The 72089-nt window shown below is 41.6% G+C and overlaps 3 protein-coding genes across 3 annotated transcripts in view; 1 reads left to right on the plus strand and 2 right to left on the minus strand.

The window, feature by feature from the left end:
- LOC133460697 (CD209 antigen-like protein A) overlaps positions 1-4785 on the plus strand; it is a 12513-nt gene extending 7728 nt beyond the window's left edge. The window contains exons 4-7 of the mRNA XM_061741427.1: positions 2714-2797; positions 3122-3261; positions 3482-3600; positions 4088-4785. Of these exons, the coding sequence (XP_061597411.1) occupies positions 2714-2797; positions 3122-3261; positions 3482-3600; positions 4088-4244 (500 nt within the window). The 3' untranslated portion in view covers positions 4245-4785. The remainder of the gene's footprint in view (positions 1-2713; positions 2798-3121; positions 3262-3481; positions 3601-4087) is intronic.
- A 5100-nt stretch (positions 4786-9885) lies between these two features.
- Positions 9886-32777, minus strand: LOC133461297 (C-type lectin domain family 4 member D-like). The gene is made up of 5 exons (XM_061742156.1): positions 32687-32777; positions 14703-14792; positions 11134-11273; positions 10793-10911; positions 9886-10275 (listed from the first exon to the last, which is right to left on the minus strand). The coding sequence occupies exons 1-5, from the start codon at positions 32691-32693 to the stop codon at positions 10119-10121; spliced, it is 513 nt and encodes a 170-aa protein (XP_061598140.1). The 5' UTR covers positions 32694-32777; the 3' UTR covers positions 9886-10118.
- A 4815-nt stretch (positions 32778-37592) lies between these two features.
- LOC133461281 (CD209 antigen-like protein E) lies at positions 37593-59225 on the minus strand. Its single transcript, XM_061742141.1, has 7 exons — positions 59062-59225; positions 58665-58775; positions 40982-41071; positions 39916-39999; positions 39520-39659; positions 39182-39300; positions 37593-38285 (listed from the first exon to the last, which is right to left on the minus strand). Exons 1-7 carry the CDS (start codon positions 59204-59206, stop codon positions 38150-38152), a joined length of 825 nt encoding a protein of 274 aa, XP_061598125.1. The 5' UTR covers positions 59207-59225; the 3' UTR covers positions 37593-38149.
- Between the last annotated feature and the right edge of the window lie 12864 nt (positions 59226-72089).

The following is a 72089-nucleotide window of genomic DNA, read 5'->3' on the forward strand; positions in this document are numbered from 1 at the left end:
AATTTCCGCATAATTATGCAAAAACGGTGCATCTGGTTGGGTGGCGGACCTATACGTATAGACCCGCTAAATCACCGCCCCCTCCACTCAGCTCCCTGCCCATCAGCACTGAGCCGCGGGCTGGAGGGAGAGAGACGGCCACCGCCTCTCTCCTCTCCACCCGCGCTCTCCTTTTTTTTTCGCCTACGACCTCAGATCAGACGAGACAACCCGCAGAATTTAAGCATATTATTAAGCGGAGGAAAAGAAACTAACAAGGATTCCCTCAGTAGCGGCGAGCGAAGAGGGAAGAGCTCAGCGCCGAATCCCCGTCCGTTCCCGCGTGGGAAATGTGGCGTACGGAAGACCGCTTGCCCGGTGTCGGTCAGGGGCCTGAGTCCTTCTGATCGAGGCTCAGCCCGTGGACGGTGTGCAAGACAAAATCACATACCATTGATCCACTGTCTGCTGTGTGCAGGGAGTTTGAGGGAGAGGAGGACTGGAGGATTGCCCCGTTCCTCCTCCCTGTTTGGGAGGAGGAGCGGGGCAACGATTGACAGGAAACGGGGAAAAGGACACGTTTTTCACTGCGCAAAAAACACCGTCATAACAAAGCCAGGCATGGAGTACTGGAGTGAAGTTTTTCTTGTTACACCCTTTTAGACACATTTGAGGGATATTGGCCAAGACTTTTAATAGTGTTAAAAGCATGTTAAAAATTATGTCACAATACCTTTAAATCCAGGTCCTCAGGACTCCACTTCCCTTCACATTTTAGATGTTTATCTGCTCCAACACACTGATTCAAATGAAAAGCTCACCATCCTCTTATCATCAAAGTCTACACAATCCTGTTATTGACATGTTCACTTGAACAGGTCATGCAGGTCTGTGGCCCTTGGGGACCTGGATTTGGGAACACTGGGTTAGAGTTTTACTGTGTGGTTTCTGTTATTAACATCTTTCATATTCATATTTTACATTTAGTCTCATTTATGTGTGACCAATGAATGTCTTCTCTGCATTAATCACACTCTGGAACTGTGGTGGTAACAGCTCAAAGGGTGTTTATTCTGCAGCATTGAACAGAAAAGGGGTAGCCTACAGGAGATAGTGCACATTAAGTCATATGTGTGGACCAAAGCACATGTCTGTCTGCCTCATGGAAATCCTCCAGCACACTGAGTACTAGTACTAGTATACTATACAGTGTTCTGATTGCTTTACATACACCTGTATATTGATCGTATAGTGGATTTGATACAGTTACATTAAAGTGAAATAAATCAAATGTCTAATATATGAAATAGAGAAATTGTAAAATACATGTAGTATCTTTTTATGAACTGTTACCGTTTTTTATATAATATTTTAGTTTACTTATCAAATACAATGAATTTGCACAAAACAAGAAATTGTGACACTTAACATACCTGCAGCATTGAACAGAAAAAGGGTACAGGAGACGGTGCACATTAAGTCATATGTGTGGACCAAAGCACATGGTCTGTCTGGGAAAACAACAATACAACCTGTCAGCTACTTGTACTGGAGACTTTTTTTTTTTTTACAAGTAATAAACATGCACATAATGTTTGACTGAACAAAAATGTGAACAACGTTGGTCTAATATAGTTAGTTTTCAGACATGTATCCCAGATTAACTTTTAAGTGCTTTTCAAGACGTTTATAAATCGTTTTGTCCACGGACATACAGACGCATTACCTGCTTCATGGGAATCCTCCAGCACACTAAGGATTTCCCACAATTCCCCGCTAATATGAAGCCTGATGCATGTAGAACAGCAGGTGGCGTAGTTTCCCCATTTAGCAGGATTTTAACTACAACCAATTCAACTATGTTACATTATGTACTTCAGTAATTAATAATATTTCACATTTTTTCAAAAGAATGTCCTTTTGACCAGTTCTTATTATTTTACTTTTTTATGTTTTACCAGCCTTCCGCCATCCAGTCTCTCTACCACCTGCTCTGTAGAAGTTGAAGTATCAACTCAAGTATTTTACTCAAGTAAAAGTATAAAAGTACTGGTTTACAAAACTACTTAAAGTATAAAAGTAAAAGTAATGTAAGGGGGAAAAAAGCCATTAAGGACAAAAGCCATTGAAAATGAATGCATCTTAGTATAATGCAAATATATTAAAGAACCATATATGTGTACTATTGAGCATTAACATGTGTTTCAGAGAGCAGGAGATATGATGACTAGTTGCCTATAAGTATTGTAATGGTGCAAAAAGTCAAACTTCAGAGGCATGTTATCATTTATCCTAACCTTTATTGGAATGTACATCCAAGTTTAGTTGCAGACATCTGAGGGCAACGGATGTAAGAACAAAACTGGACAAGAACATCTGAAACAACCACAACCAAATTCACTCTATCCGGATGGAGCAATTTAACTGGATAGTTTTTTTTTAAAGGCCGAAATGAAATAGAGTAACGAGGCTGTTTTTAAAATGTAAGGAGTAAAAAGTACAGATAATTGTGTGAAAATGTAAGTAGTAAAAGTAAAAAGTCGTCTGAAAAATAATTACTCCAGTGAAGTATAGATAACCAAAGTTTCTACTTAAGTAAGGTAAAGAAGTATTTGTACCTCATTACTTGACACCTCTGCTCTTCAATCACAAATGTTTTCAGATATTTAACCTACACCAATTGATACAAGTTTTGATATTTCAGAGTTTGTTTTCATGTTATACTTCTAACTAGATATCACTTCGGACAAAGACGAGCTGCAGAGGGAATACAACCAACTGAACAACACTTATAATCGGCAAAAAAATGAACTTGACGGTAAGAAAGATTTATTACCAAATAAATAAACTTGAACTTCAGCATTAGCCTCCATAACTTCTTATTTCTATTAATGTAACTTAATTAAAAATAGATAAGACAGAAAGTCAAGCTTTATGGCAAGAAAGATTTATTACCAAATAAATAAACTTAAATAAATAAAAAAATAAATAAGACAATTAAAGCTAGAGCTAAAATGTTTTAACAAATAACCTAAAAGGTAAAAGTAACACCTGAAGGAGATATCTAAATATTGAAAGAACACTCATAAATGTGATGCTAAATCTTTCTAAAACACTTGTCTGTCTGATATCTGATATGAAGGAGAGTGTCATGAAGGATGGAGAAGATTTGGCTCCAGTTTATACAGAAAATTCACTGAGAGTAAAACTTGGTCTGAGAGCAGGAAGGAGTGTGAGGAAAGAGGAGCTGATCTGGTGATCATAAACAGCAAAGAGGAGCAGGTGGGTGTTTGATGTCAGTGTATTTGATGTTACTGCAGTTTTCTGTTACTTGTGTTCTCCACCTGCTGTCAGTCTGTGTGCTGCTTCTGTCTCCATCCTGATGGATCTCAGTTAGAAATGTGTTTTTAAATCATTTAGATTGTTTTCACACAATCATCAGGATACTGAGACAGATATGCAGATTCATGACGGCAGAAACTACTTTTGTCTTGTCATTTAGGATTTTGTGGGGCGACTGTACACAAATGAAACCTCCTGGATTGGTCTGAAAGCTGAATGGTCGACAAGTAAAGAGGAATATGAATGGAAATGGGTGGACGGATCACCACTGACAACAATGTAAGACAGTGTTTCTTTTACAGTTTCATCAAAGTCATTGTTTCAAATTGTCAACAGGTAAAACAGCAGAACATGTTAAAAACTGTATCATCATTATTTCTGAAACACATTTATTTGAATGAACAGCCTGTGTGAATACTTTATTGTTTCTTTCATAAAAACAAGAAGACTGATGAAAGAGACTTCAAACCTTCCTTCTCAACAGTTTTTAAATACCGTAGTGTACTTAGTTTGTGATCAGCAGGAGAGAAGAGATTTGTGGAAGATGTGCAGACTGAGCTGCTTTCACTGGAATAAATGAATGGATACCATGTTGGAGTATTTAATGAAGACCTCATCCAACATCTGGAATCAGACCAAAAGTTCCTTGTGATCTTTAAAAAGTGAACATTGTGTAAAACAATTACAGAAGGTGTCAGTTTTATCTGAAAATGAAAATAATCTTGATTTTCATCTCAGCTGAACATGTTGTTTTAATACTTCACAGGTTCTGGGTTGCAGCACAGTCTCCACATCAGCATAACAAACGGGAACATGCTGCAGTGTGTTGTACTAATGAAGGGAAATGGAAATATTCATACTACACTTCCAATTATAACTGGATCTGCGAGAAGAAAATACAAGAATTTATTGTTGAATCCTGATTAACTTCAGATAACATTTGTTCACTTCCATTCATTGTGTTTCGTGTGTCATTTATAAATGTGGTGATTCTGAACTTCATCATGTGTACAGGGTAGTGAAGCTGTCATCAGAACTACAGGAGAACTTGATAATGCTGGAGTAAAATATAATGATTGTAAATAAGTATAAATGCAGCTTTACTCCTCTTTGTTTACTTGTGTTGTTTTAATTTGATATGTGATGAATGAAGAGTTGTCAGTTAAAATAATTGTCTTTATTCTACGACATTTACATAAACATTTGTCCTCCTGCTTCATTTTCACAAACAAAAGGCAAAGTGTATTTCAGGAACAGAGGAAAAACCATCAATAAACAAGGAAACTTGACAACAGCTGTTGGATTAAATGTTTCGGATTAAATGTTTCGGACACAAAGTCTGAAGTTACAATTTAGTTGTTTTTAACACAAAACTGCTTAAATTAAAATTAAAATTAATTACTAAAAGACAATAAACATGAGGATGAGCAAACTCTCTTTTTAAAAACAGACCTGAATCTTGTATTAACGTGTTTTTTGTCAGTTTGACATCAAGTTTATATAATGTTCACAATTTTCAAAGATTTGTAAATAAAGACCTTGTCTTCAACTTCATTGTGTTATCTATTTTATTTTTTCAGTTACTTTGAAAGTTTGAGTTTGAGAGTTTGAAACTGAAACTGATCAGCCAGAACATCACAGCCACTCGTTCAGTTTCTGGGTTATGCAGCAGCTCCTCGTGGTCCTAAAAGACCTCCAACCAGTCAGAATCTGAACAGAACCATCTGAGGGAGTCCTGCAGTGTCTGGTACCAGGATGTTAGAAACAGATCATTCAGACTTTCCAGGTTGGATCCAAATACCAACATTCCAACTTCTGGGTTGAAGCTAAATGGCAGTTTCTGGAGTTCAGTAAAATGTCAAACTTCAGACAGAGAGAATGAAGAACAGAGAGAGGAGAGACACAGACACCACAGTTGTACAGGGATGACTTTATAAACAGATTTAGACAGCAGATACTAGGGTGGTCAGAGGGGGGACTGCAGGCTGGATGTCTGCAGGTATCCAACAGACATTAATACAGACAGGTGGAATCAAGCAGTGCCACATGTTATTAATCTGCACTGCTTATTCTAACTCAATTGTACAAGTTTATGCATCTTCACGAGTTTTGTGGTCCCTGAAAGAACATTGACTGGCCTTGTCCTCTCTTCACACAAGACCATCACAGTTTAGGCCTTTTTACAGGTTGTCAGTCTGTCTGTAGGGTGGTTGCTAGGTTACCTGACATCCATGAACAAGCAAGAGTGGATGAGAGCATTTGAAGAGGATAATGATAACAATACATTTTATTTACAACGCACTTTTCATTTGAAACAAATTTCAAAATGCTTCAGGATTAAATGTATACCCTGAGCATTTATTGTATTAGTGTGTTATGCCATAATTATTTTGTGTTTTTTCTTTGTCCTCCCACTAATACTTTTTCTGGTTGTTTATTCCAATTCTTTATGGCTTCTGTGCAGGTGAAAATCCCTGGTTAATAACAGGGATTTTCCCCTGCACGTTATCAACTTTCCTGTAGCGTGATACTGAATTCCACCAATAGGTGGCAGGAGTGGTTTAGTCGTGTGTGTAACTGGGTTGTAACCACTGCGTAGAACAGTAACAAAGCAGCGTAAACGAAGAGCAGCAGCGTCAGCAGCTGTCATGGTTGGTCTTCCAGCCTTCAGTGGTTTTCCACTCCCCTCTCTCCTGCTCACTCCATCTGCCAGCCACGCCCACCTCGTTGGCCACGCCCACCTCGTCACTCACTCCCTTCACCTGCTCTCCCAGCTGCAGCTCCTCAGCAATCAGGACAGCATAAAAGCTCCTCTCTCCTGCACTCTCACTGCCAGATCCTCACTATATGTCTGTAGATGCAAGACCTTCCAGCATCCCCTGTCTTGACTTCCCGTTGCCGACCCTGCCTGTTTCTGGATCCTGCCTTGTCTCCTGCTCTCCGTTGCCTGACCTTGTCTTCCGAACTTGACACCTATTCCTGCCTGCTCTTCGTCGCTGTTGAAGGTAATAAAGCAAACCAGACAAACTACCTCCGTGTGTTGCATTTGGGTCCAAAACCTAACCCCGTAACAGCAGCCAACATGGCAGTTTCTGCTCATTCTGGGCTTTTATTTGTTATTTGCAGTTAAACCTCCAATCTATTCAGTTGGAGCCTGAAGGCAAAATCTCCTCATTCAGCGTTTGCAACACATGCATATGACAAATACAGATATATACAAATAAAACATAAAAATTAAGCATGTAGCAGTTCATTAAGGCTTTCTTGAAGAGGTTAGTCTTCAAGGTCTTTCTAGGTTGGATATGTGTCTGTAATCGGCAGGGGCTTCCAGGTCCAGGGTGGGGGAGAGGAGACGGTGACTGAAATTGTTGAAGAGTGTCTGCGTTCACCAGACTCACCATGTGCTGTTGCAGGGAGGCAGCAGTGGTCCTGGTCCTGCGGGGATCATGGGGATCGGGTGCTGGACTTGGACTGTATTGTAACGAGCGGCCAAGAACCCCTGACCTGTCCCTGCAACGTGGAGTTGAGACCTGGAAGATCCCTGGACAAGACTACATTTAGAGAACCGTAGTCTTTACAGCTGAATGAAAACCACTGTTGTAGGTTCTAGTAGAAGAAAAGGAACTGTCTATGTTTATGAAGATTAATGATGAATTTAACTTACTTTAAAACAGAAAGATTTAGTTATTAAAAACTTAAATTAAAGTTAAATGGAATTTAAATGAGTTAAAGTTTTCTGATCCATTAAGAACTTTAGACTCTTCAATGAACACAATTATTTGACTAAATTATTCACAAACATTTAAGCAGGAGGCAAAATTGCCAGTTAAATTATAATTTTGATGACTTCAAATATTAAATTATTCAAATATGTTTTATAGCTCCTGAAATTATGAAGACATGAAACTAAAACCAAAATGTTTGAAGGTAACAATTCAAAGTCCTGAGAGATGTAAAGTGTGAGGATGTTAAAATGATGAGGTTCAGATCAGAAATGTGAGCATTTTCAGGTGTTTACATTGTACATGGAAAGAAGCCTGAAGCTTTTAGGTTTTATTCTAACAGAACAGAACATTTAGAAGAACCTTTTATCCAAAGTGACTCATAGTTTAGAATTGATTTCTTCAACAGTCAACAAAATTCTCTGAAACAATGATTTTAATGTTTGATGTAAACTGAATTGTAGTCTGTTAAATCCCTTAAGGAGCACTGAAAAAAAAAAAAAAATTAATCACAGAAATATAAAACAATTAGGACAAAAAAGAAAAATGAATCAATCAATTCATGATGAGAAAACATTTAGAAAGTCTAGATGATCTGTTTCTAACATCCTGGTACCAGACACTGCAGGACTCCCTCAGATGGTTCTGTTCAGATCCTGACTGGTTGGAGGTCTTTTAGGACCACGAGGAGCTGCTGCATAACCCAGAAACTGAACGAGTGGCTGTGATGTTCTGGTCTGGCTGTGACATCATTGATATGTCTGTAATTAAAAGAGTAATTGAGGGTATTTCAAAACTGCTTGCATACATTTGTAATTTATCATTCACGACTGGTACATTCCCAAATAAAATGAAAACTGCAAAAGTAATACCTCTGTACAAATCTGGGAACAGACACCACTTCACAAATTACAGACCTCTCTCTCTGCTTCCACAATTCTCCAAAATTCTTGAAAAGCTTTTCAATAATCGGCTGGAAAATTTCATAAATAAACACAAACTACTCTCTGATTGTCAATATGGTTTCAGGACAAATAGATCTACACCATTGGCATTAATAGATTCAGTGAAAGAAATAACAAGTTTTATAGATCAGAAACAGAATCACTTGGAATATTTGTAAAAGCATTTGATACAATAAACCATGATATTTTACTTACTAAACTGGAACGGTATGGCATCAGGGGTACAGTTTTACAGTGGGTGAGGAGCTATCTGAGTGACGGGAAGCAATTTGTGAGGCTGGGTGATTACCGGTACTGTTCCAAATGTTTGAGCATTACTTGTGGTGTCCCCCAGGGGTCAGTGCTGGGACCCAAATTGTTTAATCTTTACATCAATGACTTATGCCAAGTATCAAACCTGTTCTATTTGCTGACGACACAAATCTGTTCTGCTCTGGTACTGATTTACAAAAAATAATGCTTGATGTCACGACAGAATTGAGTAAGTTAAAATTATGGTTCACTGATAACAAATTATCATTAAACATGAGTAAGACAAAAAATAATGTATTTGGGTAATTGGTGAAGTGATATGCAAATAAAAGTTGAATTGGATGGCAGCGATATTGAAAGAATAAACAAAATCAGATTTCTTGGGGTAATAATGGATGATCAAATTAGCTGGAAATATCATATTAAGCATGTAAAAACAAAGTTTCAAAGAGCATTGCAGTACTTAACAGAGAAAAACAGGTTTTGGATCACAGGGCCCTCCACATTCTTTACTGTTCACTAGTTCTTCCATATTCCACTTACTGTGCAGAAATTTGGGGCAATAATTATAAAACTAGGTTACACTCATTACTCGTACTTCAAAAGAGAGCAATACGATACATTCATAAGGCTGGATATCGAGATCACACTAACTCACTATTCTTACAATCTAAAGTACTAAAACTCATGGATCTAGTGGCATTTCAATCTGCACAAGTAATGTTTAAAGCAAAGAATCATTCGCTACCAGATAACATTCAGAAATGATTCATTGGGAGGGAATGGGGTTATAATTTAAGGGGAAACTTCAAATCTTTATTTGTGCGTACAACAAAAATACGTTTTTGTGTATCAGTTTGTGGAATTAAACTGTAGAATGGTTTTGATTTGGAGTTAAAAGAATGTCCAAACATAAAACCATTTAAGAAGAAATATAAAGAAATGGTTTATTTGAGGTATAAAAGTGAAGACTGTTTAAAGATCACCAGCGGTGTGTGTTCTGCTATTTTGTCATGTTGTCTTTGTATGTTTATATACTTAAATATATACGTATTATATTTATATCATAGTTATATTATATGTATGATAGAGCTTAAATCTTGTATTAAACAGGTTATTTTGTGAAAATTATATATATTTATACAAATTAGTGTATAGTATAAAAAAATAAATAGAGACATATAATTTATGTTTAGTTGTGGAAAGGGGGTGGGATTAAATAAGCTTATATTTCCTCCCACTCCTTTTCGAACATGTAACGTGAAATATGTGTTTTGATATTGGTTTTTTCTTTATGTGGTGGAATGCCCACCTGTATTTGTTTTTCTTGTCTTTTTTCTTGTTTTTTTTACATGTTCGAAATAAATGAAAACGAACGAACAAACAAAGACAGCATCTTTATTACAAATCCTTTGAACATTACGAGTAAAAAATAATATAAACTTAATGTAAAACTAACAAAAAACAGTTTGCTCATCCTGTTTTTCTTGTATTTAAGTATATTTGATTTAAACTCTTTTATGTTAAAAACAACTAAATTGTAACTTTAGTTTTTGGGAAAATTAAGCGAGAGGAAAAATGTTTAGGTAAATGTAGCAGAATAAAGACAATTATTTGAACTGACAACTCTTCATTACTCACATATCAAATTAAAACAACACAAGTAAACAAAGTGGAGTAAAGCTGCATTTATACTTATTTACAATAATTATATTTTACTCCAGCATTATCAAGTTCTCCTATAGTTCTGATGACAGTTTCACTACCCTGTACACATGATGAAGGTCAGAATAAACACATTTATAAATGACACATGAAACACAATAAATGAAAGTGAACAAATGTTATCTGAAGTTCATCAGGTTTCAACAATAAATGCTTGTATTTTCTTCTCACAGATCCAGTTATTATTGGAAGTGTGGTATGAATATTTCCATTTCCCTTCATTAGTACAACACACTACAGCATGTTCACGTTGGCTATACTGATGTTGAGACCGTCCTGCAGCCCAGAACCTGTGAAGTATTAAAACATGTTCAGCTGAGATGAAAATCAAGATTATTTTCATTTTCTGATAAAAATGGACACCTTCGTTAATTGTTTTACACACTTTTAAAGAATTTCATGAAATGTTCACTTTTTAAAGATCACAAGGAACTTTTGGTCTGATTCCAGATGTTGGATGAGGTCTTCATTAAATACTCCAACATGGTATCCATTCATTTATTCCAGTGAAAGTTGCTCAGTCTACAAATCTTCCACAAATCTCTTCTGTCCTATTGATCACAAACTAAATACACAATTTAAAAACTGTTGAGAACGAAGGTTTGAAGTCTCTTTCATCAGAATTCTTGTTGAGTTTTTATGAAAAAAATGAATCACAAACTGCAGATGAAGAGTTCACGCAGCTGTTCATTCAAATAAATGTGTTACAGAAATAATGATGATACAGTTTTTAACATGTTCTGCTGTTTTTCCTGTTAACAATTTGAAATAATTACTTTGATGAAATTGTAAGAAACACCGTCTTACGTTGTTGTCAGTGGTGATCCGTCCACCCATTTCCATTCATATTCCCGTTTCCTTGTCGACCATTCAGCTTTCAGACCAATCCAGGAGGTTTGTTTCGTGTCCAGTTGTCCCACAAAATCCTAAATGACGAGACAAAAGTAGTTTCTGCCGTCATGAATCTGCATATCTGTGTCAGTATCCTGATGATTGTTTTTGAAAACAATTTAAATGATTTAAAAACACATTTTTAACTGAAATCCATAAGGATGGAGACAGAAGCAGCACACAGACTGACAGCAGGTGGAGAACACAAGTAACAGAAAACTGCAGTAACATCAAATACACTGACATGAAACACCCACCTGCTCCTCTTTGCTGTTTATGATCACCAGATCAGCTCCTCTTTCCTCACAGTCCCTCCTGCTCTCAAACCAAGTTTTACTCTCTGTGAATTTTCTGTAAAAACTGGATCCAAATCTTCTCCATCCTTCAGGACATTCTCCTTCATATCAGATATCAGACAGACAAGTGTTTTTAGAAAGATTTCATGTTACTGAGCCTCACATATATGATTCTCCTACTTAAACATCCACCTTATTTTGATGGAGGGGTTTGTGTTGCCTGAATGATTCTAGGAGCTACTCTACGCCCCGGGTAGAGTTTCCCATGGCAAACAGATCCTAGGTGACAGGCCAGACTAAGAGCGGTTCAAAAGTCAAACATGGTTCAAGACAAATCAGGGACATCGCCCGGATCGGCGTCACCGGGGCCCCTCCCTGGAGCCAGGCCTGGGGTTGGGGCTCGTAGGCGAGCGCCTGGTGGCCGGGTCTTTGCCCGTGGGACCGGCCGGGCTCAGACCAAAACGGCGATTTGGGCCCGCCGTCAAGTAGGCCCACCACACGCAGGACGGACCATGATAGGCTGGTGCAATATGGTCTGGGTAGAATTGTGGACAGGTGCCTTGACGACCCAATTCCTGGACCAAAACCCTCACAGTGGGGACATGGAATGTCACCTCGCTGGGGGGGAAGGAGTCGGAGCTTGTGCGTGAGGTTGAGAGATACCGGCTAGAGATAGTCGGGTTCACCTCCACACATAGCTTGGGCTCTGGAACCAGCTCCTTGAAGGGGGCTGGACCCTCCACTACTCTGGAGTTGTCCAGGGTGAGAGGAGGCGAGCTGTTGTGTGCTTGTTTATAGCAACGTGCACCTTCGGGTCGAGGAAAGGTCTCACACTGTTGTCTGTGCCTACGGCCCGAGAAGCAGTACAGAGTACTTGCTCCAACTGGTGACTCCATTGTGCTTTACATAATAAACATACAACCAAGACAAAAAGTGCTTGCAGAATAAAACAAGAATAAAACATACCATCAAGACTATAGTATAAAAAAGTGTCGCCACACTACTGGGTATTAAAAGCCACCCTGAATAAAGACGTTTTCAGTTTAGATTTAAAAAGGCCCAGGTCAGAGATCACACGTAAGTCACAGGGAAGTTTATTCCAGAGCCTGGGGCCGGCAACTGAAAAGACTCGGTCACCCCAGTGCTTATGCTTTGACCTGGGCACTTCCAACAAACCTTGGTTGGAGGATCTCAGAGCTCTGCCATGCTCACGCACCGTTAAAAGGTACACCTGGAGAGACGTGATGGAGAAGAACGGCTTCCCCTATCTGAACTCGAGCGGTGCTCTGTTATTGGACGTCTGTGCCAGTCACAGATTGTCCATAACGAATACAATGTTCAAGAATAAGGGTGTCCATCAGTGCAGAGGTTTGATTGGCATTGTCAGCAGTAAGTTAGACTTGTTCCCAGTGCATGCTAGACTTCGGCAGGGCTGCTTTTTGTCACCGGTTCTGCTCATAATTTTTATGGACAAGATTTATAGGCGTAGCCGGGGGCCGGAGGAGATTCGGTTTGGGAACCACAGGATTTCGTCTCTGCTTTTTGCAGATGATGTTGTCCTGTTGGCTTCATCGGACCTGGACCTTCAGCATGTGCTGGGGTGTTTTATAGCCGAGTGTGAAGCGGTGGGGATGAAAATCAGCAGCTCCAAAACTGAGGCCATGGTTCTCCACCGGAAAAGGGTGACGAGCCTTCTCCAGGTAGATGAAGAGGTCCTGCCTCAAGTGGAGGAGTTCAAGTATCTCGGGGTCTTGTTCACGAGTGAGGGAAAGATGGAGTGTAAGATTGACAGATGGATCGGTGCAACGTCCGCAGTTATGCGGTCGGTGTACCGGACCTTCATGGTGTAGAAGGAGCTGAGTGTCAATCCTTCCTCCCACCCTCACCTATGGTCAACTTTGACCGAATAGACAAGATCATGGATACAAGTTGCCGAGATGAGTTTCCTCTACATGGTGGCTAGATGTTCCCTTAGAGAGCTCGGAGTCGAGCCGCTGCTCCTTCACATTGAGAGGAGTCAGCTGAGGTGGCTTGGGCATCTGTACCGGATCCTCCTGGACGCCTCCCTAGGGAGGTGTTCCAGGCATGTCCCTCCTCCCTAGGGAGGTGTTCCAGGCATGTCCCTCCTCCCTAGGGAGGTGTTCCAGGCATGTCCCTCCTCCCTAGGGAGGTGTTCCAGGCATGTCCCTCCTCCCTAGGGAGGTGTTCCAGACATGTCCCACCGGGAGGAGACCCCGGGGAAGACCCAGGACACGCTGGAGAGACTATGTCTCCCCCCGGAAGAGCTGGAGGAAGTGTCTGGGCTGAGGGAAGTCTGGGCATCTCTGCTAAGACTGCTGCGCCCACGACCCGGTTCCGGATAAGTGGAAGAAGGTGAATGGATGGATGGACATTTCTAAGTGTTCTTTCAATATCCAGATATCTCCTTCAGGTGTCACTTTTACCTTTCAAGTTATTTGTAAACGCATTTTAGCTCTATCTGTCTATCTTACTTATTTTTAATTACATTTAATTACAGTAATAGAATTAAGAATTATGGGGGCTAACGCTGAAGTTCAAGTTTATTTCTTTGGTTTTAAATCTTTCTTACCATAAAGTTTGACTTTGAGCTGATTATAATTGTTGTTCAGTTGGTCGTGTTCTCTCTGCAGCTGCTCTTTGTCCAAAGTCATATGTGGTTAGAAGTATAACATGAAAAATAAATTAAGTGAAATATCAAAACTGGTTTCATCCTGTGTAGGTTAAATATCTGATGGTAGAGAGACTGGGTGGTGGAAGGCTGGTAAAACCTAAAATAAAATAACATGAACTGGTCAAACAGGCATGCTTTTGAAAAAATTAATAGATGATTTTTTTTTTTAATGGTCAAAAACTATTATTCATTACTGAAATACAGAAATGTAAAAAGTAAATATTAAAAATTACACAGTAAAACTGTAACCCGGTGTTCCGAAATCCAGGTCCCCGCATGACTTGTTCAAGTGAACATGTCATTAACAGGATTGTGTAGACTTGGATGACAAGATGATGGTGAGCTTTTCATTAGAATCAGGTGTGTTGGAGCAGATAAACATCTAAAACGTGAAGGGAAGTGGAGTTCTGAGGACCTTGATTTAAGAAAACTGATCTATGAAGGAGAAACGTTAAATAAAAAGGAAAATGCGTCATGTTGTTGCATATATTGACGGCTAGATGGCAGCGTTGTAACTGAATACACTCAATTTCAGCCTCCAGGACATCTGAACATCTTTCTTTTTTACTGTCAACATTTACATGTTTTAACATTATCCTCTGATTTGCATTGTCTACGTGGATATTCCTGAAGTATTTTCCTTGTGTGGGAAACAAAAAATATCACAGATACATTTAAATGTATCATTCAGTCCATTTTTGTGATTCTTATTTTTTCTGCTGTGTGTCTTCGTTGAGAAATTGCTCATGAGCTTTGTGTTATAAAAGAAAAGATCAGAGGTTGTTAGGTGGTGATTTTGTAGCTTGAGTTTTTTTGTTCATTTTAAAAGTTTTCTTACCAGAAACATTGTTGAGCAGCTGATTGTAGGTGTTGTTCAGTTGGTTGAGTTTGGTCTTCAGCTGGTTGACTTCCAAGGTGACTAAAAGAGCTGTAACACACAATCACTTTACTTTAAATCAACAGAAATCATTTACTTTGAGGCTGTTGTTGGATAATGCTCTACTGTAAAGATGTCAGTAAATCTGACATGCTAAATTAATTATAAGGAGCTGTATATTTGTTCAGTATATTCAAATATTGAATATTTAAATATTTAATACTATACATATATACATACACACAAGTGCGATTAAACAGAACATCGTCTTTTCAACAGGGTCTGCATTCAAGTTTGAATCAGGCGTATTGGAGCAGGGAAACTTCTAAAACATGCAGGGCAGGGACAGATCCTCGAGGATCTGAACTGGGGAACACTCTTCACTGGGGAAAAGAAATAAAACCACACCTGGTACCGTGCATGTAAACCGAGCCCAGCTTTCACATTATCTGTCTCCACTTACACAGTTTAAGACGACTATGAATTAACTATAAAGCTAAGTGCAGTATTACTGTTGACAGGAAGTGGTTCGCTCGTCAAAGTGTGCTGTGAGTTGTGAGATGTGAAAGAAAGAAGTTTCATTTTTATTTACAGGCTCACACATGGTGTGAAAAAAGTTGTGAGATGATGTTGATGTAAATGGAAAAACTTTCAAACTTATGTACTACCTCTTTAACCTTTTATAATTTCTCCAAAATACTTTACGATGCGTATCATCCATCCTTATATAAAAAACACTTAGAGTTTCTTATTATTTAGATGCACTCAGTACACCATATGCAGCATATTATCTCTAATCAAAAAGATGTTCAGTGTCTGCCCAGGGATATACTTTGACATTTGGAGGTCTGGGGATCAAATCCTCCCCAGAGTGGTGGATGACGACTCCGCCTGCGTATCTATAACAGCCCTCATGTCTCCACAATGATTCCACACCATTTGTCCTGTCAGGCTGATGAAGTTAAGATGGTCATGCAGCCTGAAAACTTTAAAAGAAGTTTGTCAGGTTTAAAAAATATTACATGCATCTTGACAAGCTGTTTTTTTTGTCTAGATGATGATGATCTGATCTGCAACAATGTGGTTGAGAAGATGCAACCTCAGTTAAAAAGAAGGTGGATTCTGTGTAAAATTTATTTGAAAAATATAATTGATGATTTCCACATCTCATAGTTGTATTATTTTTTTTGCCAATAGAACATAAACAAAGTATCAGTTGAGACATTTAGCCTTTTCATTCAAAATGTGAGCTCATTTAGAATTTGATGGCAGTTACACATTTAAAAGAAGGTGTTACAGAGTAAACAAAAGGCTGGAAATGTGATCGGTACAAATCAAAATCAACTGGTGGAAAATGTAGCAACTAACAAAGTTAACTGACAACAGGTCAGAGACAAAAACTGGGTATAAAAGGAGAATTTCAGCAGGAGAGCGTCTTAGTTGCAGAGCTGGGCAGACCCCCTCACCAGTCTGTGACAAACTGTGTTAAAATGAAGAGAAAATGTTCCTCAATTTTCACATTTTACATAACGTCCCAACTTGTTTGGGATTGGGGTTGTAGTTCCTCCATTAGGACTTCTGAACTACTTGAACACATTTCAACCTCAGTAGCAAAGCCTTCAGCAGCTAGATGACATTTATGGAAAGTAATCAAATATTACTAATTAAACTAATATTTTAATATTTCATAAAAAACCTCCAACCTCAAAGAGAAAAACAGAGCATGCCAGCAAAATCCCATAAGTGAGGAGGGATCCATTTAAACAAGAATTCATGGTTGACATCTTATCTGTCTCAGAGCGGTACAACGACTCTACTTAGAAACAATTCATCCAGCTCATATGAATCTACTGGTTCTTGTTCTGCAGATGTTTGTTGTTGTTGTTTTACTGTTCAGGAACAATACTTACAAATGGTCCAAGACTCATGACAGATAACATGAACTGCAATGAAAACAATGATCTCTGACCCTAACATGTAATAATAATAATAATTAAAGCTGCAAGCAGCGATGAACGGGCCCTCGCACTCACGTCCACCGCCCCCCATAAGCATATCAGAAATGACACCACCCACGACTCTCTATGTCAACCCATTCAAAAGTTATAGCAGAAAAAAGGAACAACCAATCAGAGGAAGGGGCGGGGCTAGTTCAGGCCAATGAAGGTCAAGGACTCATTACAGAGTCCCATGACACCACCCACAACTTCCTATGTCAAACCATTCAAAAGTTATGGCAGATAAAAGTATTCTAGGGGGCGCTGTTGAGCCGTTAGGCCACGCCCATTAATGCAAACCATGAAATATCAAATGTATTGCCAAGTCTGACTTGCATGCAAAATTTGATTACTTTTGGAGAACTATCAAATATGGACCAATCAGATGAAGGGGACGAGCGCTTTTTCACGTCTAGCGTCGCCACGGTAACACTTTTGAAAGAGAAAAGTAATGTGCGTCGTCGCAGGAAAGAGACGCACATCTTGATGTAAAAAAAACACAAAATTTGCTTATAAAATTTTCAGCATCCTGCCAGGCTCGAACTCCCAACCACCAGCACCAAAGACCGCAATGATCTGGTTGAGCTATATCTCAGCTGATACCTCACTTTGACTTACTGGCTTAGGATAGACCAAGATAGCGATATTATTTCTAGAAAAATTTTTTTCCTAATTTTTTAAATATTTGTAAGGTATAAATATTAGTAAAACACTATTATTTTATTATTACTTTTTCTGTAACCATTCTACCGAGGTTCTAATCGGGCTGAGCACGGGACTGTTTCTAACGTCACCACATTACAACAGCTGATTTGTCGGGGGGCGGGGCCGTCATCACCCTACTCGCCACTGATTGGTCGGGGGGCGGGGCCGTCATCACCCTACTCGCCACTGATTGGTCGGGGGGCGGAGCCGGCAGACGTTTGAATCAGGAAGCGGGAGTCAAACCATTAAAAAGTTATAGCAGAAAAAAGGGACAACCAATCAGAAGAAGGGGCGGGGCTAATTAAGGCCAACGAAGCTTAAGGACTGATTACTGAGTCCCATGACACCACCCACAACTTCCTATGTCAAACCATTCAAAAGTTATGGCAGATAAAAGTATTCTAGGGGGCGCTGTTGAGCCGTTAGGCCACGCCCATTAATGCAAACCATGAAATATCAAATGTATCGCCAAGTCTGACTTGCATGCAAAATTTGATTACTTTTGGAGAACTATCAAATATGGACCAATCAGATGAAGGGGGGGCGCGCCTTTTGGCGTCTAGCGTCGCCACGGTAACACTTTTGAAAGAGAAAAGTAATGCGTGTAGTCCCAGGATGGAGACGCACATTTTGATGTATAACACACCTGGGTGCACATTACGGTTCGGGCCGTATTAATTGCCGAAGGAATGGCATAAATTGCGCCAAAATTACACAATTAATTCAAAATGGCCGACTTCCTGTTCGGTTTCGGCCATGGCTCCAAGAGACTTTTATTGAAGTTGTGCCATGATACAGGTGTGTAGCGATTTTCGTGCATGTACGTCAAACCGTATCGTGGGGCTTGAGGCACAAAGTTTTCCGGGGGGCGCTGTTGAGCCATTTTGCCACGCCCATTAATGTAAACCATAAAATATCAAATTTATAGCCAGGCCTGGCTTGCATGCCAAATTTGGTGCCTTTTGGGGAACTATCAAATATGGACCAATCAGATGAAGGGGGGGTGCGCTTGTGGGCGTCTAGCGTCGCCACGGTAACACTTTTCAAAGAGAAAAGTAATGCGTGTAGTCGCAGGATGGAGACGCACATTTTGATGTATAACACATCTGGGTGCACGATACGGTTCGGGCCGTATTAATTCTCGAAGGAATGGCATATATTGCTCCAAAATTACGCGATTAATTCAGAATGTTCAAAATGGCCGACTTCCTGTTCGGTTTCGGCCATGGCGCCAAGAGACTTTTCTTTAAGTTGCGACATGATACAGGTGTGTACCGATTTTCGTTCATGTACGTCAAAGCGTATTATGGGGCTTGAGGCGCAAAGTTTTTTCGGTCTGAACCAATCAGATGAAGGGTGGGCGCGCTTTTTGTCGTCTAGCGTCGCCACGGTAACGCTTTTGAAAGAGAAAAGTAATGCGTGGTGTCGGAGGATGGAGACGCACATTTTGATGTATAACACACTTGGGGGCACGTTACGGTTCGGGCCGTATTAACTGCCGAAGGAAGGGCATAAATTGCGCCAAAATTACACAATTAATTCAAAATGGCCGACTTCCTGTTCGGTTTCGGGCATGGCTCCAAGAGACTTTTTTTGAAGTTGTGCCATGATACAGGTGTGTAGCGATTTTCGTGCATGTACGTCAAACCGTATCGTGGGGCTTGAGGCACAAAGTTTTCAAAGGGGCGCTGTTGAGCCATTTTGCCACGCCCATTAATGCAAACCATTAAATATCAAATTTTTCGCCAGGCCTGCCTTGCATGCAAAATTTGGTGACTTTTTGGGCACGTTTAGGGGGGCATAAAGGCCCTCCTTTCGTCAGAAAAATAATAATAATAACTAGAAAATTTCTGGAAATTTTGATATGGGCATGCCCTACCGCCCATTCGAGCCCTCTCGCTGCTTTGGTTTGGGGCTGCAGTGTTTGTGTTCGGGGCGGTTTTATGTCAGTTTGAGGTGTTTACGGTTGTATTTCATTCATTCCTGTGCTCCCAATAGCTATTAATGGGGCGCGCTTTTTGCCGTCTAGCGTCCCCACGGTAACGCTTTTGACTGAGAAAAGCAATGGCCATCGAGGCACGATGGAGACGCATCCAACGATGTATGCCATGCATGGGTGCACGTTCCGGTTCAGGCTACGTTAACGGATAGTTTTTTTTTCCACCATGGTTTTAAAAAACCCATCCGAATGAATGGGGCCATTTGGCATGGATTTTACATTAAACTTTCCTTAAATCACAGCTTCATGAAATTTTAATACGTTGAAGGTCACAGCGTGCCGAGTCAGGGAACATTTGTATGATGTCTCTACGATAATCTGTTGCCTAGCAACAAGCGTCCAAAGTCAAACGGAAATTAAAAAAAAAATGAAAGGTCAATATCACAAAAACTTAAAAAAATGGCATAATGAGGTTCTAGGCTCCGTTAGTGCCAATCGGGCCGAGTGTTTGAAAGTTTGAACTATGTCTCTACGATAAAGTCCGGCCGAGCAATAAGCGTCTGAATTTTCGCCTTTTTTTTGGCTTTTTGGCATCTAGCGTTGCCACGGTAGCACTTTTGACTGAAAAAAGTAATGCCCATCGAGGCACGATGGAGACGCATCCAACGATATATGCCATGCATGGGTGCACATTGCGGTCCGAGCAGTATTAACAGATTGTTTATTCACATGCTCTCCCATACAAATGCATAGGTTTTTGTTGCCATGGTAACAAGCCCCATAGGATAGAATGGGACAATTTGGCTTTAATATCTCAAAAGCTGTAAACGACAGCGTAATGAGACCTCAGTATGTTGTAGTCCACATCAACCTGAGTCTTTTAACGTTGGAACAAAGTCTCTGCGATACCGCGTTGCCGCGCAACAAGCATCCGAAGTTCCGTTAGCATCAAAATGAACAATGTGGAATATCTCAAAAACCGTAATAGCAAGCATGACGAGACTAAAATATGTTGCAGTACAAAGCGTCCCGGGTTTGTCAATGTTGTAATGATGTCTGTACGATAAACCGTTGCCTAGCAACAAGCGTCCAAAATAAAATAGATTTTTTTTTTAAATTGAAAGTTAAATATCGCAAAAACCGTAATAAGTAGCATGATGAAGTTTTATGGTCCTTTAGTGACTATCGGGCCGAGTGTTTGAAAGTTTGAACGATGTCTCTACGATAAAGTTCGGCCGAGCAATAAGCGTGGGAATTTTCGCCTTTTTTTTTGCTTTTTGGCAACTAGCGTTGCCACGGTAACCCCTATTACGGAGAAAAGTAATGCCCATCGAATCACGATGGAGACGCATCCAACGATGTATGCCATGCATCGGTGCACGTTGCGGTTCGGGCCGTATTAACGGACGAAAAAAAGTGCGGAATAAGAATAATAATAACTAGAAAATTTCTGGAAATTTTGATATGGGCATGCCCTACCGCCCATTCGTCCCCTCTCGCCGCTTTGGTTTGGGGCTGTAGTGGTTGTGTTCGGGGTGGTTCTATGTCAGTTTGAGGTGTTTACGGTTGTGTTGCATTCATTCCTGTGCTCCCTATAGTTATTGATGGGGTGCGCTTTTTGGCATCCAGCGTCCCCACGGCGACGCTTTTGACTGAGAAAAGTAATGCCCATCGAGGCACGATGGAGAAGCATCTAACGATGTATGCCATGCATGGGTGCATGTTCTGGTTCAGACTATGTTAACGGATAGTGGTTTTTTTTCACCATGGTAAAAAATCCCATCCGAATGAATGGGGCCACTTGGCATGGATTTTGACAAAAAATTTCCTTAAATCACAGCTTCATGAAATTTAAATATGTTGAAGTCCACAGCGTGCCGAGTTAGGGAACATTTGTACGATGTCTCTACGATAACCTGTTGCCTAGCAACAAGCGTCCAAAGTCAAACGGAAATAAAAAAAAACCTGAAAGGTAAATATCGCAAAAACTGTAATACTTGGCATAATGAGCTTTTACGTACGGTTAGGGACAATCGGGCCGGGTGTTTGAAAGTTTGAACGATGTCTCTACGACAAAGTTCGGCCGAGCAATAAGCGTCCGAATTTTTGCCTTTTTTTTTGCTTTTTGGCAACTAGCGTTGCCACGGTAACCCCTATTACTGAGAAAAGTAATGCCCTTCGAGGCACGATGGAGACGCATCCAACGATGTATGACATGCATGGGTGCATGTTCCGGTTCAGCCTACATTAACGGATAGGTCTTTTTTTCACGATGGTAAAAAAACCCATCCGAATGAATGGGGCCATTTGGCATGGATTTTGACAAAAAATTTCCTTAAATCACAGCTTCATGAAATCTGAATATGTTGAAGTCCACAGCGTGCCGAGTCGGGGAACATTTGTATGATGTCTCTACGATAACCTGTTGCCTAGCAACAAGCGTCCAAAGTTAAACAGAAATAAAAAAAAACCTGAAAGGTAAATGTCGCAAAAACTGTAATACTTGGCATAATGAGGTTGTACGTACTGTTAGGGACAATCGGGCCGAGTGTTTCAAAGTTTGAACGATGTCTCTACGATAAAGTTCGGCCGAGCAATAAGCGCGGGAATTTTCGCCTTTTTTTTTGCTTTTTACCAACTAACGTTGCCATGGTAACCCCTATTACTGAGAAAAGTAATACCCATCGAATCACGATGGAGACGCATCCAACGATGTATGCCATGCATGGGTGCACGTTGCGGTTCGGGCCGTATTAACGGACGAAAAAAAGTGCGGAATAATAAGAATAATAATAAGAAAAGGGAAACCTTTTCTAGATACTAATATATCGCCTTCATTTTCATGTTTTTCCTCATTTTTTCGGCCGTGTTTTACTTTTTGGGGATTTTTTTTTTCCACATCAGTGCGGGGTCATGCTGTACACCCGCTGGTGCGCAGTGGGACTTTTGCGACTTTAGCATGCTAGCAGCATTGCCCTTTGGGCCATTCTGGACGATTGCAATATGGTCATGCCACTACTTGGCATGCCCATAATTAAAGCTGCAAGCAGCAATGAACGGGCCCTCGCACTCACGTCAACCGCCCCCCATAAGCATATCAGAAATGACACCACCCACGACTTCCTATGTCAAACCCTTCAAAAGTTATAGCAGAAAAAAGGGACGACCAGTCAGAAGAAGGGGCGGGGCTAATTCAGGGCAAAGAAGATCAAGGACTCATTACAGAGTCCCATGACACCACCCACGACTCTCTATGTCAAAACATTCAAAAGTTATAGCAGAAAATAGGGACAACCAATCAGAAAAAGGGACTGGGCTAATTGTCACCAATTATGGTCAAGGACTCAATGCCGAGTCCCATGACACCACCCACGACTCTCTATGTCAAACCTTTCAAAAGTTATGGCAGAGAAAAGTATTCTAGGGGGCGCTGTTGAGCCGTGAGGACACGCCCATTAATGCAAACCATGAAAAAAAAAATCAGATCACTCAAATGAACGACGATCATACAGTACAGCTGTATCTCATGGTCCAGAATGTATGATATTATATTAATCTATTATACCATATTATATTACATGTTGTTATTTCATATTAGCGTACCCAGTAATATAGCATATTGTATTATTGCATTGTATGTTGCTTCATTTCATATATTTTTGACTGTATTATATTGTAAAATTATATATCATAGCGATTGCATTATTATATAATTTCAATTTATAACACTAATATACAATTCCTCACACACACACTCCTTCCAAATGTTTCTTTTTTTTCTCCATTATGACAATTGTATGCTGTCATCCGTTATGTTTTTTGTTTTTAAGCTTGTTATGTCTGTTATTCAAATATATTAATACATTCATTAATATGCTATACTGTATTTTGTATTGTGTATATTGTGTGTGTGTGTGTGTGTGTGTGTATATATATATATATATATGTATATATATATATATATATATATATATATATATATATATATATATATATATATATATATATATATGTGTGTGTGTGTATACCTGAAGTGTGACTACCTGCAGAACGTATTTTAGCATGAAAGCTTGCATATTTAACGTACATCAAGCATCCTGTATCATAGCTACATGTCTGCCGTTTGTAACAAAGCAAACCGCGTGAAAATCGGTTGAAAATCAAGTGAGTTATAGTTATTTTACTTATGCAGACACCTCCTTCCACAATAGAAGTGAACGCTCTAGAGTTAAAGCGATACCGATCCAAGATGGCGGCCACGCCCGACGTTCTCAGGCAGTCAATGCGGCGCCTCGACCAAGATGGCGGCCGCGCTGAACATCAGCCCCTCCCCCCGCGGGAGCTGCGCGCGCAAACTCCACTCAAATTCAAAAGTTATGGCAGAAAATCGGGACAACCAATCAGAAGAAGGGGAAAGAGAAAAGTAATGTGCGTCGTCACAGGACAGAGACGAACATTTTGATGTAAAAAAAACACAAAAATTGCTGAAAAAAATTTTGGCATATCAAGCCAGGCTTGAACTCTCGACCTCTGGCAGCAAAGACCGCAATAATCTGGCTGAGCTAAGTCTCAGCTATTACTTTTATTTGACCTACTGGGTTAGGACAGACCAACATAGCGATAAAATGTCTGGAACTTTTTTTTCCTAATTTTTTATATATTTGTAAGTTATAAATATTAGTAAAACCCTACTATTTAAATTATTACTTTTTCTGTAACCATTCTGCCAAGGTTGTAACCGGGCTGAGCCGGGAATATTTCTGAAGACACCACATTACAGGGAGCTGATTGGTCGGGGGGCGGGGCCGTCATCACCCTACTCGCCACTGATTGGTCGGGGGGCGGGGCCGTCATCACCCTACTCGCCACTGATTGGTCGGGGGGCGGGGCCGCCATCACCCTACTCGCCACTGATTGGTCAGGGGGCGGGGCCGGCAGACGTTTGAATCAGGAAGCGGGAGTCAGCGCGAGAGCGACTGGCGGCTCGCGGCAATTTTATTATAAAAAAAGGACAACCAATCAGAAGAAGGGGCGGGGCTAATTCAGGCCAATGAAGTTCAAGGACTCCATAAAGAATCTGATGACACCACCCACGACTCTCTATGTCAAACCATTCAAAAGTTATAGCAGAAAAAAGGGACAACCAATCAGAAGAAGGGGCGGGGCTAATTAAGGCCAACGAAGCTTAAGGACTCATTACAGCGTCCCATGACACCACCCACAACTCTCTATGTCAAACCATTCAAAAGTTATGGCAGAGAAAAGTATTCTAGGGGGCGCTGTTGAGCCGTTAGGCCACGCCCATTAATGCAAACCATGAAATATCAAATGTATCGCCAAGTCTGGCTTGCATGCAAAATTTGGTGACTTTTGTAGAACTATCAAATATGGACCAATCACATGAAGGGGGGGCGCGCCTTTTGGCGTCTAGCATCGCCACGGTAACACTTTTGAAAGAGAAAAGTAATGCGTGGTGTCGCAGGATGTAGACGCACATTTTGATGTATAACACACCTGGGGGCACGTTACGGTTCGGGCTGAATTAACTGCCGAAGGAATGGCATAAATTTCGCCAAAATGACACAATGTATTCAAAATGGCCGACATCCTGTTCGGTTTCGGCCATGGCTCCAAGAGACTTTTCTTTAAGTTGTGCCATGATACAGGTGTGTAGCGATTTTCGTGCATGTACGTCAAACCGTATTGTGGGGCTTGAGGCACAAAGTTTTCTAGGGGGCACTGTTGAGCCATTTTGCCACGCCCATTAATGCAAACCATGAAATATCAAATTTATCGCCAGGCCTGGCTTGCATGCCAAATTTGGTGCCTTTTGGGGAACTATCAAATATGGACCAATCAGATGAAGGGGGGGTGCGCTTGTTGGCGTCTAGCGTCGCCACGGTAACACTTTTGAAAGAGAAAAGTAATGCGTGTAGTCGCAGGATGGAGACGCACATTTTGATGTATAACACATCTGGGTTCACGATACGGTTCGGGCTGAATTAACTCTCGAAGGAATGGCATATATTGCTCCAAAATTACGCAATTAATTCAGAATGTTCAAAATGGCCGACTTCCTGTTCGGTTTCGGCCATGGCGCCAAGAGACTTTTCTTTTAGTTGCAACATGATACAGGTGTGTACCGATTTTCGTTCATGTACGTCAAACCGTATTATGGGGCTTGAGGCACAAAGTTTTTTCTGTCGAACCAATCAGATGAAGGGTGGGCGCGCTTTTTGGCGTCTAGCGTCGCCACGGTAACGCATTTGAAAGAGAAAAGTAATGCGTGTTGTCGCAGGATGGAGACGCACATTTTGATGTATAACACACTTGGGGGCACGTTACGGTTCGGGCTGAATTAACTTTCGAAGGAATGGCATAAATTTCGCCAAAATGACACGACTAATTCAAAATGGCCGACATCCTGTTCGGTTTCGGGCATGACCCCAAGAGACTTTTCTTTAAGTTGTCCCATGATACAGGTGTGTACCGATTTTCGTGCATGTACGTCAAACCGTATCGTGGGGCTTGAGGCACAAAGTTTTCAAGGGGGCGCTGTTGAGCCATTTTGCCACGCCCATTAATGCAAACCTTTAAATATCAAATTTTTCGCCAGGCCTGACTAGGGTGCAAAATTTGGTGACTTTTTGGGCATGTTAAGGGGGGCAAAAAGGCCTTCACTTTGTCAGGAAAATAATAATAATAATAATTAAAGCTGCAAGCAGCGATGAACGGGCCCTCGCACTCACGGCTACCGCCCTCCATAAGCATATCAGAAATGACATCACCCACGACTTCCTATGTTAAACCATTCAAAAGTTATAGCAGAAAAAAGGGACAACCAATCAGAAGAAGGGGCGGAGCTAATTCAGACCAATGAAGGTCAAGGACTCCATACAGAATCTGATGACACCACCCAGGACTCTCTATGTCAAACCATTCCAAAGTTATAGCAGAAAATCGGGACAACCAATCAGAAGAAGGGGCGGGGCTAATTAAGGCCAATGAAGCTTGAGGACTCATTACAGAGTCCCATGACACCACCCACAACTTCCTATGTCAAACCATTCAAAAGTTATGGCAGAGAAAAGTATTCTAGGGGGCGCTGTTGAGCCGTTAGGCCACGCCCATTAATGCAAACCATGAAATATCAAATTTATCGCCAAGTCTGTCTTGCATGCAAAATTTGGTGCCTTTTGGGGAACTATCAAATATGGACCAATCAGATTTCAAAATGGCCGACTTCCTGTTCGGTTTCGGCCATGGCTCCAAGAGACTTTTCTTTAAGTTGTGCCATGATACAGGTGTGTAGCGATTTTCGTGCATGTACGTCAAACCGTATTGTGGGGCTTGAGGCACAAAGTTTTCCGGGGGGCGCTGTTGAGCCATTTTGCCACGCCCATTAATGCAAACCATTAAATATCAAATTTATCGCCAGGCCTGGCTTGCATGCCAAATTTGGTGCCTTTTGGGGAACTATCAAATATGGACCAATCAGATGAAGGGGGGGTGCGCTTTTTGGCGTCTAGCGTCGCCACGTTAACACTTTTGAAAGAGAAAAGTAATGCGTGTAGTCGCAGGATGGAGACGCACATTTTGATGTATAACACACCTGGGTGCACGTTACGGTTTGGGCCGTATTAATTCTCGAAGGAATGGCATTTATTGCTCCAAAATTACGTGATTAATTCAGAATGTTCAAAATGGCCGACTTCCTGTTCGGTTTCAGCCATGGCGCCAAGAGACTTTTCTTTAAGTTGTGACATGATACAGGTGTGTACCGATTTTCGTTCATGTACGTCAAACCGTATTATAGGGCTTGAGGCGCAAAGTTTTTTCGGTCTGAACCAACCAGATGAAGGGTGGGCGCGCTTTTTGGCGTCTAGCGTCGCCACGGTAACGCTTTTGAAAGAGAAAAGTAATGCGCGTTGTCGCAGGATGGAGACGCACATTTTGATGTATAACACACCTGGGTGCACGTTACGGTTCGGGCCGTATTAACTGCCGAAGGAATGGCATAAATTGCGCCAAAGTGACACGATTAATTCAAAATGGCTGACTTCCTGTTCGGTTTTTTCGACATGACGCCCAGAGACTTTTCTTTAAGTTGCCCCATGATACAGGTGTGTACCGATTTTCGTGCATGTACGACAAACCGCATTGTGGGGCTTGAGGCACAAAGTTTTCAAGGGGGCGCTGTTGAGCCATTTTGCCACGCCCATTAATGCAAACCCTTAAATATCAAATTTTTCGCCAGGGCTGACTTGCATGCAAAATTTGGTGACTTTTTGGGCACGTTTAGGGGGGCAAAAAGGCCTTCCTTTTGTCAGAACAATAAGAAGAAGAAGAAGAATAATTCCTGCAATTACAATAGGGCCTTCGCACTGCAAGTGCTCGGGCCCTAATAAGAAGAAGAAGAAGAATAATTCCTGCAATTACAATAGGGCCTTCGCACTGCAAGTGCTCGGGCCCTAATAACGCGAAGAATTCCTACAGATACAATAGGGCCTTCGCACTGAAGGTGCTCGGGCCCTAATAATACATTTTATTTATATAGCGCTTTTCAGGGCACTCAAAGACGCTTTACAATTAAAACAAAACACATAATACAAATTACAATACACAGGACAGTACATAAGGACACAACATGACACAGGACATTAATCAGACATTTATTGAGGACCTTGGAAGTTGAACCGTAGAGGATGCTGTTGCAGTAGTCGAGTCTTGAGGTGATGAAGGCGTGGATCAAGGTTTCAGCGGTAGAGAAGGAGAGTGATGGACGGAGACGGGCAATATTTTTGAGGTGGAAGAAAGCAGTTCTTGTGATGTGGTTGACATGGTGTTGGAAGGAGAGGTTACTGTCCAGGATAACTCGATGTGAGTGGAGGGAGACAGAATGGAGTTGTCAATGGTGAGGGTGAAGTTGTGAGCGGTTTTGGTGAGGGATTTTGGGCCGATGATGAGCATGTCCGATTTGTTGTAGTTGAGTTGGAGGAAGTTCGAGTGCATCCATGATTTTATTTCAGTGAGGCAGTTGGTCAAGGTAGAGTGGGTTGCAGAGGTGAGGGATTTGGTGGAGATGTACAGTTGAACGTCGTCAGCGTAGCAGTGGAAGTGGAGGCGGTGGCGGCGGATGATGTTGCCAAGGGGGAGCATGTAGAGGATGAAGAGAAGTGGACCGAGCACCGACACAGACTATTTACAGACCTTTAAGTAGAAAAACCCCAGTAGTTCTTGGGTTGACTTACTGTCAAACAACCTTCTCTGTTTGATTTTTGGTAAAACTCAGCAATGTTTTATGAAAGTACTTCATCAGTACTTCAGAGATAAACAGCAATTTCTCTACTTTGTGATCAAAATGCATCATGTAGTTTTTGAGGTGCAGCATTTTATCTTATCGTATATGAACAAGATGACGACCAAGACTAAAACCACCGTGCACAACACTCCTCGACACAGTGTTACACCTCTGACAGGTATTTTCTGGAGAGCACGATGCTTCTGAGTCTGTCGTTCTGCAGAACCAAAGAATACCTGAACATAATTATCTCTAAAGTTGAACTTTATTAACCGCATATCCTTTCCTTACTTTCTTCCTGTGACTGAAAAACAGCAAATTTATTCGCAACATCATCAGCAGTCTCATAGAAATCCACCTCCATCTCCTCCCATCCTGCTCCTTCTTCTTGCTCATTTATGTTGTAGGCTATCTCACCTTTTTTGATAAATCTGGTTTAGAATTCATATCTGAGGACATCCTGAGAGGACAGAGACAGCTGGACAGGTGCTGTATTTGACTAACTGTGGATCCGTTGAAGTGCTGATCTTGTCTTGTACAATATTTGATGTTACATCCGTGCTGGTTCAGCTGCTGGTGTTTCTTGTTCAGCCCTCTATGTGGTTTCATGAAATCTTTGAGGAAGTACTGCTATTTAAAAATTCAAACGTGCTAAAATGTGTCCATTTCCTAGTAACAAACCCTTGACTTTGAGGTCTGCTTTAATTTAGATGTTCTTTTCAAAACCATTCTCAGCAACATGTTCAACTTCAAAGGATGACACTAACACCTACACTGCAGAATGACCATCCTGTACACGAGATGAGGTGTTATCTTGCTGGTTTTGTTCTCTTGTAACTGTGTAGAGAGACTGAAAGTGTTTTAACCATTAGCTTAATCTAAAATTTAAATTAGAGGATCATTGACAAATGAAACATGGAACAAGTTATTTGGAAACCTTGTCCAGCCTCAGTAAACATTATTCTTACTTTATTACACGGCTGTTGCTATGGAAATTATTCCCTGGAGTTACTATGATACTGCCACAATCAGAGAAAATCCTGTGGTGCTGCAAAAACCCTTATTAATGTATATCAAATTTACAACAAACACAAAACACCATGTTTGGGTCATTCTTGACATTTCACAGTGACCCAGATGGACAAACGGTTTATTTTTAGCTTCTTTTGCTCCGGTGGGGGCCTTGGGGGCCTGTGGGGGGGGTTACCTCATGGCGGTGGGGGGGTGGCTGGGGAGGGCTCGGGCTGTGGCTAAGGCCTCTCCGGTTTTCCTGGGGGGGGCTGGGCCGTGGGCGTGGGGGTCCCGCTCGAAGGGCCCGGCCCTGCCTGGGCGGGGGCCGCGTGTGCCCTGCATCTGTGGGGACTCCGTGACCTTTGGGGTGGCCCCAGGGGTGGCCCCAGGGGGGGGGTGGGGCCGGGTCCGGGGATCGGGCCTCCCCTGGCCGGGGGATGTGCGGACGGGTGCGGCGGCTGAGTGGCACCAATCCCAGGTGTCTATGTCTTATGTTGTCAGTATGAATGGGGGGATGTTGGACCGTTTCCCCCTCCGTCTGGGGGCTCCGGCGGCGCCGGGGGCGCCCGTGGAGGTACAGTGGGGCCCTGGCCCGGCTCGGAGGGCCGGCCCCCGTCAACTGGATGGCCGGTGGGGGAGCGTGGGCATCCTTCCAGGGCCGGCACATAGGCTAAGGGGTGGGGGGTCCGGGTCGTGGGGTGCATTGTCCCGCTTGGCCCGGCACTCCCCGCCTCACGGTTTTAACAGCACTGTAGACACTGCACATTCAAGACTTAATAAATACATTTGACAAGGACACTTAGTTCTGGAGGGGGGGGTCTGTGCCAAATTGACACCTTGTCCTCCCCCTCCCTGTTTTTATGGCATTAATCACATGCACTCAACACCAGGGTCGGGAGGGGGGCCCACATCACCCGCGTTCCCTCGCCGGCCGGGGATAGGTGGGTCGCGATGCCCGGGCCTGGTGGGGCTCGCCGCGCAGCCTGGGATGCCTTCTGGCGGTGCCGGACCCCCCGGGGAGGGGGAAATGGTGCGTGATTGTGCATCTGTGTCGGTGAGAATGCAGTGTGGAAGGGTCCTGCCATGGAGGATTTGGGCCTCCATTGGCAGGGCAACAAAATTTACTAATTTATTAATATTATGTTATACAAAGATGGTTATTATTATTATTATTATTTTTTTTTTTTTTTTTTTTTTTTTTTTTTTAATCATTATTGTGTATAGTATATTATATTATCATTAGTATAGATATCGGATAGATGAATGAATGAATGAATGAATGAATGAATGAATGAATGGGTCTGGGGCCCTCCGTTGTCGGGCCCGCGCGGGTGTCGCCCTGTTGGGGGGTTCCCTCTCTCCGAGGAGGGCCTCCTGGCTACGTGTCCGGCCCGGACCGGGTGGCCGGGGATTGCCTGGGTCACGGTCCGCCGCCGCGGGATCCCTGGCTGCTTCTTCCCGTGTCGTGGGGGCCCCGCCTACTTCTCCCCTCTGTGGAGTTGCTGGTGGCCTGGGCTCCGGGTTCTTCCTGGTCGGCCCCTGGTCTTGCGGGTGGCGGGGTTGCCTCCCCCCCCTCCCCCACTATAGATACACTTCAGGTGGAGCTTTGTTAGGACTTTTACACACACACACACACACACACACACACACACACACACACACACACACACACACACACACCCACACACACACACACACACACACACACACACCTACACACACACACACACACACACACACACACTCCCATACCCACACACATACACATAGCTACATAGACATATACACACACTATCTCAAGCACACATACACATATATATGTATGTATTCATACATGCACACATACGCACACATAGCTATACATACACACACACACACACACCTAGCCACACATACATATATACGTGTACACGCACACATACAGCCACTTAAGTAATATTCATATACACACACACATACACACAGATAGCCACACATACACAGCCACACAAACATATACGCACACACACACACACAAATACATACACACATACTCACACAAATAGCCACACAGACATGTACATACACACGCACGTATACATATACATACACTCACACACACACACACATAGTCATATACATACACGCATACACACACATAGATATATACACTGGCTTGTTCACCTGCATGCTTGCTCTGTAGTTTTTGAAGTTAGTTAGCGGTAGCTTAGCTCAGACGGTATTCGGATCTCGAGATTTGGGTTGATCGCTGCTCGTGTTTTGGTCGGCTCCGTGTCGGTTTTGTGTTTTGTTTGTGTTTTTTTTTTGCAGATTTCCAGTGCTTGGCGTGTGCCTCCGTGTGTTCCTGCTTCCTGGATTGGCAGTGGAAGTAAATAACATAATCTGGAGAAAACTACTTACCCTGAAGCAATATTACATCTTTCCTTTTTAACTGTCTCTAAATGTTACAAACTGCTTCACTCTGGTCCTCATTCATCCTTCTACAGTCACATGGAGTTTCTTATAAAATGTTAATTCAGTGCTTGTTAAAATGTGTTGTTTGTCTAGAAAGATTAAAGTCTGATGTTAAACATGTGATCTGCAGCAATGTGGTTAAATGTTTAGCTCCTACATGATGATCTAAGAACTACCTCAGTACGTATCAGTCACTTATTTCCATCATTACTTTGATTCAGTCAAAGAAACTCTGAAAGCTACAGAGCTGAACAGAGAACAGAGACCACTGATCGGTCCTTTTACCACTTTTGTTCCAGTTTTTTTCACCTGATGGTTTGAGTGTCTCCCAATGACCTGGCAAGTGTTACTTGTATTTTCTTTTTATCTTATCCCTAAAGGCTCCATAGGAAACTTCATCATCTAATTCCTTCAGATTTAAACTGATATTTCTAATGGATAAGGAACCAAACAAAACTGTGGAAAAGCATGAAATAATTTCAAAGTGCATCTAATGTTGCATATAACACATCAGACATATTAAGATGCAAATACTCACAGCGCATGATGAATCCAACCAGAACCAGAAGATAAAATGCTCCCAGGAAAACTTTGAAAACTCTGCAACTGTTTCTTTTCACAGCTGGAAGGTTCTTCTGGTTGTTTTTCTCTACAAAAGCAAAAAACAGAGAATCCACCAATAAGCTCTTATGAAGCTTTGTCTTATTAATAAACAAATGTAGGAAATTTGTATTTTTAAATCACATTTGAAAATAATATGACATTTTTAAAATAAGTCTTTAAATAAACTGAAATGGATGATGATGTAATCTGTTACTGGTAATGACTGATAATGGTTTATGTTTTAAACCAAATCACCAGAAACTACATTTTAGCATCAAGTGTTACTGAGACAAGTTCATGAGTTACTGCTTACCAGTTTGTTGTAAGTCTGGAACAGAGTATGGGTTTTCTTCGTCCAACGTCTCTATTTCACATTGATCTTGGTCTCTTCCATATTTATAAACCCTTCTGTTAAATTTTACCATCAAATCTGGTGCAGTTTGAATTTCTGTTGACATCTTGAGAGGCAATCTGTAACTGACCTGACTACACTTTGTTTCTTTGTTGGTTAGTAAACTTTCAATAGAAAACCGTCAGGAAGTAACATCATAAAAAACCACAACTACCTCTAAAATGTTTCATGCATCACCTTCTGTGAGCAGGGGGAGGGAACCTGCAAACTTTTGACTGGAACAAAGTTTTATGAAGTTTATATTTTTGTGGCTTTTACAATGTTTGTACTCTAGTTGAATTCTGAGAAGTAAGTATTTGGTAATTGACAAATATATTAGTCAGGGTCCAGTTCAAGATTGTATTGTTCATTTCTAAGAGCAAGTTCTCAGGAACAAGTAAAAGTCTGTGAGAAAGCAGATTCAGCTACAGCACCTGCTTTAACAGAGAGATGCACAAACGTCAGCTCAACGTGTTTCTATGTAACAACACAAATGAAAAACATGAAGGTCCAAGCTTCAGTCTACTGTTTTAGATAGTTTACAAACTTTACACAAAACGTGCTCCAAGTTTAGGACTCTTTCACGCACAGTCATTTATTGTCATGGTTGACATTCCCCCCACCTTTCAGTTTCTGTCTTGCCCCGCCTGTGTCCCATCTGCCCTGATTGTGTCTGCACCTGTGTCTCGTCATGTCTCGTTATCCCCTCAGTATATCTGGTCTTGTCATTCCCTTGTTCCCTGTCGGACCGTACTGTTTGCTCCCCATGTTTTCCTGCCACGTTTTGCTCCTCTTATCTTGATCCTGCTCTGCAGCGCTTTAGTTTGGGTTTTTTTGTTAATAAATCCTATTTTTGCTAACTCCTGCCTCCTACTCTCCTGCGTTTGGGTCCACACCTTACCCCCAGACGTGACAGAACGGTCCGACCATATATGGACCCAGCGAGAGAGTGGGTGTCCCTTTGGACTTCCCTCGAGGACAACAGGAGGTTGCTGGAGGACAATGGCAAGGCTATCCAGGCTCTGGAGCGACGACAACGGCGTCAGCCCCAGCTAACCGCTGTTCCGGCGGTGGTCTCGGGCGCTTCGTCGGTGGTGGTCCCGGACGCATCAGCCCCTGCTCCGGTGATGGTCCTGGATCCCCCGCAGCCGGCGCCACAGACCCGGGTCCCCACTCAGGCAGCTCAGAGGATCCTCTGCCCCCCGACACCGGCTCCCCGCATCCTGTCAGTCCCCGTCGAGCCCAGTCAAGTCCCCGTCGAGCCCAGTCAAGTCCCCGTCGAGCCAAGTTCCCCCCCGTCACGCCTGCCAAGCCCCACGCCAAGACCCAGGCCTAGGCCTCGGGGACGTACCCCCGGAGCTGCCTCGCCGGTCTGCCCAGTCTCCAGGACGGCCCCCGGAACGTTGGCCATGTGTTGGCCTGGGCCCTCCTCCAGGCCCCCTCCGCCCACCCTGGGTGAAATGTCCATGTGGGACATCTGGGATCTGTCCCTTGAGGGGGGGTTCTGTCAAAGTTGACATTCCCCCCAGCTCTTAGTTTCTGTCTTGCCCCGCCTGTGTCCCATCTGCCCTGATTTTGTCTGCACCTGTGTCTCGTCATGTCTCGTTATCCCCTCAGTATATCTGGTCTTGTCATTCGGACCGTACTGTTTGCTCCCCATGTTTTCCTGCCACGTTTTGCTCCTCTTATCTTGATCCTGCTCTGCAGCGCTTTAGTTTGGGTTTTTTTTTGTTAATAAATCCTATTTTTGCTAACTCCTGCCTCCTACTCTTCTGCGTTTGGGTCCACACCTTACCCCCAGATGTGACATTTATGTGGCATATAATCATCTATATCCATTAAATTTATATCCATGTTCATGTTTCATTTGTCACAACTAGAAGATATTGTAGTCATTTTAAACTGGGGCTCGAGTACAATTTACTTTACAATTATCACGATAAAATCACAATTATATATCTTAACTTTTGTTCACCCAACAATATAATCGCAGTTACTCTGCTGAGAATAGTCAGTCATGATGACATTGTTCAAGTGAAATGCTGCATAAACAGTGGACATTTATTTCTCAACCTGAAAATTATTTCATATGTGCAAATTCATTATCAGTATTAATATGAATTCTCTTTAATATGGTGAAATCCATCCATATAGATTTTAAACCGGCAAACTTGCACTCTTCCAACTGATCCATCACAATCACACTCCGCCCCCTACTGGACATAAACTGAAATTACAGTAGAAAAAACAACCTTGCAGTTTATTTACGGTACTATAATAAAACGAGATAAGAAAAAAAATCACGTACCTGCAAAACAGAAACTAAAAGTATTATACGGTCTGTCCATACAATTACCACCATTACAAGACATATTGTCTGTAAAACACGAGTTAATGGATGTTAATCCACACCTTTCAACTGGGTGTCCACCTTTTATTTGATTTTATTTAATCTTTTTGTAGTTATCATATCTTCATCATTTAAGGTATTATCTTATCTAAATGTTTGCACTTTGTAAAGCACATCGGGATTTTATCTGAAACAAGTGTCATTCCAATAAAGTTTACTTCCTGTTTCAAGGTCACTGATGCTACTAAACGGTAAAGGTTTATTCCAGGTTTATGTTTGTTTGACATGGAACATTCCCATGATGCATTCCTTTTTATCAAATTTCTAAATCTATGAACTTTTGGAATATAAACACGTTTCAAAACAACACTAACATTGTTCTTATATAAAGCACAACAATATGGAGCCTAGTGTGATCGACCGTGGTGAAGTTAGCTTTACGTTGGATATTCGTTGGATATTCGACAGACATTCGCTCTGGGGGCGGCATTTCAAATGCGCACGTATTACAGACTTTACAGTAAACACAGGGACAGAAAAACAGGGACACAGAAAAGGGCTGAAGCTGTCCTGACTTCATGTTTTCAAAATGAAATGTGAGATATAAGCATAGATAATGTGTTTACAGTGGATTAGGAGCTGACAAGCTATATTTATTAAATATCAAAATGTATACAAAAATTGTGAACATATTTGAAATAAAAAATAAAGAGGCGTATCTTGTGCAACCAGAGTGGTACTATGATCCAATATTGATTTTGGGTCAATTAACTAAATGACTGGAAGCTATTGAGCTAAAATGCTAATATTTACATATAAAAATTAATAAAAATTATGAACAGATTTTAAATATAAAACCAGGACGTGTATCTCATGCAGCCAGAGTGGTAGTATGATCCAACACTGATTTTGAGTCAATTGATCACATGACCTGATTTATAAAAATTATGAAAAGATTTGAAATGTAAAATCAAAAGGCGTATCTCATGTATCCAGAGTAGTACTATGATCCAACACTGATTTTGAGTCAATTAACCAAATGACCGGTAAACTGAACAATAAGTTAATAGAGCATTCAGGGGTGAGTTAAGACATTACAGCGTTTACATAGTTTACGAAGGATTCCTGCAACAGTCAACAAAACTCCCTGAAATAATAATCATTACAAACAAGCTTTAATATTTGATGTAAACTGTAGTCATCAGCTTCTAAACAGTTCTTGATGGCAGTGGTGGGATTTGACCCCACACCCCTTCTGAGACTGGAGCCTTAATCCAATATAATATCCAAAAATCCAGTACTTTTACAGGAACATAAAAAACTGGATTACAGTAGAAAAATTGCTTATTTATCTCTTTTCTGATGTTCTTTGTCATAAAAGCTGCAACTCACTGGATTCATTTCTAGATGTTGGAATCACATTTTCAGATCAATTCTAAGTCTGAGGAAAGTCCATAAAATCTCCTCATTAAAAGTTAAAAGACAGATAAGTGTGTGATTCCCTTCCAGGTGCGGTGGCGCGCCTGTAATCCAGGTTACCAGGAGGTTGAGGTTGGTGGATCGTTTGAGCTCAGGAGTCTGAGCTGCAGTAGACAAACCACCAATATGACACTTTACTTTTGCATTTTTTGTTTCACAAAGAAAAAGTCTGCATTTCAGAGAGAATCTCTGTGCCACATGATTATTATCAGGGACATAGAAAATAATTGATGACTGAACTTTTAAAGACACCAAGGTGATTTTACATGTTTTATTTAGTGGAGGCTGGATTACTGGAACAGACTTTTTACTTGTCTTAACCAAAACTCCCTGGACAGACTACAGACAGTTCAGACCTCTGCTGCCACGATTATAACCACAACAAGGATATTTGATCATGTTACACCCATTTTAGCATCATTACGCTGGCTGTCGGTATATTTTTAGGATTGATTTTCAGATTTCATTGATTACTTTTAAACACTAAATGGTCTTTATAACCGAGAAACTGAAAAAGTGGCTGTGATGTTGTAGCTGATCAGTTTAAGTTTTAAACTCAGCAACTTCTTAGAAATGGAAAAAATAAAACAGGTAACACACTTAAGTTGAAGATGGCTTCTTTATTACAAATCCTTGAACATTACGAGTTAAAATAATATAAACTTTATGTCAAACTGACAAAAGAGAGTTTGCTCATCCACATGTTCTTGTATTTCAGTATCTTTAATAAACACTTTCATGTTAAAAACATCTAAATTGTAACTTCAGACTTTGTGTCCTGCAGAAACATTTAATACAATAGCTGTTGTCAAGTTTCCTTGTTTATTGATTTTTTTCCCTCTGTTCCTGAAATACACTTTGCATTTTGTTTATATAATTTCTGATGGTTTTTGGGGGGAAAATGAAGCAAGACGACACATTTTTATGTAAATGTAGCAGAATACAGATAATTATTTTAACTGATAACTTTTCATTCTTCACACATCAAATTAAAACAACACAAGTAAACAAAGTGAAGAAAAGCTGCATTTATACTTATTTACAATGATTATATTTTACTTCAGAATTATCAAGTTCTCCTGTAGTTCTGATGACAGCTTCACTACCCTGTACACATGATGGAGTTCAGAATAATCACATTTATAAATGACACACGAAACAAATTAAAGAATTGAATCTTATTTTTTCTTCTCACAGATCCAGTTTTTATTGTTATTGTAATATGAATATTTCCATTTCCCTTCATTAGTACAACACACTGCAGGATATTGACGTAGGTCATGCGGATTTGGAGTCCATTCTACAGCCCAGAACCTGTGAAGTATTAAAACAACATGTTACGTTGAGATGAAAATCAAGATTATTTTCATTTTCTTTCTTTCTCAAACGGACACTTTCTTTAATTGTTTTACATAAATGTTCACTTTTTAAAGATCACAAGGAACTTCTGGTCTGATTCCAGATGTTGGATGAGGTCTTCATTAAATACTCCAACATGGTATCATTCATTTATTCCAGTGAAAGCAGCTCAGTCTGCACATCTTCCACAAATCTCTTCTCTCCTGCTGATCTGCTTCCTGGTTTTTCATCTCCCTGCACATGCTCATTAGTGTCTCTGTTCCCAACCACACTCAGCTCTTCTGAAGACGTCCTACTGTGAATCCTCTCAGACTCTAGAAACACTGTCAAGGTTTTCAGTCTCTAAATCTTCATGTTTCATTGGTGATAAAGGAGTCATAGTTGAGCTGTGGTTTTACCAGTTTGTGCAGCAGTTTTACAACAAAACCTTGAAACGGTTGTCCGTTGATGTTGGTTGAACCAGTTAGTCTGCAGGAAAACATCCCAGGTTCTAATGTTCACGTTCATGTGTTTCATGTTTAATGTTCTTAAAGTCACCAAAGAGGAAAAGACCTGAATTCTGTCATTCTGCTGTTGTTCTGATGGGTCAAAAATACAGAAACACAAACTAAATACACTATTTTAAAACTGTTGAGAACGAAGGTTTGAAGTCTCTTTCATCAGAATTCTTGTTGAGTTTTTATGAAATAAATTCATCACAGACTACAGATGAAGAGTTCACACAGCTGTTCATTTGAATAAATGTGTTACAGAAATCCTGATGATACAGTTTTTAACATGTTCTGCTGTTTTACCTGTTAACAATTTGAAACAAAGACTTTGATGAAATTGTAAAAGAAACACTGTCTTACGATGTTTTCAGTGGTGATCCGTCCACCCATTTCCATTCATATTCCCGTTTACTTCTCGACCGTTCAGCTTTCAGACCAATCCAGGAGGTTTCATTTGTGTTCAGTCGTCCCACAAAATCCTAAATGACAAGACAAAAGTAGTTTCTGCAGTAATTAATCTGAGATCTGTCTCAGTATCCTGATGATTGTGTGAAAACAATCTAAATGATTAAAAAACACATTTTTAACTGAAATCCATCAGGATGGAGACAGAAGCAGCACACAGACTGACAGCAGGTGGAGAACACAAGTAACAGAAAACTGCAGTAACATCAAATACACTGACATCAAACACCCACCTGCTCCTCTTTGCTGTTTATGATCACCAGATCAGCTCCTCTTTTCTCACACTCCCTCCTGCTCTCAGACCAAGTTTTACTCTCAGTGAATTTTTTGTAAAAACTGGATCCAAATCTTCTCCATCCATCATGACAATCTCCTTCATATCAGATATCAGACAGACACGTGTTTTAGAAAGATTTCATGTTACTGAGCATCACATTTATGAGTCTTCTTTCAATATTCAGATATTTTTTTCAGGTGTCACTTTTACCTTTCAGATTATTTGTTCAAACATTTTAGCTCTAGATTTCTGTCTTATTTATTTTTAATTAAGTTACACTAATAGAAATAAGAAGTTATGAAGGCTAACACTGAAGTTCAAATTCATTTATTTGGTAATAAATCTTTCTTACCATCAAGTTCATTTTTGAGCTGATTATAAGTGTTGATCAGTTGGTCGTGTTCCCTCTGCAGCTGGTCGTGGTCCAAAGTCATATCTGGTTAGAAGTATAACATGAAAACAACTCAGTAAAATATCAAAACTTGTTTCAACCTGTGTAGGTTAAATATCTGATAACATTTGTGGTGGTTGAGGAGCAGGTGGAATGGTGGAAGGCTGGTAAAACATAAAATAAATTAACAAGAACTGGTCAAACAGACATTATGTTGAAAAAATTAATAGATGATAAAAAAAAATTGACAAATACTATTATACATTACTGAAGAACAGAAATCAGACTAAATGTAAAAAATGAATATGAAAGATGTAAATAACAGAAATTACACAGTTAAACTGTAACCCAGTGTTCCCAAATCCAGGTCCCCGAGGGCCACAGACCTGCATGACCTGTTCAAGTGAACATGTCATTAACAGGATTGTGTAACTTTGATGACAAGATGATGGTGAGCTTTTAATTTGAATCAGTGTGTTGGAGAATATAAACATTTAAACGTAAAGGGAAGTGGAGTCCTGAGGACCTGGATTTAAGAAAACGGATCTATGAAGGAGAAACATGAAATAAAAAGGAAAAAGTGTCATGTTGTTGCATATATCGACCGCTAGATGGCAGCGTTGTAACTGAATACACTCAGTTTCAGCCTCCTGGACATGTGCTCGCCCCACATGTGCACGTGTGACCGCGCACACATTCAGAGAGTAAGAGAGGAAACAACTGAACATCTATCTCTGTTACTATCACTTACTTTCAGATCTTTTTTAACATTATCCTCTGATGTTTGTCTATATTTCTAAAATGTTTTCATCGTGTGGGATGAAAAAATATCACATTTAAATGTATCATTCAGTCCGTTTTCTGACTCTTTTCTCTGCTGTTTGTCTCTTTCGTTGGACAAAATGATCATCATAATTACCATGCCATGAAATTTTGGTAAACAAATTAATGAAAGTTAAATATTTTAGGTGGTGATTGTGTAGCTTGAGTTTTTTTTGCTAATTTAGCCATTTTCAATGTTTCTTACCATAAAGATTGTTGAGCAGCTGATTGTAGGTGTTGTTCAGTTGGTTGAGTTTGGTCTTCAGCTGGTTGACTTCCAAGGTGACTAAAAGAGCTGTAACACACATTAAATTTGCTTTTAATAAACAGAAATAATTTACGTTAAGGTTTTTATTGGATAATGCTCTACTGTTACAAATTGTAGTTATATGTTTTAATTCAACAAGCAGTGCAGCGTAATGTCAGTGAATCTGATATGCTGAGGAAATTATTATGAACTGAAATTTTATAACTGATTATTTTCATCACTGGGATGTAACGGTGTGTGTTTGTGTGTGTGTATATACAGTATATGAAAGTCAAGCATTTTCTCAGATGTTACCTTCTACAGCAGTGGTTCTCAAATTGGGATATGCGTACCCCTGAGGGTACGTGAAGGCCCTCCAGGGGGTACGTGAAATTTTAAAATATACATATATTTAAAAAGTAGCATCCATGCAAAAATCCTTTAAAAATAAATATTTCATAAATAATTGAGGAAAATATAAGTCTAATATAAGTAATAAAATTCATAAAATGAATTTTATCTTCAGGAGTAGGCTATTCAACCTATTATCCTAAAACCGCAGAGTACCAGGATGGTTCCACCTAACCTGTCAATCACCTGGCTTCACCTGTCAATCACTTGGACCAACGATGGAGTCGTGCTTGAAGCGTAGCAGCAATATTTTTATGTTTAATAAATCAGTTACTGATGGCACAGTGCTCTGTTTAAGGTCTTTTTTTTTAACAACCAAAAGTGCTTTGCGCTGGATAGGGGGTACTTGGCTGAAAAGATATTTCACAGGGGGTACATCACTGAAAAAAGGTTGAGGACCACTGTTCTACAGGACTGTCTCAGAAAATGTCTCCTGATGACACAGGGCCACTTGATGCCCTTTTTTTTTTTTTTTTTTTTATTGATCTTTTTAGAAAAGAAAACAACATACAATGACAACATGGACACAAATAATCAAAAATACGAATTATGCATTATACATTGTCCCTTTTTTTTTATAAACACACAGAACTAAGAACAGAGTCTCTGTAGAGTTAAATAAAAAAATAAACAGATGAGCAACAAATGAACAATGGAGGAGAGTATGGATGAGCAAATGCGGCATACAAAAACAAATGCAGTGATAAATGCAAATGCCCATCACTAATATCCCATTAACTGGAAATAATTAAAAAAAAGCAAGCAGCATAAAATGCAGCATAAATAACAATAATCAAAACAAATAAATAAATGAAAGAAATGAAAAGAAAATTAAGGTAAGGGGGAGGGATCAGTCGGTGGGTAGAGTCTTCAATGAGTTAAAAAAATCTACGAAAGATTGCCATTTACGAACAAATTTAGATGAGTTGCCTTTTACTGAATATCTCACCTTTTCAGATTTTAGAAAAAACATAACATCACTAAGCCAAAGAGCAATAGACGGAGACTTGGGGGATTTCCATGAGAGTAGGATACGACGTCTAGCTAAAAGAGATGTGCAAGCCAATACTTCTGACTGTACGGGGCTGATATGTGAGGAGTCAACCGAGAGTCCGAATATTGCTATGAGGGGGGCCATAACAACATTTTTCACCAGAACTTTAGACATGATCGCAGAATAGTCACTCCAAAATTTCTGTAATCTAGGACAGGAGAAAAACATGTGACTTAAATTGCAGGGAGAGCCCTGGCATCTGTCGCACAAGTCTGCAACATTGGGATATATTTCGGATAATCAGGATTTTGATAGGTGGGCTCTATGCAGTACCTTGAATTGAATAAGTTCAAGTCTAGCGCAAGGCGTGCTAGATCGTATGCTACGGATAGCTTTATCCCACAGCTCCCCTGTGAAGTCCAGGCCCAACTCCCGTCCCCAACCCTCCCGAGCTTTATCTACAGAATGACCATCAAATGTCATACACAGTGCATATATCCTAGATATGAGAGACTTTTGACTAAGTTTCATTGTTAGAAGTAGGGCTGGGCGATATATCGAGGATAGCCGATGTATCTCGGCTTCTACTCTGTGCGATGTACAAAATTACTCTATCGTGCATATTCGAATATAAATTTTCATGCATTTTGCTTTCAGCCGCGGGCATTAAATGACAGACTTTTCTCACTCTCTCGTCTGTCTCTCCTTCTCTGAGACATAAAACAAGCGCACCCTGTCACACATGTCAGTCACGTGCTGTCGTGTGTCCATTATCATTGGCCCCCGACCAGCTGCAGGTGTCAGCGCTGCGGTCCGGGACCGCCGCTCACTTCCCCGCTTTAACTTTACTTTAACTTTCCTAAACTCGGCCTGTTTGTGCCGTGAGCTCATCTGCGCGGTTGCTACGCGCGGCGGACTCTTTTCAAAGCTAACCGGTTTAGTAAAGACGGGAGGGGACGTTTTCTCCTCGCACGACGCGCACGGCTCTCTCCGAGCCGAGGACCCGCTTAGCGCGACACGCGCGCCGAGCCTTTAGGCTGATTTATGGTCCCGCGTTACACCAACGCAGAGCCTACGGCGTGGGTGCGCGTCGCCGCATACCTTACGCCGAACTCTACGCCGTAGGTTCTGCGTCGATTTAACGCGGAACCATAATTCAGGCTTTTCTCTTCCAGAACTGAGAAACGTGATTCTTAAATGTGGCCACATGAAATCAATCCCTATCACCGAAACAAAGTCAAACAAGACTATATGACGTCATATTTCTAACAATAAGTGAAAGTGATGCAAAGTAAAGGAGGAGAGGGTGAAACATTGCAGTCCCTGCACCTACAATTTAATATAAAGGTGCTCTAAGGGGCCCCTGCTGCTCAGAGCAGCTCATCCTGGTAAAACCAGGTAAAACCAGGTGAAACCTGGTCATCCTGGTAAAACCAGGACCAGAAGATGTTCTTAGCAGATGTTCTTCAGACGGGGAGTCAGAGATGCAACGTGCACATTCTGTTTTGAAATGACACTTTTTATGTTTGTGCCACTCACTGCTTAGTAACTGTTTAATAAATACAGTTTTGGTAAATTTGACTTATTCCCCGTTTTTGCATGAAAGTTTAATATGAGCATATATTAATGCAGTATGAACAAGAATGTTTTAATGTAGACATATAGAATCATCATACTGGTGTGATTGTAGGCATCAAAGTGTTAATTCAAGGCTAAGGCAAAATATCGAGATATATATCGTGTATCGTGACATGGCCTAAAAATATCGAGATATTAATAAAAGGCCATATCGCCCAGCCCTAGTTAGAAGATCATCCCACGGTTGGTTAGCAGGAAGGGAAGGGAAGCATGGAAACAGAGCAGAGGCACAGTGTCGAAGCTGGAAGTAGCGAAACAGATGGGAGGCAGGCAAATTGAACTTTGACCTCAGATCTGAAAATGTGGAAAAGATCCCATCCTTATACAGATCCCTGAAGTGCTTAATGCCCCGGCTGTGCCAAATCATAAAAGTGGTGTCTATTAGTGATGGAGGGAACAGATGATTCTTAGTAACAGGTGTATAGGCGGATGGAGAAGCAAATTTAAAATGGCGCCTAAACTGTGACCAAATCTTAAGGGAGGAAAGCACAGGGCTATTTGTAAACTTAGAGGGATTCAATGGTAAAGAGGAGGAGAGTAGGGGCGTTAAAGAGGATGAAGAGAGTGACTGAGCCTCCAATCTGCACCATAATAACTCAGGAGACTGAAGCCAGTAAATTAGTTTGTGAATATGCGCTGACCAATAGTAAAGCAAAAGGTTTGGTAGTGCTAGACCCCCATTAAATTTAAATTTTTGGAGAAGCGAATACCTCACTCTGGGTGTCTTACCAGCCCATAAAAAGTTGGAAACAATTTGGTCAAGTGATTTAAAAAAAGATTTTGGTAGAAATAAAGGAGTGCATTGGAACAAAAAAAGAAATTTAGGCAGTACAGTCATTTTCACTGTGTTAATTCTTCCTATCAGCGACAATGGTAGGGAGTTCCACCTCTGTAAGTCCGCCTTCACTCGAGTTACCAGTGAGGAAAAATTAGTGGTGAAAAGAGAGGGCAGAGTGCGGGTCACATTAATCCCTAAGTATCTAAAGACCGACGGGCTGAGTTTAAAGGGGATATCAGATTGTTTGAGTAGTTAAGCAGAAGTGTTTATGGGGAAGCATTCACACTTGTGAAGATTGACCTTATAGCCGGAGAAGGATCCATAATTCTTCAACAAAGATAATATTGGTGCAATGCTGGTTAAAAGGTCAGATACATATAAAAGGAGGTCGTCTGCATAAAGTGACAATTTGAGTTCCACATTGGACCTAGAGATTCCGCGAAATAGAGGAAGAGTTCTTAAAGCAATTGAAAGTGGTTCGACGGATAGAGCGAAAAGCAAAGGGGAGAGAGGGCAGCCCTGTCTCGTGCCACGTGATAATGTAAAATAAGTGGAGTAGTTGTCATTGGTGTGAATGCTGGCCTGAGGGGAAGTGTAAAGAAGTCTAATCCAAGATATAAACCTGTGTCCAAATCCGAATTTATGAAGTGTTGCAAAAAGATAGTTAAATTCGACACGATCAAACGCTTTTTCAGCATCAATCGCGATAACAACTTCAGGAAGTGGAGAGGAATCTTTAGAGAAAATCACATTTAGAAGTGTACGAACATTATAAAAGAGCTGGCGTCCCTTGATGAAACCATTCTGCTCCTCAGATATGATGCTAGGAAGGATCTTATCAAGACGAATTGCTAGTGCTTTGGATAAAATTTTGACATCCACATTCAGTAAAGACAAGGGCCTGTAAGAAGTGCATGATTCAGGGTCTTTGTCCTTCTTCAAAAGGAGGGCAATGGATGCCTGCATTAAGGAAGGAGGCAATGAGCCATGATCAAGGGACTCATTGTACATTGAGAGTAGAAGGGGGGCTAATTTGTCTTTGAATTTTTTGAAAAACTCAGCGCCGAACCCATCGGGACCAGGGGCCTTGTTGCTTTGCGTAGCTTCAATGGCGGCAGCAATTTCTTGCAAGCTAAAAGGAGCATCGAGGCCATTAGCCACATCCAAATTGATAGTAGGAACAGTGATACTTTCAAGAAAGGAGGTCATTTCTGCTGTGTCAAGTGGAGATTCTGATTCATATAGAGAGGAGTAGTATGACTTAAAAATTGTGTTGATGGCGACTGGATCGGTGGTAAGTGTGCCAGTAGAATCTCTAATGCTGGGAATCAGTCTCGACGTTGCTTGCCTTTTTAATTGATGAGCCAATAACCTGCTTGGTTTATCGCCGTGTTCATAATAGTTGTCATGAGCGCGTAATAGGAGCCGTTCAGAATCGGCTGTCGCTATAAGATCGAATTTTGACTGCAAATCAAGCCGTTGTTTCAGTAAATTCGGACTTGGGTTAACTGAATTTAGTCTGTCTATGTCCTGAATTTTAGATGTGAGCTCCTGTAATTTAGCCCTGCGGATTTTACTGGCATATGCTGAATAAGAGATAATCTGTCCTCGCAAATATGCTTTGAGTGATTCCCATACTAGCGAAAAACTGGTAGAATCTGTTTTGTTTAATGCAATGAAATCCTCTATTGAAGCAGATATAGAAACATTAAATGCATCGTCGGATAAAAGCAATGGATTAAACCTCCAGGGAGAAGAAAAACGGGGGCGCTCAGACAATGTTATATTCAAAGTTAGAGGGGCGTGATCTGAAATAACAATTGGGTGGTATACGACAGAAGTAACTTTGGAAAGAAGAGAGCCATCAACAAAAAAATAGTCAATACGTGAATATGACTGATGTACTTGTGGAAAAAAAAGAAAATTCCTTATCTCCAGGATGTGAGAACCTCCACGGATCAACAAGCCCGTTCTTGGCTGTAAAATCGGTAATAGATTTTGACATAGAGGATTGAGTCAAAGTACGAGGATTCGAACGGTCCAAAGAAGGATTAATAACACAATTCAGATCACCGCCCAGAATTGTAATATGCGTATTTAAGAAAGGGAGGTTGCCAAACAGCCTATCTGTAAAATTGGGGTCATCAAAATTAGGGGCATATATATCAACCCAGTCTCATATAAAAACCAACCCAGTCTCACATAAAAACGTACCCTGCCTACGTTGGTCCAAAGTGCAAAAACGTAGAGGGGCTACAATATTAGCCCTTGAAACGTATAACTGTTACATTTTGAAACGTATAACTGTTACATTTTTCTGCCTATTCATTTTGCGTCCAAGTCACGTGACTTTTAAGATTCTGGCCGTGACAGCAACAAACATGGTGGATATTTTTCATTTTTGAGTGAAATAAATCAATATTTTGAGTTAGTTTCTGCATAGAAATATATTCATAATATTCACTCAGTGAATTTACATAACCACTTGCTTGCTCGTGGTTGCAACGTTTTTTCAGATCTCGTCAGAATAATGTAAAGCGGTAACGTTTTAAAAATGTGAAAAAGTAACATTTTGGTTGTTGGTGCTGTGAAAAAAATCAATATTTTGATGCTTCCTCGTTGTTGGGAATTATTTTCAGATCTCGCCAGAATAATAATTTGAAATTGCAACATTTTGGTGCTGGGATACGTGGCCGTGATATATACACGGCCACGTACAGTATGCCGGCCGGGATTCCCCCCCCAAACCAGATTTTGATAGCGGAGCGAGTCAGCCCACAGAAAGCAGTTTTATTTTGAAAACCAACCGGTTTTCTTGCATTCCAAAAGTCTGACTTCCGGCCCGCCAAAATAAAAGATACAGCCAGACATATGAATGAAAAAATGAAAATAATCCCTCTGGGATCCCCCTATACGTCATAGTGGACACGTGACATATGCCCCCGATCGTGTGCCGGTTAATATTTAAGATAGTTAAGTTAAGAGTAACTAAACTAAGTAGGGATGCTGTTATAATAATAATAATAATAATAATAATAATAATAATAATAATAATAATAATAATAATAATAATAATAATAATACGTAATTTGAATTAATTATTAATTATATATCAGACTTAACCTCCAGAAATGAATTAATAGGGATGGCACTTCACTTCTGGTGTCTAAACCGTGCAGTATAAAGTAAACAAATTTTGGCATAAATAAAACAAAAAAAAGTCACAAGCTCAAAAAGTTGTATTTTTCTACAATACTGCAATAGTTCGGCTTTTTGTCCAGCGCTTTAAAAGCTGAGGGAAGTTAGTGAACCAGGTTGCCAGATCTGTGATCCCGTTTTCCACGCATATTAGCATATAGCAGTGCGTCGTTGACTAAGTACAGGCGGAGTTGTCAAGTAATACGTGAAAAACGCTGACAATAGCAAACCTGGCAACCACTAATATTGAGTTTTTTTAGCCACTTACCCAAAAACACGGTCCGATTAATTTTCCATGGATGATTGCAATTACTGTAGAAACAGTATATACTTTATCTAGACTTTAGGTCTTGAATGTGTTAACAAACACTATACTTTTGAATCTAAACTATTCATCAGTCCGACCATCTCTTCTTCTTAGATTTTCAGATTTAGATTTATTTATTTGCACAGTTAAACATTACACAAATAAAAGTACCAACTTTACAAATTAAAGTGCAGGAAGAGGCGAAAACTCAAAGAGCTTATCAGGTGCCTCCACCTATAGTTAACATAAAATTTAATATCATACTTATAAAAACAAAATATACAAATTATCAGTTAGAAATCTATAGATGATAGAAATTAAAGGAAAATTACAAAGAATTTACACAAAAGAAAAATGATCGGATATATGAAAAACGAGTACAATTTAATAATTAAGAAACAAACAAAAAAATAAACGACTAAATAACAAACCAGATGAACAAAAAAATAATAATTTCAAGGAGATTACACAAGACAGTAACATTTTTCAGCACATCCATTACTTATGCCAGAGCAGTTCCATTCACAAAACAAAAAGTAAGTGGTGTTTCAGACATCCTTTAAAACCTTGTACAGAGAAGCATTTTTTTGCTAAATGGGAATATGTATTCCATAGTTTGACCCCCCTGTACCGTATTGCATATTTACCCCTGGTTGTAACATGTTTATTAAGTAGACTTACTAAAAAACGTTTCTTACCGGTTTCTTACCGGTTTCTTACCCAAAACCGCTTCGACAAGCTCATCACATACCTGAAGTCACAAGAAGCCATCTATGAGCAGCTAGATCAGCTAAAAGATTTTGTCGAACCCACTAGAGAGAGGATGAAGTTTCAAAAGTACGCCAGAACAAAGACGACCAAGTCCAGCAGTGAAACAGAAGGCTGCATACTTTGTGGTGACCCAAAGCACAGAAAGAGACTGTACTTCTGCAGGAAGTTCAGGACCAACCTGAAGCCATCGGAGAGAAGGTATGCAGCATAACAACTTGGTGCCTGCAAAAGATGCCGCGAACTCCACCCCGGTGAAGACTGCAAGAAAACAATCTATCTGTGTGGAAATCCGGTTTGCAGAGGCCAACACCACTGCCTTCTCTGTCCAGTTGCCAGGCCTCAGCCCTAAAGAATGTCCAAGTACGTTCCAGTGAGAGCTGAGGGTAAAAGATACACCGAAAATCAAGAAAAGTTTCTCTCCAAACTTACACCTGAGCTGGCGCAGCAGTGTCGAGACGCCTTCTGCAACGTAGCGTCCAGAGCTTACAACTCCACAGCAGCTGAGAGAGGCCTTCTGGAGGAAAACTCCTTGACTGAGTACTAGAGATGCACCGATCGATCGGCCCCCGATCGGGATCGGGCCGATAATGGCCCTATCGGCTTTGATCGGAGATCGAAAAATAATAGTTCAAAACCTAACCAGGGGTAAATACAGTGTGTTACAACCAGGGGTAAATATGCAATACGGTACAGGGGGGTCAAACTATGGAATACATGTTCCCATTTAGCAAAAAAATGCTTCTCTGTACAAGGTTTTAAAGGATGGTTTAATCATGGATGGATTAATCATTGTCTGATAATGTCTCTGAATGTTTGCTATAAACACTGGTTTGTGCTACAGGTGTATTTATTATTATACTAAATATTAATATTATGATTAATATAAATTATTAATTAATTTCTGGAGGTTAAGTCTGATATAATTAATAATTAATTCAAATTATTTATTATTATTATTATTATTATTATTATTATTATTATTATTATTATTATTATTATTATTATTATTATTATTATTATTATAACAGCATCCCTACTTAGTTTAGTTACTCTTAACTTAACTATCTTAAATATTAACCGGCACACGATCGGGGGCATCTGTCACGTGTCCACTATGACGTATAGGGGGATCCCAGAGGGATTATTTTCATTTTTTCATTCATATGTCTGGCTGTATCTTTTATTTTGGCGGGCCGGAAGTCAGACTTTTGGAATGCAAGAAAACCGGTTGGTTTTCAAAATAAAACTGCTTTCTGTGGGCTGACTCGCTCCGCTATCAAAATCTGGTTTGGGGGGGGAATCCCCGCCGGCATACTGTACGTGGCCGTGTATATATCACGGCCACGTATCCCAGCACCAAAATGTTGCAATTTCAAATTATTATTCTGGCGAGATCTGAAAATAATTCCCTATAAAGGGGAAGCATCAAAATATTGATTTTTTTCACAGCACCAACAACCAAAATGTTACTTTTTCACATTTTTAAAACGTTACCGCTTTACATTATTCTGACGAGATCTGAAAAAACGTTGCAACCACGAGCAAGCAAGTGGTTATGTAAATTCACTGAGTGAATATTATGAATATATTTCTATGCAGAAACTAACTCAAAATATTGATTTATTTCACTCAAAAATGAAAAATATCCACCATGTTTGTTGCTGTCACGGCCAGAATCTTAAAAGTCACGTGACTTGGACGCAAAATGAATAGGCAGAAAAATGTAACTGTAATAATGTGAAGTACATTTGGGAAGTTACTCTGCCCGGCCTCAAGGTGGCAGCAGTGTTCCTTGCAGGTGAAGCTGCCGACAAGGCAGAGTGAGAGTCAGTTCAGTACTTGGAGTTTGAAACATGCGGTTATGCTGTTGTTGTTCTGAAGTTGGAATAAAGGTTATGCTGTGAAATAACCACGTAGTCCCTGAAGTTACTACATAAATGGCGACGAGGATAAAGCTGGCTAACGGATGGGAGACTACAACGACGATTAAATAGACGTTTTAATCGCAGAAGACGTGACGGTAATATGGCGGATCTTGTGGGACACACCGCTCCATTCAACAGTCAGACCCAGTCCTGGGAGGAATACTGCGAAGTGCTGGGTTATTTTTTTGAAGCAAATGACATTGATGATGCTGATAAGATGAAGGCGATCTTGCTGAGTTCGGTGGGAAGTCAAACTTACAGCCTTATGAGAAATCTTGTGAGTCCCGAGAAGCCGGGGGACAAGACGTTTGACCAACTTGTTGCTCTCTTGAAGGAACATTATAATCCTAAACCGAGCGAGATTGTGCAACGGTTCATGTTTTATTCCAGGACCAGGAAACCTGAGGAGACTGTGTTGGATTTTGTGGCTGGCCTGAGGAAGTTAGCACAAGATTGTAATTTTGGTGACAAACTGAAGGAGCAGTTGCGGGATAGACTGGTCTGCGGGGTTGCTGATGATCGCATTCAACGCAGACTGTTATCGGAGATGGATTTGACCTTTGACAAAGCATTGAAAATTGCACAGGCCATCGAGACGGCAAATAGGGATGCAAAAGTTTTGCAATCCCAACTTGGGGAGCTTCCCCAGGCAGTGCATAAAATGGCGGTGCAGCAGAGCCAACATGCAGTGAGTGCCCAACGGCGAGCATGCTACAGATGTGGCAGTGAGCAGCATAGAGCAAACGAGTGCCGTTTCGCGCAGGAGACATGCCATGGCTGCGGAAAAAGAGGGCATATTCAAAAAGTGTGCCGTTCGAGAAGTGCAACTGCAGTGGCTGAAAAGTTTAAAGGGGGAGGAGCGCGAAAGACGGAGAGGCAAGGGAGAACACAAGCAGCGCATCATGTTACTCTAGAAGAGGAAAAAGAAGAGGAAAATGATGAGGAAGTGTTTTTCACAATGTATAACATGGAGGAGACTGAGCTCACCAAGGAAGAGCCTTTTCGCGAAACATTGACTGTGAATGGAGGAGCAAAGACATTTGAACTTGACACAGGCTGTGGAGTGACGGTGATGAACAGCGAGGAGTTTGCAGATCTGTGGGAAGAAGGTAAAATCCCCCCACTGAAACCATGGCCTTTTAAGCTAAAAACATACACAGGTCAACCAGTAGAGACACTGGGTACTGTAAATGTCACTGCACAGTACAGAAATACTGTTAAGACACTACCACTAGTTGTAGTCCCAGGAAATGGACCCAGCCTTTTAGGAAGGCACTGGATTAGGAAACTGGACATAGTCTGGAGGTCAGTAAATCACATACAGGAGGGCAAATGTTCATTACAGGGGGTGCTCAGTCAGTACGACAGGGTCTTCAAGGAGGAATTGGGGAGACTGAATGAGGCCCCAGCCAAAATATATGTGGACAAAGAGGCAGCCCCCAGGTTCTTCAAACCCAGAACAGTCCCGTATGCAATGAGAGCCAAAGTGGAGGCCGAGATTGAGCGTTTGGTGCAACAGAAAATAATGCAGCCTGTTAAATATGCGGAGTGGGCCGCTCCGATTGTACCAGTGTTAAAACCTGACAACAGTGTGAGAATCTGTGGGGATTATAAACTGACAGTAAACAGAGTGTCCAAATTGGAGAAATATCCTATACCAAAAGTCGAAGATTTATTCGCTAGTCTATCAGGGGGGCAGAAGTTCACCAAGCTAGACATGAGCCACGCATACCACCAGATCCCTTTGGTGGAGGAGTCAAAAAAATATGTGACCATAAACACCCACAAGGGGTTGTTCACGTATAATGTGTTGCCTTTCGGGGTCTCATCGAGCCCGGCTATATTTCAACGCACTATGGAGGGGGTACTGCAGGGCATACCAAAGGTGGCAGTTTTTTTGGATGACATCCTCCTGACGGGACGAAATGACCAAGAGCACCTTCAGACCCTGGAGGAAGTGCTAAAAAGATTGGACCAGGCTGGATTGCGCTTGAGGAGGAACAAGTGCATGTTCATGAGCAGGGAAGTTATTTTCCTAGGTCACAAGGTGGACTCCACAGGGTTGCACCCGGTACATGATAAGGTGGCAGCAATCCAGGACGCTCCTGCCCCGACTTCCGTGACGGAATTAAAAGCCTATTTAGGTTTATTGAACTACTATAACAGGTTTTTGCCAAACCTATCTACAATTCTGGCCCCAGTCCACAAGCTGCTCAGGAAGGACACCAAGTGGCAGTGGGGAAAGGAACAGGTAGATTCTTTCCAACATTCAAAGCAATTAATGCAGTCAGCAGAGGTGTTGGTCCACTATGACCCAGAGAAAGACCTTGTCCTATCTTGTGATGCTTCCCCACACGGGGTGGGTGCCGTGCTTTCTCACCGAATGCCAAACGGGACTGAGAGGCCTATAGGGTTTGTGTCTCGCACGCTAAACTCAGCTGAGAGGAACTACTCGCAACTTGACAAAGAAGGTTTGGCTGTCATTTTCGGGGTAAACAGGTTCCATAAGTACATTTTTGGCCGGCCGTTCACTATTGTGACAGATCACAAACCCCTGTTGTCACTTTTTGATGAGTTAAAAGCCGTCCCACAGATCGTGTCCCCCCGTATTCAACGTTGGGCTGTAACATTAATGGCTTATGAATATCACATCATCTACAAGGCTGGAAAATATCATGGAAATGCAGATGCATTGAGCCGTCTGCCTCTGCCGGGGAACCTGGGCCCCAGTGTACCAAAGGAGAGAGTGCTCATGTTGGAGACGTCAGACATCACACTTGTGACCGCAGAGCAGGTGCGTACGTGGACCACAAAGGACCCTGTGCTCTCAAGAGTGAGAGAGATGGTACAGAGAGGTTGGCTGCCGGAACAAGAGGGGGCTGATTTTGCACCTTTCACCGCTCGAAAGAATGAACTGAGTGTGGAAAATGGATGTGTAATGTGGGGTGCCAGAGTGGTTGTTCCAAAGAAGGGACAGGCAGATCTACTGAGACAGCTGCATCAAAGCCATCCAGGTATTTCTAGAATGAAGTCATTAGCACGGAGCTACGTGTGGTGGCCTAAGATGGATCAAGATGTGGAGAACACTGTTAAAGCCTGCAGTGTTTGTCAGGAATACAGAAATGTTCCAGCGGTGGCCCCATTGCACCCCTGGGAATGGCCAGACAGACCCTGGCAGAGAGTACATGTGGATTACGCGGGGCCCTTCATGGGAAGAATGTTTTTCATTCTGATCGATGCCCATTCTAAATGGATGGAAGTATATCCAGTGAACTCTTCTACATCCACGGTGACGATTGAGTGCCTTCGAAAATGTTTCAGTACTCATGGTTTGCCAGAGATTTTGGTTTCGGACAATGCAACAAGCTTTGTTAGCACCGAGTTTAAAGAGTTCATGATGAAAAATGGCATTTCACATGTGACCTCAGCACCTTATCATGCTTCCACTAATGGTCTGGCAGAGCGCGCAGTACAGATTTTCAAGCGCCTAATGAACATGAGTGCAGAGGGAAGCCTGGAGACTAGGGTGTCTAGAGCTTTATTTAGTTACAGAGTGACACCGCAGACCACAACTGGCTTGTCGCCTGCTGAAATGTTGTTGGGAAGGAAGCTGCGATGCACTCTTGATTTGGTCCATCCAGATATGGCACGCAGGGTGATGAATAAGCAAGAGAAGCAGAAAAACGTACATGACAGAAGAGCTAAAGAAAGAGGCTTTAAAGTGGGTGATTCAGTGCAGGTCAGAAATTACAGTCATGGACCAAAATGGGTCCCCGGATTCATAGAGACAGTGACTGGCCCAGTGTCATATACAGTGATGCTGGGGGATGGTAGAGTGGTCCGGAGACATGTGGACCAGATCTGTTCCAGACAGGAGGCATCTGCTAAGTGCACGGGGGACGTCTTACCAGCACCTCTCTGTGCAGGTGAGCCTGCTGTGCTGGGAAGCAGGGCCCCGGACGACCAGGTCATGGAGAGTATCGGTCCCGATGGTGTGGAGGAAGGAACTGCTGCTGCTGCGGGGCAACCAGGGACTGCCGCTGAACCCGCAGAGACTGAAGCACTTGGGGTCTCGCAATCTGGCCCGGAAAACACAGGGGTAGGCCTGAGAAGGTCACAGAGACGGATTAACTTGCCCGGTCGGCTAAAGGACTTTGTGGTTTCCTAGGGGACTTTGGGGTTTTTGGGTTTAAAAAAAAAAAAAAATGCGAAATTGCATTGTGCTTTTGTGTGTTTTTTGTTTTGTTTTTTGGGTTTATTTTCAAGCAGGTTGATACAGCCAGTGAGTTTGAGGATGGTTCCACTTGTGTATTTTGATTTTGATTTCTCCTGTGGTTACATTTGGGAGGGGAGATGTTTAACTACTTAAGGGGGAAAGGGTGTAATAATGTGAAGTACATTTGGGAAGTTACTCTGCCCGGCCTCAAGGTGGCAGCAGTGTTCCTTGCAGGTGAAGCTGCCGACAAGGCAGAGTGAGAGTCAGTTCAGTACTTGGAGTTTGAAACATGCGGTTATGCTGTTGTTGTTCTGAAGTTGGAATAAAGGTTATGCTGTGAAATAACCACGTAGTCCCTGAAGTTACTACAGTAACAGTTATACGTTTCAAAATGTAACAGTTATACGTTTCAAGGGCTAATATTGTAGCCGCTCTACGTTTTTGGGTACGTTTTTATGTGAGACTGGGTTGCGTATTTCTGTATGTTTTATTCTGTAAAGCACTTTGGCTCACCTAGAGGTGGCTGTAAAGGGCTATATAAATAAAGTACATATACATTTACATTTACATCAGCAGCTCAATGAGAAGTGGTACTTCGGCTGCCGCTTGGATCCAGACAGAAAGTCTGGTTTAGTTATTAGTGTGTCACACTCTGAATTGTTGTGGTGAGTTCACTCACCACCGTGTCACACCACCTCAACAGCTTCATGTCATACCAGCATTTAAGCTGCACTGAAGCCTCATGTGCAGCCAGGTTGTCTTTGCAGCATGCACTACTTTCCACCACTAATGGTGCTTTTCCACTAGTACCTTCTCAGCCCGACTCGGCTCCACTCGGTTTGGTTCTTTACCACTAGGGGTCTACCCGTACCGAGTAGATACTTTTTCTGTAACCACTCTGCCGAGGTTCTATTGGCACTTTTCCAGTAGCACCTACTCAGCTCGACTCAACTTGGCCTGGTTTCTTTTCCATAACAATTCAGCACCTGGAGCAGAAGTAGGAGGTTGGAGTGAAGCTGCTGTGATGTATTTGATTGTGTGATCTAAACGAAGAAGACAGCACTAAAGATGTAGAACCTGGAGGAGATGATATATGTGCTGCTGGGTCTGTGGCTTGTGTTCGATATCAAGTTAAAAATGAGAGTGAGAGAAGCTTCAAGCAGCAACGCTTTTTAATTAGGGCCCGAGCTCTTACAGTGCGAAGGCTCTATTGTATCTGTAGGAATTCTTTCTTTCTTCTTTCTTCTTTATTTTTCCGACGAAATGAGGGCCTTTTTGCCCCCTAAATGTAATGTAATGTGAAAAATTTGATATTTAATGGTTTGCATTAATGGGCGTGGCCTAATGGCTCAACAGCGCCCCCTTGAAAACTTTGTGCCTCAAGCCCCACAATATGGTTTGACGTACTTGCACGAAAATCGGTACACACCTGTATCATGTCACAACTTAAAGAAAAGTCGTTTGGCGCCATGGCCGAAACCGAACAGGAAGTCGACCATTTTGAATTAATCGTGTAATTTTGACACGATTTATGCCATTTCTTCGGCCGCTTCTTCGCCCGAACCGTAGTTTTTGAGGTCAAGCATTTTATCTTACCGTATCTGAACAAGATGACGACCACGACTAAAACCACCGTGCACAACACTCCTCGACACAGAGTTGCACCTCTGACAGGTATTTTCTGGAGAGCACGATGCTCCTGAGTCTGTCGTTCTGCAGAACCAGAGATCATAAACTTTGCCGCTACACATGAATGTATAATACCTGAACATAATTATCTCTAAAGTTGAACTTTATTAACTCCATGTCCTTTCCTTACCTTCTTCCTGTGACTGGAAAACAGTAAGATTATTCCCAACATCATCAGCAGTCTCATAGATATCCACCTCCCTCTCCTCACATCCTGCTCCGTCTTCTTGCTCATTTCTGTTGTATCTCACCTTTTTTGATAAATCTGGTTTAGAATAAATATCTGAGGACATCCTGAGAGGACAGAGACAGCTGGACAGGTGCTGTACTTGACTAACTGTGGATCTACCGTTGAAGTGCTGATCTTCTCTTGTACAATATTCAATGTGACATCCGTGCTTGTTCAGCTGCTGGTGTTTCTTGTTCAGCCTTCTATATGGTTTGATGACACTTTGGAGGAAGGACTGCCATTTAAAAATACAAACCTGCTAAGATTTGTCCATTTCCTAGTAAGTAACTCTTGACTTTGAGGTCTGCTCTACTTTAGAGGTTTTTTTCAAAAATATTCTCAGCAACATGTTTGACTTCAAAGGATGACACTAACACCTACACTGCAGAATGACCATCCTGTACACGAGATGAGGTGTTATCTTGCTGGTTTTGTTTCTCTTGTAGAGAGACTGAAAGTGTTTTAACCGTTATTTTAACGAGGACAGACAGACCACACCACCAGGGTCGGTACCACAGCCAGCCCCACCAACAACTGTGTTGTTGAACTTAGAGGGAAACATCTTCTTCTCTGTTCTGGCGAGGAGGTTGACCAACTTCCCTTGGAAAAATGATATACTGACACCAGCTGCCAGAAGCTGGAATCCCAGGCTTCCCTGGATGCACCGAGAACTCTTCCTTGATGTGGGACCAGATCCAGAATGCCAAAAGATGTAGAGCGCGACTTAGTAGTGTGGTGAGGCCTTGCCAAAACATATGGCTCAGTACCACACAGGTTGATAGAATTACTCTCAATTTGAAATCTATGTCCCAGGTTGGATGCAGAACATCATCCCCAGATACTTCATGAGACTGGGAATTAACAAGGTGTAGTGAAGTGTTCTGTAATGTTAGTAAAAAGTTGTGCCTCACACCAAAGTAAGGAGCAAACAGAGCAGAAGCTTCAGTGGTTTTTTTCAGAGCTCAAAACACCACCCTTTTAATCTTTTAATCTCTAAATGTTACAAACTGCTTCATTCTGGTCCTCATTCATCCTTCTACAGTCACATGGAGTTTCTTATAAAATGTTCATTTGATGCATCTTGTTAAATTGTGTTGTTTGTCCAGAAAGATTAATGTCTGCTGTTAAACATGTGATCTGCAGCAATGTGGTTAAATGTTTAGTTCCTACATGATGATCTATGAACCACCTTGGTACGTCTCAGTCACTTATTTCCATCATTACTTTGATTCAGTCAAATAAACTCAGAGCTGCTACAGAGCTGAACAGAGAACAGAGACCACTGATCGATCCTTTTACCACTTTTGTTCCAGTTTTTTCCACCTGATGGTTTGAGTGTCTCCTAATGGCCTGGCAAGTGCTACTTGTACAGTCTTTCTGTATTTTCTTTTTAATCTTATCCCTAAAGGGTCCATGGGAAAATTATGTGATCCGAACATAATGTGGCATATAACACATCAGACATATTAAGATACAAATACTCACAGCGCATGATGAATCCAACCAGAACCAGAAGATAAAACACTCCCAGGAAAACTTTGAAAACTCTGAAACTGTTTCTTTTCACAGTTGGAAGGTTCTTCTGGTTGTTATTTTCTACAAAAGCAAAAAACAGAATCCACCAATGAGCTCTTATAAAGCTTTGTCTTGTTAAACTAATGTAGAAATTTGTATTTTTAAATCAAATTTGAAAATAATATGAGCTTTTTAAAATAAGTCTTTAAATAATCTTGTTTACGTTGTAGTTACAGAAACTGAAATGGATGATGATGTCATCTGTTACTGGTAATGACTGATAATGATTTATGTTTTAAACCAAATCACTAGAAACTACATTTTAGCATCAAGTGTTACTGAGACAAGTTCATGAGTAACTGCTTACCAGTTTGTTGTAAGTCCGGATCAGAGTGTTGGTTTCCTTCGTCCAACGTCTCTATTTTACATTGATCTTGGTCTCTTCCATATTTATGAACCCTTCTGCTAAATTTTACTCTCAAATCTGGTGCAGTTTGAATTTCTGTTGACATCTTGAGAGGCAATCTGTAACTGACCTGACTACACTATGTTTCTTTGTTGGTTAGTAAACTTTCAATAGAAAAAACCATCAGGAAGTAACATCATAAAAAACCACAACTACCTCTAAAATGTTTCATGCATCACCTTCTGTGAGCAGTGGGAGGGAACCTGCAAACCTTTGACTGGAAAAAAGTTCTATGAAGTTTATATTTTTGTGGCTTTTACAATGTTTGTACTTAAATTCTGAGAGGTAAGTATTTGGTAATTGACAAATATATTAGTCAGGGTCCAGTTCAAGATTGTATTGTTCATTTCTAAGAGCAAGTTCTCAGGAACAAGTAAAAGTCTGTGAGAAAGCAGATTCAGCTACAACACCTGCTTTAACAGAGAGATGCACAAACGTCAGGTCAACGTGTTTCTATGTAACAACACAAATGTAAGACATGAAGGTCCGAGCTTCAGTCTATGTTTTTAGATATTTTACACAAACAAGACCTGCTCCAAGTTTAGGACTCTTTTACACACGTCAAGACATACAAGACATTGTAGTCATTTTAAACTTGGGCTCAAGTCAATTTACTTTGCAATTGTCACGATAAAATAACAATTACATATCTTTTAACTTTTGTTCACCCAACAATATAATCACAGTTACTCTGCTGAGAATAGTCAGTCATGATGACATTGTTCAAGTATTAGTTGGTCTATCCATACAATTACCACCATAAAAAGACATATTGTCTGTAAAACACGAGTTAATGGATGTTAATCCACACCTTTCAACTGGGTGTCCACCTTTTATTTGATTTTATTTAATCTTTTTGTAGTTATCATATGTTCATCATTTAAGTGATTATCTAAACTGAATTTTTGCACTTTGTAAAGCACATCAGGATTTTATCTGAAACAAGTGTTATTCCGATAAAGTTTAATTACTGTTTCAAGGTCACTGATGCTACTAAACGGTAAAGGTTATTCCGGGTTTGTGTTTGTTTGACATGGAACGTTCCCAGGATGCATTTCTTTTTATACATTTTTAAAATCTATGAACGTTTGGACTATAAACACATTTCAAAACAACACTAACACCGTTCTTATACGGTACAACGCACAACAATGTGTGTGTATATAAATGGAGCCTAGTGTGATCAAAGAGAGCAACATCTTATGCCAGTGTCCAACTGGGGGAAAAACACGCCACCATGAGAAGTTTCTCCCTGCCATAAACACACCATAAATAAACAATAATAAATAAACAAACAATAAATACCACTGGGAGTTATTAGTTATGTTGTGGGTGGAAGGTTGTGAACGTGGTCAGTTGTCTAGTTTAATCTCAGTTCAGTGACCAGCCAAGGATCGCGTAAAAATGATGCCATAGCAAGACACATAGCAGCTAAAAAGAAGAAAATAGAGATGCACGTTGTTGCACCAACATAGGAAACATAATGAACACAACTGTACCGCAATCAGACCTTTGACCTATGTTTGCACCGTAACTGTCTATATTTTAGTTGTGTGTAAAGAGAACAGAGAAGAAGAAAACACATAAAGTACACATGGACAAATTGGCGTTAACTCAGTCTCTGAATTCACCAGTTGTGTCTTCGGTTGTTTCGCTCACTGAACCCAGATTTGTATGTATTAAATCCACTCTACTCTCAATTAAACCACATGTAGACTATTGTTCATGCCTGAACTTGAGGAATTCTTGTGGGGATTAATAAAGTATTTGTCAAATTTAACTTATTACTTTACATTAATTGCGCTGCACATGTGGAAGGAACTCAGTTACACTATACGCAGTGTAGATATTTTCCTGTTTTTTCTGTTTGAAAGCGTTACTTTTTTTTCATTTTAACATTTTCTATAGCACTTGTGGACTTTGTTGGGAAAGCAGGTGGACATGAAATGGGGAGAGACAAGGTGAAGACACGCAGCAATGTGGGACAGGACGGGACTCGAACCCGCGCTGCCTACACGAGGGCGATAAACTCTGGAAACGGCACTTCAGGATTAAATGTATAAACACACAGACATGTGTGACAGCCTGGGCATTTATTGTATTAGTGTGTTATGCCATAATTACTTTGTGTTTTATCTTTGTCCTCCAACTAATACTTTTTTTGGTTGTTTTTATTATTATTATTATAATTATTATTATAATTATTATTATTATAATTATTATTATAATTATTATTATTATAATTATTATTATAATTATTATTATTATTATTATTATTATTATTATTATTAGGGCCCGAGCACCTTCAGAGCGAAGGCCCTATTGTATTTGCAGGAATTTTTATTATTATTATTAGGGCCCGAGCACCTTCAGTGCGAAGGCCCTATTGTATCTGTAGGAATTTTTATTATTATTATTAGGGCCCGAGCACCTTCAGTGCGAAGGCCCTATTGTATCTGTAGGAATTCTTCGCGTTATTATTATTATTATTATTATTATTATTTTTCTGACGAAAGGAGGGCCTTTTTGCCCCCCTAAACGTGCCCAAAAAGTCACCAAATTTTGCACCCTAGTCAGGCCTGGCGAAAAATTTGATATTTAATGGTTTGCATTAATGGGTGTGGCAAAATGGCTCAACAGCGCCCCCTTGAAAACTTTGTGCCTCAAGCCCCACGATACGGTTTGACGTACATGCACGAAAATCGGTACACACCTGTATCATGGCGCAACTGAAAGAAAAGTCTCTTGGCGTCATGCCCGAAACCGAACAGGAAGTCGGCCATTTTGAATTAGTCGTGTCATTTTGGCGAAATTTATGCCATTCCTTCGAAAGTTAATTCAGCCCGAACCGTAACGTGCCCCCAAGTGTGTTATACATCAAAATGTGCGTCTCCATCCTGCGACAACACGCATTACTTTTCTCTTTCAAAAGCGTTACCGTGGCGGCGCTAGACGCCAAAAAGCGCGCCCACCCTTCATCTGATTGGTTCGACAGAAAAAACTTTGTGCCTCAAGCCCCATAATACGGTTTGACGTACATGAATGAAAATCGGTACACTCCTGTATTATGTCGCAACTAAAAGAAAAGTCTCTTGGCGCCATGGCCGAAACCGAACAGGAAGTCGGCCATTTTGAACATTCTGAATTAATTGCGTAATTTTGGAGCAATATATGCCATTCCTTCGAGAGTTAATTCAGCCCGAACCGTATCGTGAACCCAGATGTGTTATACATCAAAATGTGCGTCTCCATCCTGCGACTACACGCATTACTTTTCTCTTTGAAAAGTGTTACCGTGGCGACGCTAGACACCAACAAGCGCACCCCCCCTTCATCTGATTGGTCCATATTTGATAGTTCCCCAAAAGGCACCAAATTTGGCACGCAAGCCAGGCCTGGAGATAAATGTGATATTTAATGGTTTGCATTAATGGGCGTGGCAAAATGGCTCAACAGCGCCCCCCGGAAAACTTTGTGCCTCAAGCCCCACAATACGGTTTGACGTACATGCACGAGAATCGCTACACACCTGTATCATGGCACAACTTAAAGAAAAGTCTCTTGGAGCCATGGCCGAAACCGAACAGGATGTCGGCCATTTTGAATAAATTGTGTAATTTTGGCGAAATTTATGCCATTCCTTCGGCAGTTAATTCAGCCCGAACCGTAACGTGCACCCAGGTGTGTTATACATCAAAATGTGCATCTACATCCTGCGACACCACGCATTACTTTTCTCTTTCAAAAGTGTTACCGTGGCGACGCTAGACGCCAAAAGGCGCGCCCCCCCCTTCATGTGATTGGTCCATATTTGATAGTTCTCCAAAAGTCACCAAATTTTGCATGCAAGACAGACTTGGCGATAAATTTGATATTTCTTGGTTTGCATTAATGGGCGTGGCCTAACGGCTCAACAGCCCCCCCTAGAATACTTTTATCTGCCATAACTTTTGAATGGTTTGACATAGGAAGTCGTGGGTGGTGTCATGGGATTCTGTAATGAGTCCTTAAGCTTAGTTGGCCTTAATTAGCCCCGCCCCTTCTTCTGATTGGTTGTCCCGATTTTCTGCTATAACTTTTGAATGGTTTGACATAGAGAGTCGTGGGTGGTGTCATCAGATTCTTTATGGAGTCCTTGAACTTCATTGGCCTGAATTAGCCCCGCCCCTTCTTCTGATTGGTTGTCCTTTTTTTATAATAAAATTGCCGCGAGCCGCCAGTCGCTCTCGCGCTGACTCCCGCTTCCTGATTCAAACGTCTGCCGGCCCCGCCCCCTGACCAATCAGTGGCGAGTAGGGTGATGGCGGCCCCGCCCCCCGACCAATCAGTGGCGAGTAGGGTGATGACGGCCCCGCCCCCCGACCAATCAGTGGCGAGTAGGGTGATGACGGCCCCGCCCCCCGACCAATCAGCTCCCTGTAATGTGGTGACTTCAGAAATATTCCCGGCTCAGCCCGGTTACAACCTTGGCAGAATGGTTACAAAAAAAGTAATAATTTAAATAGTAGGGTTTTACTAATATTTATAACTTACAAATATTTAAAAAATTAGGAAAAAAAAGTTCCAGACATTTTATCGCTATGTTGGTCTGTCCTAACCCAGTAGGTCAAATAAAAGGAATAGCTGAGACTTAGCTCAGCCAGATTATTGCGGTCTTTGCTGCCAGAGGTCGAGAGTTCAAGCCTGGCTTCATATGCCAAAATTTTTGTCAGCAATTTTTGTGTTTTTTTTACATCAAAATGTTCGTCTCTGTCCTGTGACGACGCACATTACTTTTCTCTTTCCCCTTCTTCTGATTGGTTGTCCCGATTTTCTGCCATAACTTTTGAATTTGAGTGGAGTTTGCGCGCGCAGCTCCCGCGGGGGGAGGGGCTGATGTTCAGCGCGGCCGCCATCTTGGTCGAGGCGCCGCATTGACTGCCTGAGAACGTCGGGCGTGGCCGCCATCTTGGATCGGTATCGCTTTAACTCTAGAGCGTTCACTTCTATTGTGGAAGGAGGTGTCTGCATAAGTAAAATAACTATAACTCACTTGATTTTCAACCGATTTTCACGCGGTTTGCTTTGTTACAAACGGCAGACATGTAGCTATGATACAGGATGCTTGATGTACGTTAAATATGCAAGCTTTCATGCTAAAATACGTTCTGCAGGTAGTCACACTTCAGGTATACACACACACACACACACACACACACACTATATATATATATATATATATATATATATATATATATATATATATATATATATATATATATATATATATATATACACACACACACACAATATACACAATACAAAATACAGTATAGCATATTAATGAATGTATTAATATATTTGAATAACAGACATAACAAGCTTAAAAACAAAAAACATAACGGATGACAGCATACAATTGTCATAATGGAGAAAAAAAAGAAACATTTGGAAGGAGTGTGTGTGTGAGGAATTGTATATTAGTGTTATAAATTGAAATTATATAATAATGCAATCGCTATGATATATCATTTTACAATATAATACAGTCAAAAATATATGAAATGAAGCAACATACAATGCAATAATACAATATGCTATATTACTGGGTACGCTAATATGAAATAACAACATGTAATATAATATGGTATAATAGATTAATATAATATCATACATTCTGGACCATGAGATACAGCTGTACTGTATGATCGTCGTTCATTTGAGTGATCTGATTTTTTTTTTTCATGGTTTGCATTAATGGGCGTGTCCTCACGGCTCAACAGCGCCCCCTAGAATACTTTTTTCTGCCATAACTTTTGAAAGGTTTGACATAGAGAGTCGTGGGTGGTGTCATGGGACTCGGCATTGAGTCCTTGACCATAATTGGTGACAATTAGCCCAGTCCCTTTTTCTGATTGGTTGTCCCTATTTTCTGCTATAACTTTTGAATGTTTTGACATAGAGAGTCGTGGGTGGTGTCATGGGACTCTGTAATGAGTCCTTGATCTTCTTTGCCCTGAATTAGCCCCGCCCCTTCTTCTGACTGGTCGTCCCTTTTTTCTGCTATAACTTTTGAAGGGTTTGACATAGGAAGTCGTGGGTGGTGTCATTTCTGATATGCTTATGGGGGGCGGTTGACGTGAGTGCGAGGGCCCGTTCATTGCTGCTTGCAGCTTTAATTATTATTATTATTATTTTCCTGACAAAGTGAAGGCCTTTTTGCCCCCCTTAACATGCCCAAAAAGTCACCAAATTTTGCACCCTAGTCAGGCCTGGCGAAAAATTTGATATTTAAAGGTTTGCATTAATGGGCGTGGCAAAATGGCTCAACAGCGCCCCCTTGAAAACTTTGTGCCTCAAGCCCCACGATACGGTTTGACGTACATGCACGAAAATCGGTACACACCTGTATCATGGGACAACTTAAACAAAAGTCTCTTGGGGTCATGCACGAAACCGAACAGGATGTCGGCCATTTTGAATTAGTCGTGTCATTTTGGCGAAATTTATGCCATTCCTTCGAAAGTTAATTCAGCCCGAACCGTAACGCGCCCCCAAGTGTGTTATACATCAAAATGTGCGTCTCCATCCTGCCACAACACGCATTACTTTTCTCTTTCAAAAGCGTTACCGTGGCGACGCTAGACGCCAAAAAGCGTGCCCACCCTTCATCTGATTGGTTCGACAGAAAAAACTTTGTGCCTCAAGCCCCATAATACGGTTTGACGTACATGAACGGAAATCGGTACACACCTGTATCATGTCGCAACTTAAAGAAAAGTCTCTTGGCGCCATGGCCGAAACCGAACAGGAAGTCGGCTATTTTGAACATTCTGAATTAATCGCGTAATTTTGGAGCAATATATGCCATTCCTTCGAGAGTTAATTCAGCCCGAACCGTATCGTGAACCCAGATGTGTTATACATCAAAATGTGCGTCTCCATCCTGCGACTACACGCATTACTTTTCTCTTTGAAAAGTGTTACCGTGGCGACGCTAGACGCCAATAAGCGCACCCCCCCTTCATCTGATTGGTCCATATTTGATAGTTCCCCAAAAGGCACCAAATTTGGCATGCAAGCCAGGCCTGGCGATAAATTTGATATTTCATGGTTGGTATTAATGGGCGTGGCAAAATGGCTCAACAGCGCCCCCCGGAAAACTTTGTGCCTCAAGCCCCACAATACGGTTTGACGTACATGCACGAAAATCGGTACACACCTGTATCATGTCGCAACTTAAAGAAAAGTCTCTTGGAGCCATGGCCGAAACCGAACAGGAAGTCAGCCATTTTGAATTAATTGTGTAATTTTGGCGCAATTTATGCCAGTCCTTCGGCAGTTAATTCAGCCCGAACCGTAACGTGCACCCAGGTGTGTTATACACCAAAATGTGCGTCTCCATCGTGCGACTACACGCATTACTTTTCTCTTTCAAAAGTGTTACTGTGGCGATGCTAGACGCGAAAAAGCGCACCCACCCTTCATCTGATTGGTCCATATTTGATAGTTCTCCAAAAGTCACCAAATTTGGCATGCAAGCCAGGCCTGGCGATACATTTGATATTTCATGGTTTGCATTAATGGGCGTGGCCTAACGGCTCAACAGCGCCCCCTAGAATACTTTTCTCTGCCATAACTTTTGAATGGTTTCACATAGAGAGTCGTGGGTGGTGTCATGGGACTCTGTAATGAGTCCTTAAGCTTCGTTGGCCTTAATTAGCCCCGCCCCTTCTTCTGATTGGTTGTCCCGATTTTCTGCTATAACTTTTGAATGGTTTGACATAGAGAGTCGTGGGGGGTGACATCAGATTCTTTATGGAGTCCTTGACCTTCATTGGCCTGAATTAGCCCCGCCCCTTCTTCTGATTGGTTGTCCTTTTTTTATAATAAAATCGCCGCGAGCCGCCAGTCGCTCTCGCGCTGACTCCCGCTTCCTGATTCAAACATCTGCCGGCCCCGCCCCCTGACCAATCAGTGGCGAGTAGGGTGATGACGGCCCCGCCCCCCGACCAATCAGTGGCGAGTAGGGTGATGACGTCCCCGCCCCCCGACCAATCAGTGGCGAGTATGGTGATGACGGCCCCGCCCCCCGACCAATCAGTGGCTAGTATGGTGATGACGGCCCCGCCCCCCGACCAATCAGTGGCGAGTATGGTGATGACGGCCCCGCCCCCCGACCAATCAGTGGCGAGTAGGGTGATGACGGCCCCGCCCCCCGACCAATCAGTTCCCTGTAATGTGGTGACCTCAGAAATATTCCGGGCTCAGCCCGGTTACAACCTTGGCAGAATGGTTACAGAAAAAGTAATAATTAAAATAGTAGGGTTTTACTAATATTTATAACTTACAAATATTTAAAAAATTAGGAAAAAGTTCCAGACATTTTATCGCTATGTTGGTCTGTCCTAAACCAGTAGGTCAAATGAAAGGAATAGCTGAGACTTAGCTCAGCCAGATTATTGCGGTCTTTGGTGCCAGAGGTTGGGAGTTCAAGCCTGGCAATATGCCGAAATTTTTGTCAGCAATTTTTGTGTTTTTTTTACATCAAAATGTTCGTCTCTGTCCTGTGACGACGCACATTACTTCTCTCTTTCAAAAGTGTTACCGTGGCGACGCTAGACGCAAAAAAGCGCTCGTCCCCTTCATCTGATTGGTCCATATTTGATAGTTCTCCAAAAGTCACCAAATTTTGCATGCAAGCCAGGCCTGGCGATACATTTGATATTTCATGGTTTGCATTAATGGGCGTGGCCCAACGGCTCAACAGCGCCCCCTAGAATACTTTTCTCTGCCATAACTTTTGAATGGTTTGACATAAAGAGTTGTGGGTGGTGTCATGGGACTCGGTATTGAGTCCTTGACCTTCATTGGCCTGAATTAGCCCCGCCCCTTCTTCTGATTGGTTGTCCCGATTTTCTGCCATAACTTTTGAATGGTTTGACATAGAGAGTCGTGGGTGGTGTCATCAGACTCTGTATGGAGTCCTTGACCTTCATTGGCCTGAATTAGCCCCGCCCCTTCTTCTGATTGGTTGTTCCTCTTTTCCGCTATAACTTTTGAATGGTTTGACATAGAGAGTCGTGGGTGGTGTCATTTCTGATGCTTATGGGGGGCGGTGGACGTGAGTGCGAGGGCCCGTTCATCGCTGCTTGCAGCTTTAATTATTATTATTATTATTATTTTCCTGACAAAGTGAAGGCCTTTTTGCCCCCCTTAACGTGCCCAAAAAGTCACCAAATTTTGCACCCTAGTCAGGCCTGGCGAAAAATTTGATATTTAAAGGTTTGCATTAATGGGCGTGGCAAAATGGCTCAACAGCGCCCCCTTGAAAACTTTGTGCCTCAAGCCCCACGATACGGTTTGACGTACATGCACGAAAATCGGTACACACCTGTATCATGGGACAACTTAAAGAAAAGTCTCTTGGGGTCATGCCCGAAACCGAACAGGATGTCGGCCATTTTGAATTAGTCGTGTCATTTTGGCGAAATTTATGCCATTCCTTCGAAAGTTAATTCAGCCCGAACCGTAACGTACCCCCAAGTGTGTTATACATCAAAATGTGCGTCTCCATCCTGCGACAACACGCATTACTTTTCTCTTTCAAAAGCGTTACCGTGGCGACGCTAGACGTCAAAAAGCGCGCCCACCCTTCATCTGATTGGTTCTGACAGAAAAAACTTTGCGCCTCAAGCCCCATAATACGGTTTGACGTACATGAACGAAAATCGGTACACACCTGTATCATGTCGCAACTAAAAGAAAAGTCTCTTGGCGCCATGGCCGAAACCCAACAGGAAGTCGGCCATTTTGAACATTCTGAATTAATTGCGTAATTTTGGAGCAATATAAACCATTCCTTCGGCAGTTAATTCAGCCCGAACCGTATCGTGAACCCAGATGTGTTATACATCAAAATGTGCGTCTCCATCCTGCGACTACACGCATTACTTTTCTCTTTCAAAAGTGTTACCGTGGCGACGCTAGACGCCAAAAGGGGCGCCCCCCCTTCATGTGATTGGTCCATATTTGATAGTTCTCCAAAAGTCACCAAATTTTGCATGCAAGCCAGACTTGGCGATACATTTGATATTTCATGGTTTGCATTAATGGGCGTGGCCTAACGGCTCAACAGCGCCACCTAGAATACTTTTCTCTGCCATAACTTTTGAATGGTTTGACATAGAGAGTTGTGGGTGGTGTCATGGGAATCTGTATGGAGTCCTTGACCTTCATTGGCCTGAATTAGCCCCGCCCCTTCTTGTCATTGGTTGTCCCTTATTTCTGCTATAACTTTTGAATGGTTTGACATAGGAAGTCGTGGGTGGTGTCATGGGACTCTGTAATGAGTCCTTAAGCTTCGTTGGCCTTAATTAGCCCCACCCCTTCTTCTGATTGGTTGTCCCGATTTTCTGCTATAACTTTGGAATGGTTTGACATAGAGAGTCGTGGGTGGTGTCATCAGATTCTTTATGGAGCCCTTGACCTTCATTGGCTGAAATTAGCCCCGCCCCTTCTTCTGATTGGTTGTCCCTTTTTTCTGCTATAACTTTTGAATGGTTTGACATAGGAAGTCGTGGGTGGTGTCATGGGACTCTGTAATGAGTCCTTAAGCTTCATTGGCCTTAATTAGCCCCGCCCCTTCTTCTGATTGGTTGTCCCGATTTTCTGCTATAACTTTGGAATGGTTTGACATAGAGAGTCGTGGGTGGTGTCATCAGATTCTGTATGGAGTCCTTGACCTTCATTGGCTTGAATTAGCCCCGCCCCTTCTTCTTATTGGTTGTCCCTTTTTTCTGCTATAACTTTTCAATGGTTTGACATAGGAATTCGTGGGTGGTGTCATTTCTGATACTTATGGGGGGCGGTGGCCGTGAGTGCGAGGGCCCGTTCATTGCTGCTTGCAGCTTTAATTATTATTATTATTATTTTCCTGACAAAGTGAAGGCCTTTTTGCCCCCCTTAACATGCCCAAAAAGTCACCAAATTTTGCACCCTAGTCAGGCCTGGCGAAAAATTTGATATTTAAAGGTTTGCATTAATGGGCGTGGCAAAATGGCTCAACAGCGCCCCCTTGAAAACTTTGTGCCTCAAGCCCCACGATACGGTTTGACGTACATGCATGAAAATCGGTACACACCTGTATCATGGGACAACTTAAACAAAAGTCTCTTGGGGTCATGCCCGAAAGCGAACAGGATGTCGGCCATTTTGAATTAGTCGTGTCATTTTGGCGAAATTTATGCCATTCCTTCGAAAGTTAATTCAGCCCGAACCGTAACGTGCCCCCAAGTGTGTTATACATCAAAATGTGCGTCTCCATCCTGCGACAACACGCATTACTTTTCTCTTTCAAAAGCGTTACTGTGGCGGCGCTAGACGCCAAAAAGCGCGCCCACCCTTCATCTGATTGGTTCGACAGAAAAAACTTTGTGCCTCAAGCCCCATAATACGGTTTGACGTACATGAACGAAAATCGGTACACACCTGTATCATGTTGCAACTAAAAGAAAAGTCTCTTGGCGCCATGGCCGAAACCGAACAGGAAGTTGGCCATTTTGAACATTCTGAATTAATTGCGTAATTTTGGAGCAATATATGCCATTCCTTCGAGAGTTAATTCAGCCCGAACCGTATCGTGAACCCAGATGTGTTATACATCAAAATATGTGTCTCTATCCTGCGACTACACGCATTACTTTTCTCTTTCGAAAGTGTTACCGTGGCGACGCTAGACGCCAACAAGCGCACCCCCCCTTCATCTGATTGGTCCATATTTGATAGTTCCCCAAAAGGCACCAAATTTGGCATGCAAGCCATGCCTGGCGATAAATTTGATATTTCATGGTTTGCATTAATGGGCGTGGCAAAATGGCTCAACAGCGCCCCCCGGAAAACTTTGTGCCTCAAGCCCCACAATACGGTTTGACGTACATGCACGAAAATCGGTACACACCTGTATCATGGCACAACTTAAAGAAAAGTCTCTTGGAGCCATGGCCGAAACCGAACAGGATGTCGGCCATTTTGAATTAATTGTGTAATTTTGGCGCAATTTATGCCATTCCTTCGGCAGTTAATTCAGCCCGAACCGTAACGTGCACCCAGGTGTGTTATACACCAAAATGTGCGTCTCCATCGTGCGACACCACGCATTACTTTTCTCTTTCAAAAGTGTTACCGTGGCGACGCTAGACGCGAAAAAGCGCACCCACCCTTCATCTGATTGGTCCATATTTGATAGTTCTCCAAAAGTCACCAAAATTTGCATGCAAGCCAGGCCTGGCGATAAATGTGATATTTCATGGTTTGCATTAATGGGCGTGGCCTAACGGCTCAACAGCGCCCCCTAGAATACTTTTCTCTGCCATAACTTTTGAATGGTTTCACATAGAGAGTCGTGGGTGGTGTCATGGGACTCTGTAATGAGTCCTTAAGCTTCGTTGGCCTTAATTAGCCCCGCCCCTTCTTCTGATTGGTTGTCCCGATTTTCTGCTATAACTTTTGAATGGTTTGACATAGAGAGTCGTGGGTGGTGTCATCAGATTCTTTATGGAGTCCTTGACCTTCATTGGCCTGAATTAGCCCCGCCCCTTCTTCTGATTGGTTGTCCTTTTTTTATAATAAAATTGCCGCGAGCCGCCAGTCGCTCTCGCGCTGACTCCCGCTTCCTGATTCAAACGTCTGCCGGCCCCGCCCCCTGACCAATCAGTGGCGAGTAGGGTGATGGCGGCCCCGCCCCCCGACCAATCAGTGGCGAGTAGGGTGATGACGGCCCCGCCCCCCGACCAATCAGTGGCGAGTAGGGTGATGACGGCCCCGCCCCCCGACCAATCAGCTCCCTGTAATGTGGTGACTTCAGAAATATTCCCGGCTCAGCCCGGTTACAACCTTGGCAGAATGGTTACAGAAAAAGTAATAATTTAAATAGTAGGGTTTTACTAATA

Source organism: Cololabis saira, chromosome 15, assembly GCF_033807715.1.
Source record: "Cololabis saira isolate AMF1-May2022 chromosome 15, fColSai1.1, whole genome shotgun sequence".
Classification (NCBI taxonomy): Eukaryota; Metazoa; Chordata; class Actinopteri; order Beloniformes; family Belonidae; genus Cololabis; species Cololabis saira.

Excerpts from the sequence above, each read along its gene's own strand:
- LOC133461297 (XM_061742156.1), bottom strand. Across the intron at positions 11,274-14,702 it reads GCTGCTCAACAATGTTTCTG|GAGAATGTCCTGAAGGATGG; the intron begins GTAAGAAAACTT and ends TCTGATATGAAG. Across the intron at positions 10,276-10,792 it reads GGATCACCACTGACAACAAC|GTTCTGGGCTGCAGGACGGT; the intron begins GTAAGACGGTGT and ends AATACTTCACAG.
- LOC133461281 (XM_061742141.1), bottom strand. The coding sequence starts at position 59,206 with ATGTCAACAGAAATTCAAACTGCACCAGATTTGAGAGTAAAATTTAGC. Across the intron at positions 41,072-58,664 it reads GGTTGGATTCATCATGCGCT|CTCTTTTAGTCACCTTGGAA; the intron begins GTGAGTATTTGT and ends TGTGTGTTACAG. Across the intron at positions 40,000-40,981 it reads GCTGCTCAACAATCTTTATG|ATATGACTTTGGACCACGAC; the intron begins GTAAGAAACATT and ends ACTTCTAACCAG.